The sequence below is a fragment of the Tursiops truncatus genome, chromosome 17 (assembly GCF_011762595.2).
Source record: "Tursiops truncatus isolate mTurTru1 chromosome 17, mTurTru1.mat.Y, whole genome shotgun sequence".
NCBI classification, from domain to species: Eukaryota; Metazoa; Chordata; class Mammalia; order Artiodactyla; family Delphinidae; genus Tursiops; species Tursiops truncatus.
The window spans coordinates 33,382,705-33,454,793 of NC_047050.1; the positions used below are offsets into that span (position 1 = coordinate 33,382,705).

Here is a 72,089-nt window from a genome sequence, read left to right on the forward strand (position 1 = left end):
GAGAGACTGAAGAAAGAGGCAGATCACTCCAAATAGGTAGGAGGAAGGTTTAATAAGCAAAGGAATTACATACAAGGGTTGTCTTTAGTGGCTATAAATTGAGTAGATCTTTGCCCTCACCCACCAGAATCTTAAAAGTTTACATAGAGACCTTAACTGGGTTCAGTCAAGAACACTGCCCAGATGGTCTCAACAACACATTTCTCTCAAGGTTGCATCATTGAAAAAGGTTCCCACTGTGGGAATGATGGGCCAACCATACATTCCAAGGGCAGAAAAAGGTATGAGGAGCCTCTCATTGCCCATGTCAAACTCTGGGGTCACCAGAAGTCATGTTCTCTTGGTGACCTCCTCTAACAGCCTGTCAACCTGAATTTGGAAAGGAAGGGACAAAGTGACATTTTACCTTCCTTTCTTTTTTTAAACATCTTTATTGGAGTATAATTGCTTTACAATGGTGTGTTAGTTTCTGCTTTATAACAAAGTGAATCAGTTATACATATACATATGTCCCCATATCTCTTCCCTCTTGAGTCTCCCTCCCTCCCACCCTCCTTGTCCCACCCCTCTAGGTGGTCACAAAGCACCCTTTCTTGACCAAGCACCACAGATAGAAATCTGGGAAAGCTTTGGTAAGAATTCTCACCCTTTGCCAGTTTCTGCCAGTTTTCCCACTGTCTGCAGGCTCTGGTGTGAGTGGGGTGTCCCAGTGGGTCTTATCTTAGTCACCATAAACTGTAGAGAAAAAGTAATTTCCCTCCACACTTTATGGTGAGTGGTTTGCTGAGACCCCGTTTTCTCTAGGGCATCTCATAAATGGGTAAGCTTATCTAGGTTAGAAGTTCTCCACTAAGGCCACTGTAATTCAAGATTATCTTTGGTAAGGTAATCATGCTTGTTCAGATTTAAAACAAATTTTTATTCACCCAAGGTCTTACACTGGGTCCAGCTCAGCTTAAGTTGTACCCAGTCTGGTTTCTAAGTCAAACCCAGTTCAACTCTGGCTGATTTCTGGACCCAGTCCAGAAAAATAGATGTTCAAATAAAGTTTGAAAGCTCCTAATGCAAAAGCTACAGACCTAGGATTGGAGAGGGACTTACCCATCACCTCCAGAAAGCAGTGAACTCAAGGGGCTCAACAGGTATCTCTATCTGGTTGCTCATTGCTCCTGCAAGCTGTCAGGTTCTTCTTTGGTTCCCTTTTCTGACATCAGAGCTGTTACAAGATAAACTGAAGCATATTAAAACTTCTGAGTTTATTTGAGCAAAAATTCATTAGAATCAGGCAGCATGCAATCTAGCAGATAGAAAGGAGCTTCGAGGAGTTGTATAAAATGAAAGACTTTTATGGGCAGAAAGGAGGAGGAACAGGGAAGTTGCACTAATCAAAAAAGCAGGTTGGTTACTGGAAGCTTACTTTCCTTTAGGGCATAGCAGGAATCTTTCAGGCAGATGACCTAACTAGTGCTGATCAGGAGATTCCTGATTGATTGGTTTAAGATTTCATTTCTGGGAGACTAGAAACTGTACTGAAGTCTTGGTTTGGTGATGTAGGGCTTAACATAAGCAACTCCAGTTTGGACCTGTTTTCTTGTTTTTAACAGTATACATATGTAACTTTATGTATATCAAAACTTTGACCCAATATTTTCTTCTTGTCAATTTCTCACTTTTGTAGTGAAAACACCATTTTCTTGTCTTCTTTTTGTTGTTATTATTATTATTTTAGTCTTACATGTTAAAATACCTTATGTTTCTCCTTGTACAATTTTGCCATAAAATAAATGTATATTTTTAGATTTTTTTCTATATATTTTCATTGCTGTGAATTTTATTTAAAAAACCCTTATTAAATGAATCCCTTGATAACAGTCTGAAATATCTTTAATCCAAATAACAGCATGAATTTAAATTTAGATTGGATGACTCATTGCTAACTCTTCTAGAAACCCATCCATCAAATTAAAGACAAAATCAACTCCTTTGACCTAGTTCTAAAAGTTAATTTCAAAACTTGAGGAGGTACACATTTGAAATTTGTGTTTCTTTCATATATCCCTAAATATGGAGTTCAAAGTCCTTTTTATTTAATACAAACTCTGAAATCTAAGCAAGCTGTGCCACTGGTTATATAATCAGGTCTCTGAAGAATACAGGTCATAGAGTGATACAAAAGGAGTAATTTTATATAAAGAGAAAAGGGTAAGGACAGAAATGTAACTTCAATATTTTTGTGAGTGATATAGCAGTGTTATTTGAGCTTTCATTAACTCTTCAACCCATGTTCCCCAAACCTCAAGTAACATGTTTTTGTTTATTTTATTTATTTTTGTCAACCATAGCTGTGAAAATGTATTTTCCAAGGTGAAAAATTTAAGTTTGACCCATGAATTCTAATTTCAGTAGGAGTCATTTTATCCTTCTCTCTCAGTTTCCTTGCCTATAAATTGAAGAGGTAAGAATAGACCATCTTTTAATATGTTGATGCAGATTAAGACTTTTTAAATTTATAGGAATTGATGGTCCTTGAACCATAACTGAATCCTTCCAGGAGATAGTCTATTCTCTAGTTAAAACACATCTTTGTTCTATTTTGACCTTTCCCAATCCTTATTTCAGTGTTTAATGATCTTCATTTAAAATGAAGTTTCCCTTATAAGTAGAATTTAAATCTTTTTCCTGTTCTTGCTCTGTTGGAGAAAACAAATACACAATGTCTTGCCCCATTGCTAAGAAAAGAATTGAGTGTCTCACTCCATTGCTTAGAAAAGATTAAATGATTTAAAGTGTTTCTAAAACTTGGTGATATTTCACTATCATGGTACAGTGAGTGCAAAGAATATTTATGTAAATAATTCAAAGTAAGCAGTTTCTCAGAAAAAATATATTTAGGAGTATTAATCATGTTTGCTTAGATATCTTCTAATATATAAAATCTGGTGATTTTCAATAGTCCCTATCACCACTAGTGCAAATTAGCAAGTGAGTTTCTCCAACCTGTGATCTCTTACTGATGGAAAAAAGTTGAGATTACATTGCTCAGTGAGAAATTGGCAAAGTACTGCAGCCAGTGGGAACCTGGAATAATATAGGCTACAACACTTTTATTCAGAGTTCAAAACAAACCAATGTACTAGGAGTAATCAGAGAGATAGAAAAATTGTTCCCTCTAACAAGATACAGTAACTCCTTCATGCACTAAAGTGCCACAAAAGAAGTAACTGACTGGAATCCCAGAGGAGTAGTTGATCCCAGGAGAGAATCAGGTAGCTTAAACTTACCTTTTCTCCTTTTCTTTCATCAAATTTTGGTGACTTTGGGGCAAAACATAAGCTATTTTTATTTTTTTTAAAACTCTTGAGTGGGAGAGATTTTACTTAGGATGTCGTAATTTCCCCCAGTGTCTAACTTAGGTCCCTCGTCTCCTTAGCAAAAATAGAGATAGCAATAAAATACCCAATATCTAGCATCCTTTCTTGCTGAGGAAACTGAGTCTGAGATAGACAAAGCAATTTCTCCCAAGCTACCTTGAAGTTTAATCAACCATCTTATACTGGGGATAGGAAGTTTCATTCTCTTAAATTTTTTTTTTTTTGGTCACTATAGAGAATTTGAAAGGTTTATTAGCCAAGTGTATGGAAGAGGTGGGTTGTTTCCAGATCCAATCCTTAGATTTCAATCTGAGTTCTGTTTCTTGTTAACCAGGTTTCCACATATCGACATTAGGTTCTTAGAGTGATTCATATGTAACATTAAAATAGATCTAGAGATGAAATAAATCCATATTGCTGAAAATGTCTACATTGTACTGACTGGTTTGAGCCTGGTGGAAGCAGCATGGTAAAGAGGGAAAAAGCCCTGGTTTGCGGTCAGAAACTCAGGTTTAAAACTTGAATTCAACATTTATCACCTTTGTGACTTTGGAAAAATTATTTTACTTCTCTTACTCCTGTTTCCTCATTTGTAATACAGGGATAATAAGATTTGCCTAAGCTGTTGAAAGATTTAAATGAGAAGGTGCAAGTGTTTCTGTTGGTGTTCTCTTCCTTCTCCTCCTATCTTCCTTGTCATAATCAACTAACATAAAATTTATTGTGTGCTTCCATTGCTCCACAATACCTCTCAATAATCCAATCTAACAAAGAACTTTATCCTGAGACAATTAGATAGAGTGAACCAAAGCCAGAGAAATTTGACAGCAGAAACTACAGAAGAACCCTATTATTTGGCTTGTAAAATCAAACAACTGTTTAGCTAATTTTTAAAAATCAAATTGGCTCTTTTTTCCTTATTTAATTAAAATGATAGATGGGCACTTGGTTATTGGGTAGACTTAGGTGTTAGGAATATTGCTTTGGAAAATTAAACTATAACTTTGGGTTACACCTACAAATTAGTTTACTAAATAGAGAGAAATCAACAACCAAAAGTTTGTTTATGGAACTAAGTTGATTATGCAAAATGAATCCATACACAGAGTCCCATATCTTTTAGATAAAAATATTTCACTTAATATTTCTGCTATTGGAGAAACTTATAAATATACTGTTTTAAATAGATATTCATTATATTTTTCATACAAATCTTTTTTGTTAGCCTACCAAGATGAAACTTGAGATTGATTTCAAGGATAATTATATAACTATGAACTTCCAAAGAATATACACATTATTTACACAGCAGACTGTGTTGCATTTAAGGCAGTAAATGTATGTTTGGAACTTAAAAGGCTTTTACACTGTTAGACATAGACATTTATTTAAAAGATTCACTTGGCTAGTTGATTTCATTTCATAGATTTATATTGTATATAGGCTAATATACACTGTCAGATGTACTTCTTTGTGTATGAAAAAATGTGCATATCTTTTTGTAGTTTTAGTAAAATTTTAGCATAAATGAAAATGTCCCAATATTTTCATAATGTTTCTTTGAGCAGACTAACAAAGAAAACATATTCAATGGCATAAATATGTTCTTTCCACTAAAGTTAATGGGTATGTTTGAAAGCAAGAAAATATCTGGCTTCTTTTGATCAATCTAATGAAAATTCATGTTCCTTTGATCTTGTAAATGACCTACTTGAGTAGCTAGAAAATGAGCAAATGAGTTACTATGACTAAACTAGTTGAGAAGCCAAACATTAAAATCTGTCATTCTGTTATTTATAAGTCACCAATTGCATTTTATTTTCCACTGAGTTTTTTCTTTTAAATCTTTATCGGAGTATACTTGCTTTACAATGTGCTGGTTTCTGCCTTATAACAAAGTGAATCAGTTATACATATACATATGTTCCCATATCTCTTCCCTCTTGCGTCTCCCTCCCTCCCACCCTCCCTATCCCACCCCACTAGGTGGTCACAAAGAACTGAGTTGATCTCCCTGTGCTATGCGGCTGCTTCCCACTAGCTATCTATTTTACGTTTGGTAGTGTATATATGTCCATGCCACTCTCTCACTTTGTCACAGCTTAACCTTCCCCCTCCCCATATCCTCCAGTCCACTCTAGCAGATCTGAGTCTTTATTCCCATCTTGCCTCTAGGTTCTTAATGACCATTTTCTTTTTTTCTTAGATTCCATATATATGTGCTAGCCTATGGTATTTGTTTTTCTCTTTCTGACTTACTTCACTCTGTATGACAGACTCTATGGCCATCCATCTGACTACAAATGACTCAATTTCGTTTCTTTTTATGGCTGAGAATTATTCCATTGTATATATGTGCCACATCTTCTTTATCCATTAATCTGTTGATGGACGCTTAGGTTGCTTCCATGAACTGGCTATTGTAAATAGAGCTGCAATGAACATTTTGCTACATGACTCTTTTTGAATTATGGTTTTCTTAGGGTAAATGCCCAGTAGTGGGATTGCTGGATGGTATGGTAGTTCTATTTTTAGTTTTTTAAGGAACCGCCATACTGTTCTCCATAGTGGCTGTATCAATTTACATTCCCACCAACAGTGCAAGAAGGTTCCCTTTTCTCCACACCCTCTCCAGCATTTATTATTTGTAGATTTTTTGATGATGGCCATTCTGACTGGTGTCAGATGATATCTCATTGTAGTTTTGTTTTGCATTTCTCTAATGATTAATGACGTTGAGCATTCTTTCATGTGTTTCTTGGCAATCTGTATACATTCTTTGGAGAAATGTCTATTTAGGTCTTCTGCCCATTTTTGGATTGGGTTGTCTGTTTTTTTGATATTGAGCTGCATGAGCTGCTTGTAAATTTTGGAGATTAATTCATTGTCAGTTGCTTCATTTGCAAATATTTTCTCCCACTCTGAGGTTGTCTTATCATTTTCCTTATGGTTTACTTTGCTGTGCAAAAGCTTTTAAGTTTCATTAGGTCCCATTTGTTTATTTTTGGTTTTATTTCTATTTCTCTAGGATGTGGGTCAAAAAGGATCTTGCTGTGATTTATGTCATGGAGTGTTCTGCCTATGTTTTCCTCTAAGAGTTTGATGGTGTCTGGCCTTACATTTAGGTCTTTGATCCATTTAGAGTTTATTTTTGTGTATGGTGTTAGGGAGTGTTCTAATTTCATTCTTTTACATATAGCTGTCCAATTTTCCCAGCACCACTTATTGAAGAGGCTGTCTTTTCTCCACTGTATATTCTTGCCTCCTTTATCAAAGATAAGGTGACCATATGTGCATGGGTTTATCTCTGGGCTTTCTACCCTGTTCCATTGATCTATATTTCTGTTTTTGTGCCAGTACCATACTGTCTTGATTACTGTAGCTATGTACCATAGTCTGAAGTCAGGGAGCCTGATTCCTCAAGCTCCATTTTCCTTTCTCATGATTACTTTGGCTTTTCAGGGTCTTTTGTGTTCCCATACAAATTGTGAAATTTTTTGTTCTAGTTCTGTGAAAAATGCCATTGATAGTTTCATAGGGATTGCATTGAATCTGTAGATTGCTTTGGGTAGTAGAGTCATTGTCACAATGTTGATTCTTCCAATCTAAGAACATGGTATACCTCTCCATCTCTTTGTATCATCTTTAATTTCTTCCATCAGTGTTGTATAGTTTTCTGCATACAGGTCTTTTGTCTCCTTAGGTAGGTTTATTCCTAGATATTTTATTCCTTTTTTGCAATGGTAAATAGGAGTGTTTTCTTAATTTCACTTTCAGATTTTTCATCATTAGTGTATAGGAATGTTAGAGATTTCTGTGCATTAATTTTGCATCCTGTTACTTTACCAAATTCATTGATTAGCTCTAGTAGTTTTCTGGTAGCATCTTTAGGATTCTCTATGTATAGTATCATATTATCTGCAAACAGTGACAGCTTTACTTCTTCTTTTCCAATTTGGATACCTTTTATTTCTTTTTCTTTCTGAGTGCTGTGGCTAAAACTTGCAAAACTATGTTGAATAATAGTGGTGAGAGTGGGCAACATTGTTTTTTTCCCGATCTTAGTGGAAATGGTTTCAGTTTTTCACCACTGAGGAAGATGTTGGCTGGGGGTTCGTCATATATGGCCTTTATTATGTTGAGGAAAGTTCCCTCTATGCCTGCCTTCTGCAGGGTTGGTTTGTTTGTTTATTTTTGTTTGTTTGTTTGTTTGTTTTGTGGTACTCGGGCCTCTCACTGTTGTGGCCTCTCCCGTTGCTCAGCACAGGCTCCGGACGCGCAGGCTCAGCGGCCATGGCTCACGGGCCCAGCCGCTCCGTGGCATGTGGTACCTTCCTGGACCAGGGCACGAACCTGAGTCCCCTGAATCGGCAGGCAGACTCTCAACCACTGCGCCACCAGGGAAGCCCTGCAGGGTTTTTATCATAAACGGGTGTTGAATTTTGTTGAAAGCTTTCTCTTCATTGATTGAGAAGATCATATGATTTTTCTCCTTCAATTTGTTAATATGGTGTATCACATTGATTGATTTGCATATATTGACGAATCCTTGCATTCCTGGGATAAACCCAACTTGATCATGGTGTATGATTCTTTTAATGTGCTGTTGGATACTCTTTGCTAGTATTTTGTTGAGGATTTTTGCATCTATGTTGATCAGTGATATTGGCCTCTAGTTTTCCTTCTTTATGACATCTTTGTCTGGTTTTGGTATCAGAGTGGTGGTGGCCTCATAGAATGAGTATGGGAGTGTTCCTCCCTCTGCTAAATTTTGGAAGAGTTTGAGAAGGATAGGTGTTAGCTCTTCTCTAAATGTTTGATAGAATTCACCTGTGAAGCCGTCTGGTCCTGGGCTTTTGTTTGTTGGAAGATTTTTAATCACAGTTTCAATATCAGTGCTTGTGATTGGTCTATTCATATTTTCTATTTCTTTCTGCTTCAGTCTCAGAACGTTGTGCATTTCTAAGAATTTGTCCATTTCTTCCAGTTTGTCCATTTTATTGACATAGAGTGGCTTGCAGTAATCTCTCATGATCCTTTGTATTTCTGCAGTGTCAATTGTTACTTCTCCTTTTTAGTTTCTAATTGTATTGATTTGAGTCTTCTCCCTTTTTTTCTTGATGATTCTGCCTAATAGTTTTTCCATTTTGTTTACCTTCTCATGGAACCAGCTTTTAGTTTTATTGATCTTTGCTATCATTTTCTTCATTTCTTTTTCATTTATTTCTGATCTGATCTTTATGATTTCTTTCCTTCTGCTAACTTCGGGGTTTTTTTGTTCTTCTTTCTCTAATTGCTTTAGGTGTAAGTTTAGGTTGTTTATTTGAGATGTTTGTTGTTTCCTAAGGTAGGATTGTAGTACTATAAACTTTCCTCTTAGAACTGCTTTTGCTGCATCCCATAGGTTTTGAGTCATCGTGTTTTCGTTGTCATTTGTTTGTAGGTATTTTTTGATTTCCTCTTTGAATTCTTCAGTGATCTCTTGCTTATTAAGTAGTGTATTGTTTAGCCTCCGTGTGTTTGTATTTTTTACAGATGTTTTCTTGTAATTGATATCTAGTCACATAGCGTTGTGGTCAGAAAAGATACTTGATATGATTTCAATTATCTTAAATTTACCAAGGCTTGATTTGTGACCCAAGATATGATCTATCCTGGAGAATGTTCCATGAGCACTTGAGAAGAAAGTGTATTCTGTTCTTTTTGGATGGAATGTCCTATAAATATCAGTTAAATCTATCCAGTCTATTGTGTCATTTAAAGCTTGTGTTTCCTTATTTATTTTCATTTTGGTTGATCTGTCCATTGGTGAAAGTGGGGTGTTAAATCCCCTACTATGATTGTGTTACTGCCAATTTCCCCTTTTATGGCTGTTAGTATTTGTCTTATGTATTGAGGTGCTCCTATGTTGGGTGCATAAATATTTACAATTGTTATATCTTCTTCTTGGATTGATCACTTGATCATTAGGTAGTGTCCTTCCTTGTCTCCTGTGATAGTCTTTATTTTAAAGTCTATTTTGTCTGATATGAGAATTGCTACTCCAGCTTCTTTTGATTTCCATTTGCATGGAATATCTTTTTCCATCCCCTCACTTTCAGTCTGTATGTGTCCCTAGGTCTGAAGTGGGTGTCTTGTAGACAGCATATATTCAGGTCTTTTTTTTGTATCCATTCAGCCAGTCTATGTCTTTTGGTTGGAGCATTTAATCCATTTACATTACATTTAAGGTAGTTATTGATATGTATGTTCCTATTACCATTTTCTTAATTGTTTTGAGTTTGTTACTGTATGTCTTTTCCTTCTTTTGTGTTTCCTGCCTAGAGAAGTTCCTTTAGCATTTGTTGTAAAGCTGGTTTGCTGGTGCTGAATTCTGTTAGCTTTTGCTTGTCTGTAAATGTTTTAATTTCTACATCAAATCTCACTTAGATCCTTGCAGGGTAGAGTAATCTTGTTTGTAGGTTCTTAATGAGTTTGTTTTTGAATTTAAAAAATCTGAGTAAAATTGCCATAAAATCAGTCAGGTATTACCTACAAAAATTACCTTATTAAAAACAGAAGAAATTATGTGTCCTAAACAATCATTTAAATTGTCATTAAGATTTAATTCCAATAAGAAATGTGAGCTCAAAATGTTGAAGAAATGACAACAACTTAAAAAACATTGGAGGAAGTTGAAATTTTTATGTCATGTTCCATTGTAGCTGAGGAAAGCCCAAATGTAACAAATACCATCTGTTTAGCTATATTTGTATGTGTTGTAAATGAGAATATAAATGTGACTGAAGAAATTTTGGACATAAAACCCATGACAGGCACAACATTCACAAACAAAGTATCTGTGTCGAGGAATGTTTTGAAATACTTAATGAAAACTGGCCAAGAAATATTAGGGAGTGACTCTAATATTAGATAGTGCCTCCATGAAAGTCTATGTTAATACCAAACTCCTGAGATGAAAATTTCAGGTGCTAAAATTTTGAGGGACACATACAATTTTCCAAGAATTACTTTGTACCAAATGATTTTTTTAAAAATGAAGCCTGTCTTCATTTGAAGTAAGATAAGAATATCCTGTGGCTGAAATGTAGATAACTCAATGTTTACTTGAAGCCCTAGAAACACAATCAAATAAGTTGTCTAATAAAGAGGCTAGGGGACTTGGTTGAGTCATTTTAGTTGTATTGAAGTTTCTTATTTTTAAGAGTTGAAAGAAATTGACTTGCTCATGTCATCTTGGGAAAATTTCTGCTTCAGCTCACCAGAGATTGAGGGATGAATCTTCACCTTTTTGGTTGATGTTACAACTCATCTAAACACCTTGAAAAGACCTTCACAAGTGGTTACCAATGATTTTATGTGCCCATTTCAAGTAAAATTGTGTCTTTGGGAAGCATCTGAGAAGGAAAATGGAAATTTACATTCCTCTGATGAAAGTGACTCTAAAAGTGACAACTGTAGCTTAAACTACATTCTCCAAGTATGAACTGGATTCCAGAAAATATTCTGATTTCACAGTTTATAAATATGTGCTAATATTCAATTTCAGTCAAATTAAGCTCTCAAAATTAACTTTAATCATGTGAACAAAGAGCTTCAAATGGAAGTTTCTGAGCTGCAGAAATGTTTCTGAAAACTAAATAGAAGTTCTAGAATACTAGAATTCTACAAATATCTCTGTAAAGTAGTTTTCTTAATTGTAAAAAACATTCTGTAAAGATTTTATAGGTGCCCAGATGTACTTAATTTTGTGAACAGCTATTTTCTTTTCTGAGTAAAGCTAAATAAAACTCCCCAATAAAGGATTCAAGGCTGAATTCTGTACTGCATGTAGCAATATAAAACACACAACTAGACACAGTCATCTTGGTGTAGAAGTAAAAGGGTGAATTTTCCAGTTTTAAATCAAAGAAGCAATGAATTAAGAAAGAGAAATGTAATACTTAGTAGCCCCTGTTATTGTTTTTTTTTTTCGGTATGTGGGCCTCTCACTGTTGTGGCCTCTCCCGTTGCAGAGCACAGGCTCCAGATGCGCAGGCTCAGCAGCCATGGCTCACGGGTGCAGCCGCTCCGCGGTATGTGGGATCTTACCGGACCGGGGCACGAACCCGTGTCCCCTGCATTGGCAGGCGGACTCTCAACCACTGCGCCACCCGGGAAGCCCGCCCTTGCTTTTTAATATGTATATATAAATAAATAAATAAATATATATATATATTTAATTGGGGTGTAGTTGCTTTAATATGCTGTTAGTTTTTGCTGTATATGTACATGTATACATATATCCCCTCCCTCTTGGACCTCCCTCCCAACCCCCTCCCCATCCCAACCATCTAGGTCACCACAGAGTACTAAGCTGAGCTCCCTGTGCTATACAGCAGGTTCTCACTAGCTATCTGTTTTACACATGGTAGTGTATATATGTCAATCCCAATCTCCCAATTCATCTCACCCCACTTCCTCATCCCATATCCACATGTCCATTCTCTACGTCTGCTTCTCTATTCCTGCCCTGCAAAAATGTTCATCTGTACCATTCTTTTAGAATCCACATATATGTATTAATATACAATATTTGTTTTTCTCTTTCTGACTGACTTCACTCTGTATGACAGACTCTAGGTCCATCCATGTCTCTACAAATGACCCAATTTCACTCATTTATGGCTGAGTAATATTCTATTGTATATATGTACCACATCTTCTTTATTCATTCATCTGTCAATGGACATTTATGTTGCTTCCATGTCCTGGCTATTGTAAATAGTGCTGCAATGCACATTGGGGTGCATGTGTGTTTTTGAATTATCATTTTCTCTGGGTATATGCCCAGTAGCGGGATTGCTGGGTCATATGGTATTTCTATTTTTAGTTTTTTAAGACACCTCCATACTGTTCTCCATAGTGGCTCTATCAACTTACATTCCCACCAACAGCACAAGAGGGTCCTCTTTTCTCCACACTCTCACCAGCATTTATTGTTTGTAGATTTTTAAATGATAGTCATTCTGACCAATGTGAGGTGACACCTCACTGTAGTTTTGACTTGCATTTCTCTAATAGATAGTGATGTTGAAGATCCTTTCATGTGCTTGTTGGCTATCTGTATGTCTTCTTTGGAGAAATGTCTACTTAGGTCTTCTGCCTATTTTTTGATTGGGTTGTTTGCTTTTTTTGATATTGAGCTGCATGAGCTGTTTGTATATTTTGGAGATTAATCCCTTGTCAGTTTCTTCATTTGCAAATATTTTATCCATGTCTAAGAGTTGTCTTTTAATCTCATTTATTGTTTCTTTTGCTGTGCAAAATCTTTTAAGTTTAATTAGGTTCCATTTTTTTTTTGTTTTTATTTTCATTACTGTAGAGGAGGTGGGTCAAAAAAGATCTGCTGTGATTTACGTCAAAGAGTGTTCTGACTATGTTTTCTTCTAAGAGTTTTATGGTATGTGGTCTTACATTCAAGCCTTTAATCTATTTGGAGTTCATTTTTGTGTACGGTGTTAGGGAGTGTTCTAATTTCATTCTTTTACATGTAGCTGTCCTGTTTTCTCAGCATCATTTATTGAAGAGACTGTCTTTTATATTGTATATTTTTGCCACCTTTGTCATAGACTAGGTGACCATAGGTGCTTGGGTTAATCTCTGGGCTTTCTATCCTGTTCCATTGATATATATTTCTGTTTTTGTGCCAGTACCATACTGTCTTGATTACTGTAGCTTTGTAGTATAGTCTGAAGTCAGGGTACCTGATTCCTCCACCTCCATTTCTCTCTCTCAAGATTGCTATGGCTATTCGGGGTCTTTTGTGCTTCCATATAAATTGTAAAATGTTTTGTTCTAATTCTGTGAAGAATGCCACTGGAAATTTAATAGGGATTGTATTGAATTTGTAGATTACTTTGGGTAGTATAGTCATTTTCACAATATCAATTCTTCCAATTTAAGAACGTGGTATATCTCTCCAACTGTTTTGTCATCTTTGATTTCTTTCATCAGTGTCTTATAGTTTTCTGAGTACAGGTCTTTTGCCTCATTAGGCAGGTTTATTTCTAGGTATTTTATTCTTTTTGTTGTGATGGTAAATGGGATTGTTTCCTTAATCTCTCCTTCTGATATTTCATTGTTAGTGTATAGGAATACAGGAGATTTCTGTGCATTAACTTTGTATCCTGAAACTTTACCTAATTCATTGATTAGCTCTAGTAGTTTTCTGGTGGCTTCCTCAGGATTTTCTATGTATAGTATCATGTCATCTGTAAACAGTGACAATTTTACTTCCTCTTTTCCAATTTGTATTCCTTTCATTTCTTTTTCTTCTCTGATTGCCATGGCTTGGGCTTCCAAAACTCTGTTGAATAAGAGTGGCAAGAGTAGACATCAGTGTCTTGTTCCTGATCTTAGAGGAAATGCTTTCAGTTTTTCACCATTGAGAATGATGTTTGCTGTGGGTTTGTCATATATGGCCTTTATTGTGTTGAGGTAGGTTCCCTCTAGGCTCACTTTCTGGAGAGTTTTCTTTTTTTATCATAAATGGGTGTTGAATTTTGTCCAAAGCTTTTTCTGCATCTATTGAGATGATCATATGGTTTTTATCTTTAATTTGTTAATATGGTGTATCACATTGATTGATTTGCATATATTGAAGAATCCTTGCATCCCTGGGATAAATCCCACTTGATCTCAGTGTATGATTATTTTAATGTGCTGTTGAATTCTGTTTGCTAGTACCTGGTTGAGGATTTTTGGGTCAATGTTCATCAGTGATGTTGGTCTATAACTTTCTTTTTTTGTGATATTTTTGTCTGGTTTTGGTATCAGGGTGATGGGAGCTTTGTAGAATGAGCTTGGGAGTGTTCCTTCCTCTACAATTTTTTGGAAGAGTTTGGGAAGGATCAGTGTTAGCTCTTCTTTAAGTGTTTGATAGAATTCACCTGTGAAGTCATCTGGTCCTGGACTTTTGTTTGTTGGAAAATTTTAAATCACAGTTTGAATTTCATTACTTGTGATTGGTTTGTTCATATTTTCTATTTTTTCCTTGTTCAGTCTTGGAAGGCTGTACCTTTCTAAGAATTTGTCCATTTCTTCCAAATTTTACAATTTATTAGCATATAGTTGCTTGTAGTAGTCTCTTAGGATCCTTTGTATTTCTGTGGTGTCAGTTATCCTTTGTATTTCTGTGGTGTTAGTTTCTCAGAATTTGTCCATTTCTTCCAGATTGTCCAAGTTATTAGCATCTAGTTGCTTGTAGTAGTCTCTTAGGATCCTTTGTATTTCTGTGGTGTTAGTTTTTCATTTCTAATTTTACTGATTTGAATCCTCTGCCTTTTTTTCTTGATGAGTCTCACTAAGCGTTTATCAATTTTGTTTATCTTCTCAAAGAACAAGCTTTTAGTTTCATTGATTTTTGCTACTGTTTTCTTTGTTTCTATTTCATTTATTTCCACTCTAATTTTTATGATTTCTTTCCTTTTACTAACTTTGGGTTTTGTTTGTTCTTCTTTCTCTAGTTGCTTTAGGTGTAAGATTAGGTTTTTTATTTGAGATTTTTCTTGTTCTTGAGGTAGGATTGAATTCTGTAAACTTTCCTTTTAAGACTGCTTTTGTTGCATCCCATAAGTTTGGGTTTTCGTGTTTTCATTGTCATTTGTTTCTAGGTATATTTTGATTTCCTGTATGATTTCTTCAGTGATCTTTTGGTTACTTAGCAGCATATTGTTTAGTCTACATGTGTTTTTGTTTTTTTCAGGTTTTTTTCCTGTAATTAATTTCTAATCTCATAGTGTTGTGGTCAGAAAAGATGCTTGACACAGTTTCAATTTTCTTAAATTAATCAAGGCTTAATTTGTAACCTAAGATGTAATCTATCCTGGAGAATGTTCTGTGTGCACTTAAGAAGAAGTTGTATTCTGCTGCTTTTGGATGGAATGTCCTATAAATATCAATTAAGTCTACCTGCTCTGTTGTGTCATTTAAAGCTGTTTTTCCAGATTAATTTTCTTTCTGGATGATCTGTTCATTGGTGTAAGTATGGTGTTAAAGTCCCCTGCTATTATTGTGTTACTGTTAGTTTCCCCTTTTATGGTGGTTAGCATTTGCCTTATGTATAGAGGTGCTCCTATGTTGGGTGCATAAATATTTAAAGTTGGGAGAGACTTTCAAGTTGTCGGAGGAGTAAGATGTGGAGATCACCTTCCTCTCCACAAATACATCAGAAATACATCTACATGTGGAACAACTACTACAGAACACCTACTGAATGCTGGCAGAAGACCTCACACTTCCCCAAAGGCAAGAAACTCCCCATGTACCTGTATAGGGCAAAAGGAAAAAGAAAAAACAGAGACAAAAGAATAAGGATGGGACCTGCACCTCTGGGAGGGAGCTGTGAAGGAGGAAAAGTTTCCACACACTAGGAAGCCCCTTCACTGGCAGAGACAGGGGGTGGGCCAGAGGGAAGCTTCGGAACCACGGAGGAGAGTGCAGCAACAGGGGTGCATAGGGCAAAGTGGAGAGATTCCCACACAGAGGATCAGTGCCGCCAGCACTCACCAGCATGAGAGGCTTATTTGCTCACCCACCAGAGTGGGTAGGGGATGGGAGCTGAGGCTCAGGCTTCAGAGGTCAGATCCCAGGGAGAGGACTGGGGTTAGCTGCATGAACACAAACTGAAGGGGGCTAGTGCGACACAGCTAGCCAGGAGGGAGTCTGGGAAAAAGTCTGAAACTGCCTAAGAGGCAAGAAACCATTGTTTTGGGGTGCATGAGGAGAGGAGATTCAGAGCATCCCCAAAATGAGCTCCAGGGAGGGGTGTGAGCCACGGCTATCAGCACAGGACACCAGAGAAGGGCATGAGACACTAAGGCTGTTGCTGCAGCCACCAAGAAGCCTGTTTGGAAGCACAGGTCACTATCCACACCTCCCCTCTTGGGAACCTGTGCAGCCTGCCACTGCCAGGGTCGTGTGGTCCAGGGACAACTTCCCCTGGAGAACACACAGCATGCCTCAGGCTGTTGCAACATCATGCCAGCCTTGCAGCTGCAGGCTCGCCTGGCATTCCATACCCCTCCCTCCTTCCGGCCTGAGTGAGCCATAGCCCCCGAATCTGCTGCTCCTTTAACCCCATCCTGTCGTGGTGGGAACAGATGTCTTCAGGAGACCTACACGCAGATTTGGGCCAAATCCAAAGCTGAACCCCAGGAACTGTATGAACAAAGAAGAGAAAGGGAAATTTCTCCCAGCAGACTCAGGAGCAGCAGAGTAAATCTCCACAATCAACTTGATGTACCCTGCATCTATGGAATACCTGATTAGACAATGAATCATCCCAAACTTGAGGTGGTGGACTTTGGGAGCAACTGTAGACTTGGGGTTTGCTTTCTGCATCTAATATGTTTCTGGTTTTATATTTATCTTACTTTAGTATTTAGAGTTCATTATCATTGGTAGATTTGTTAATTGATTTGGTTGCCTCTTCCTATATATATATATATATAAAATTTTTTGCTTTTTCTCTTTTTATGAGTGTGTATGTGTATGCTTCTTTGTGTGATTTTGTCTGTATAGGTTTGCTATTACCATTTGTCCTAGGGTTCTGTCTGTCCATTTTTCTGTTTTTTTTTTTTTTTTTCTTATGATACGTTTTAGCCCTTGTTATCATTGGTGGATTTGTTTCTTGGGTTGGTTGTTCTCTTATTTTTTTTATTACTTTTTAATCTTTTTAATATTTTTTTATTCTTTATTGTATTTTATTTTATTTTTCCCTTTCTTTCTAAGTTGTGTGGCTGACAAGGTCTTGGTGCTCTGGCTGGGTGTCAGGACTCTGCCTCTGAGGTGGGAAAGCTGAGTTCTGGACATTGGTCCACCAGAGACCTCCCAGCTCCATATAATGTCAAACATCAAAAGCTCTCCCAGAGATCTCCATCTCAATGCTAAGACCCAGCTCCACCCAATGGCCAGCAAGCTACAGTGCTGGACGCCCTGTGCCAACAACTAGAAAGACAGGAACACAACACCACCCATTAGCAGAGAGGCTGCATAAAGTCATAAGATCAAGACACCCCAAAACACACCACTGGATGTGGTCCTGCCCACCAGAAAGACAAGATCCAGCTTCATCCAACAAAACACAGGCACCAGTCAGCTACACCAGGAAGCCTACACAACCCACTGAACCGACCTCACCAACTGGGGGCAGACACCAAAAACAATGGGAACTACGAACCTGCAGCCTGTGAAAAGGAGACCACAAACACAGTAAGTTGAGCAAAATGAGAAGACAGAAAAACACACAGCAGATGAAGGAGCAAGATAAAAACCCAACAGACCAAACAAATGAAGAGGAAATAGGCAGTCTACCTGAAAAATAATTCAGAGTGTTGATAGAAAAGATGATCCAAAATCTTGGAAATAGAATGGAGAAAATACAAAAAACGTTTAACAAGGACTTAGAAGAACTAAAGAGCAAACAAACAATGAAGTACAATACAATAAATGAAAATAAAAATTCTCTAGAACGAATCAATAGCAGAATAACTGAAGCAGAAGGATGGATAAGCGACCTGGAAGATAAAATACTGGAAATAACTACCGCAGAGCAGAATAAAGAGAAAAGAATGAGAAGAATTGAGGATAGTCTCAGAGACCTCTGGAACAACATTAAACAGACAAACAGTCTAATTATAGGGGTCCCAGAAGAAGAAGAGAAAAAGAAAGGGACTGAGAAAATACTTGAAGAGATTATAGTTGAAAACTTCCCTAATATGGGAAAGGAAACAATCAAGTCCAGGAAGAGCAGAGTCCCATACAGGATATATCCAAGGAGAAACATGCCAAGACACATATTAATCAAACTATAAAAATTAAATACAAAGAAAAAATATTAAAAGCAACAAGGGAAAAACAACAAATAATATACAAGGGAATCCCCATAAGATTAACAGGTGATTTTTCTTCAGAAACTCTGCAAGCCAGAAGAGAGTTGCAGAACATACTCAAAGTGATAAAGGGGAAAAACCAACAAACAAGATTATTCTATGCAGCAATGATCTCATTCTCATTTGACAGAGAAATGAAAACCTTTACAGACAAGCAAAAGGTAGGAGAATTCAGCACCACCAAACCAGCTTAACAACAAATGCTAAAGGAACTTCTCTAGGGAGGAAACACAAGAGAAGGAAAAGACATACAATAACAAACCCAAAACAATTAAGAAAATGGTAATAGGAACATACATATCAATAACTATCTTAAATGTAAATGGATTAAATGTTCCAACCAAAATACAAAGACTGGATGAATGGATATAAAAACAAGACCTGTATATATGTTGTCTACAAGAGACCCACATCAGACCTAGGGACACATACAGACTGAAAGTGAGTGACCGGGAAAAGATATTCCATGCAAATGGAAATCAAAAGAAAGCTAGAGGAGCAATTCTCATATCAGACAAAACAGACTTTAAAATAAGGACTATTAGAAGAGACAAAGAAGGACACTACATAATGATCAAGTGATCGATCCAAGAAGAAGATGTAACAATTGTAAATATATATGCAACCAACATAAGAGTACCTCAATTCATAAGTCAAATGTTAACAGCCATAAAAGGGGAAATCGACAGTAACAGAATCATAGTAGGGGACTTTAACACCCCACTTTCACCAATGGACAAATCATCCAAAATGAAAATAACTAAGGAAACACAAGCTTTAAATGATACACTAAACAAGGTGCACTTAATTGATATTTATAGGACATTCCATCCAAAAACAACAGAATACACTTTCTTCTCAAGTGCTCATGGAACATTCTCCAGGATAGATCATAACTTGGGTCACAAATCCAGCCTTGGTAAATTTAAGAAAATTAAAATTGTATCAAGTATCTTTTCTGACCACAACACTATGAGACTAGACACCAAATACAGGAAAAGGTCTGTAAAAAATACAAACACATGGAGGCTAAAAAATACACTACCTAAAAACCAAGAGATAACTGAAGAATTCAAAGGGGAAATTAAAAAAATACCTAGAAACAAATGACAATGAAATCAGGACAACCCTAAACCTAAGGGATGCAGCAAAAGCAGTTTTAAGAGGGAAGTTTATAGCAATACAGTCTTACCTCAAGAACAAAAAAATCTCAAATAAACAACCTAAACTTACACCTCAAGCAATTAGAGAAATAAGAACAAAAAACCTCAAAGTTAGCAGAAGGAAAGAAATCATAAAGATCAGATCAGAAATAAATGAAAAAGAAATGAAGGAAACGATACCAAAGATCAATAAAATTAAAAGCTGGCTCTTTGACAAGATAAAAAATATGATAAACCATTAGCAAGACTCATCAAGAAAGAAAAGGGAGAAGACTCAAATCAATAGAATTAGAAATGAAAAAGAAGTAACTGACACTGCAGAAATACAAAGGATCATGAGAGATTACTGCAAGCACAACCTGGAAGAATTAGACAAATTCTTAGAAAAGCACAACCTTCCGAGACTGAATCAGGAAGAAATAGAAAATATAAATAGACCAATCACAAGCAATGAAATTGAAACTGAGAGTAAAAAATTTCCAACAAACAAAATCCCAGAACCAGATGGCTTAACAGGCAAATGCAAAATGTAGCAAAGGGAGGAACTCTATCAAACTCATTCTATGAGACCACCATCACCCAGATACCAAAACCAGACAAAGATATCACAAAGAAAGAAAACTACAGGGTGGTATCACTGATGATCATAGATGCAAAAATCCTCAACAAAATACTAGCAAACAGAATGCAACAGCACATTAAAGGGATCATACACCATAATCAAGTGGGGTTTATCCCACTAATGCAAGGATTCTCCCATATAATCAAATCAGTCAATGTGATAATCCATATTAACCAACCATAGGAGAAAAACCATATGATCATCTCAATAGATGCAGAAAAAGCTTTGGACAAAATTCAACACCCATTTATTATAAAAACCCTCCAGAAAGTAGGCATAGAGGGAACTTACCTCAACATATTAAAGGCCACATATGACAAATCCACAACCAACATCGTCCTCATTGGTGAAAAACTGAAACCATTTCCTCTAAGATGAGGAAAAAGACAAGGTTGTCCACTCTCACCACTATTATTCAAAATAGTTTTGGAAGTTTTAGCCACAACAATCAGAGAAGGAAAAGAAATAAATGGAATCCAAATCAGAAAAGAAGAAGTAAAGCTGTCACTGTTTGCAGATGACATGTTATTATACATATAAGGCCCTATAGATGCTACCAGAAAACTACTAGAGCTAATCAATGAATTTGGTAAAGTACTAGGATACAAAGTTAATGCCCAGAAATCCCTTGCATTCTTATACACTAATGATGAAAAATCTGAAAAGGAAATTAAGGAAACAATCCCATTTACCATTGCAACAAAAAGAATAAAGTACCTGGGAATAAACCCACCTAACGAGACAAAAGACTTGTATGCAGAAATGCATAAGACACTGATGAAAGAAATTAAAGATGATACAAACAGATGGAGAGATATAACATGTTCTTGGAATGGAAGAATCAACATTGTGAGAATGACTATACTACCTAAAGCATTCTACAGATTCAATGCAATCCCTATCAAACTACCAATGGCATTTTTCACAGAACTAGAACAAAAAAGTTTCACAATTTGTATGGAAACACAAAAGACCCCGAACAGCAAAAGCAATCTTGAGAAAGAAAAATGGAGCTCATGGAATCAGGCTCCCAGACTTCAGGCTATACTACAAGTCTACAGTAATCAAGACAGTATGGAACTGGCACAGAAACAGAAATATAGATCACTGGAACAGGATAGAAAGCCCAGAGGTAAACCCATGCACATATGGTCTCCTTATTTTTGATAAAGGAGGCAAGCATATACAATGGGAAAAGACAGCCTCTTCAATAAGTGGTGCTGGGAAAACTGGACAGCTACATGTAAAAGATGAAATTAGAATACTCCTTAACACCATGCACAAAAGAAAATTTAATATGGGTTAAAGACCAAAATGTAAGGCCAGACACTATAAAACTCTTAGAGGAAAACATAGGCAGAACAGTGTATGATATAAATCACAGTAAAATGCTTTTTGACCCACCTCCTGGAGAAATGGAAATAAAAACAAAAATAAACAAATTGGACCAAATGAAACTTAAAAGCTTTTGCACAGCAAAGTAAACCATAAACAAGACAATAAGACAACCCTCAGAATGGGAGAAAATATTTGCAAATGAAGCAACTGTCAAAGGATTAATCTCCAACATGTACAAGCAGCTCATGCAGCTCAATATCAAAAAAACAAACATGCAATCCAATAATGGGCAGGAGACCTAAACAGACATTTCTCAAAAGAAGATATACAGATTGCCAATAGACACATGAACGGATGCTCAACATCACTAATCATTAGAGAAATGCAAATCAAAACTCTAATGAGGTATCACATCACACCAGTCAGAATGGCCATCATCAGAAAATCTACAAACAATAAATGCTGGAGAGGGTGTGGAGAAAAGGGAACCCTATTGCACTGTTGGTGGGAACGTAAATTGATACAGCCACTGTGGAGAACAGTATGGAGGTTCCTTAAAAAACTAAAGAAGTAGTACCATACGAATCAGCAATCCCACTACTGGGCATATACCCTGAGAAACCATAACTCAAAAACAGTCACGTTCCACAATGTTCATTGCAGATCTGTTTACAGTAGCCAGGACATGGAAGCAACCTAAGTGTCCACCGACAAATGAATGGATAAAGAAGATGTAGCACATATATACAATGGAATATTACTCAGCCATAAAAAGAAGTGAAATTGAGTTATTTGTAGTGAGGTGGATGGACCTAGAGACTGTTATACAGAGTGAAGTAAGTCAGAAAGAGAAAAATAAATACCGTATGCTAACACATATATATAGAATCTAAAAAAAAGAAAAGAAAATGGTTCCGAAGAACCTAGGGGCAGGACAAGAATAAAGTCACAGATGTACAGAATGGACTTAAGGACATGGGAAGGGGGAAGGGTAAGCTGGGACGAAGGGAGAGAGTGTCATGTATATATATACACTACCAAATGTAAAAGAGATAGCTACTGGAAGCAGCCACATAGCACAGGGAGATCAGCTTGGTGCTTTGTGACCACGTAGAGTGGTGGGATAGGGAGGGTGGGAGGGAGATGCAAGAGGGAGGAGATATGGAGATATGTGTATATGTATAGCTGATTCAGTTTGTTATAAAGCAGAAACTAACACACTATTGTAAAGCAATTATACTCCAATAAAGATGTTAAAAAATGTTTACAATTGTTATGTTTTCTTCTTGGATTGATCCCTTAATCATTAGGTAGTGTCCTTCTTTATCTCTTGTAAGAGTCTATTTTAAAACCTAGTTTCTCTGAAATTAGTATTGCTACTCCAGCTTTCTTTTGATTTCCATTTGCATGGAATATCTTTTTCCATCCCCTCATTTTCAGTCTGTATGTGTCCCTAGGTCTGAAGTGGGTCTCTTGTAGACAGATATATATGGATCTATTTTTTGTTTCCATTTACCCAATTTATGTCTTTTGGTTGTAGCATTTAATCCATTTACATTTAAGGTAATTATCAATATATATGTTCCTATTACCATTTTCTTTATTGTTTTGGGTTCGTTTTTTTAGGTCTCTTCCTTCTCTTGTGTTTCCTTACTGTAGAATTTCCTTTAGCATTTGTGGTAAAGCTGGTTTTGTGGTTCTGAATTCTCTTAGTCTTTGCTTGTCTGTAATGCTCTTGATTTCTCTGTCAAATCCAAATGAGATCCTTGCTGGTTAGAATAATCTTGGTTGTACGTTTTTCCCTTTCATCACTTTAAATATATCCTGTCACTCCCTTCTGGCCTGCAGTTTTTCTGCTAAAAAGCAGCTGATAACCTTATGGGCATTCCCCTGTGTATTATTTGTTGCTTTTTTCTTGCTTCTTTTAATGTTTTTTTCTTGATTTTAATTATTGTTAGTTTGATTAATATGTGTCTTGGTGTGTTTCTCCTTGGTTTTATCCTGTATGGGACTCTGTATTTCCTGGACTTGGGCAGCTATTTCCTTTCCCACGTTAGGGAAGTTTATGACTATAATCTCTTCAAATATTTCCTCAGACCCTTTCTCTTTCTCTTCTTCTTTTGGGACCCCTATAATTCGAACGTTGGTGCCTTTAATGTTGTCCCAGAGGTCTCTGAGACTGTCCTCATTTATTTTCCATCTTTTTTCTTTTCTTTTTTTTTTTTTTTGCGGTACGTGGGCCTCTCACTGTTGTGGCCTCTCCCGTTGTGGAGCACAGGTTCCAGATGTGCAGGCTCAGTGGCCATGGCTCACAGGCCTAGCCGCTCCGCGACATGTGAGATCTTCCCGGACCGGGGCACGAACCCACATCCCCTGCATCGGCAGGCGGACTCTCAACCACTGCGCCACCAGGGAAGCCCCCATCTTTTTTCTTTATTCTGCTCCTCAGCAGTTATGTCCACTATTCTGTCTTCCAGCTCACTTATTGTTCTTCTCTCTCAGTTATTCTGCTATTGATTCCTTCTAGAGTATTTTTCATTTCAGTTATTGTGTTGTGCATCACTGTTTGCTCTTTAGTTCTTCTAGGTCTTTATTATACATTTCTTGTATTTTCTTGATCTGTTGCTCCATTCTATTTCCAAGTTTTTGGATCATGTTTACTATCATTCCTCTGAATTCTTTTTCAGATAGGTTGCCTATTTCCTCTTCATTTATTTGGTCTTGTATGTTTTTTCTTGTCCTTCCTAATATTTTTTTTGTCATTTCATTTTTTTTGTTGGGTGTGGCTGTGTTCCTGTCCTGCTGGTTGTTTGCCCTAAGGCATCCAGCCCTGGAGTTTGCAAGCAGTTGGGTTGAGCCAGGTCTTGGTGTCGAGATGAGGACTTCTGGGAGACCTCATACCAATTAATATTCCCTGGGATCTGAAGTTCTCTGTTAGTCCAGCACTTGGGCTTGGTACTCCCACCACAGGTGCTTAGGCCTGACCACTGCCCTGAGAACCAAGACCCTGCAGGCTGAGTGGATAGTCAAAAGAAAAAAAAAAAAAAAGAGAAGAAAAGAAAAAAATCAACAAACAGAAAAGAGCATAACAATAACAAAGAATAAAAACTAAAAAAAATTAGAAAAATAATTAAACAACAACAAAACAGAACAGAACAGCAAAAAAAATAAACAACATAAACAAATTTTTAAATTAAGTAAAAAAGTAAAAATAAAAGATAAAAGTACTAAAAAAAATTTTTTAAATAAATGAAAAATAAAATAATAAAAAATTCCCTGGTGCCTCCTCTATCAATGTTCTTGCTCCGATGGTGCAAGAACACCCTACTCCCACCTCCCCAGTAGGCCTCCAAGACCTCTAGGGAGGTCTCTGGACCCGCTGTGTCAGCCCCACTTCTGCGTGTGTTCCTCTCACCAGCGTCTGTTACTGGAGCTGGCCCAGAGGACAAGTGCTGGGGCGCAGGCCTCCATCGGTGCACTCACAGGGGCCAGCACAGTCAGAGGAGGCCTTGGAGGGGGGCAGTACTCAACCCACCTGGACCCGTGTGGCCAGAGGTGGCCCTGTCAGGAATGGTACTCAGGCTTCCAGGACCCACGCAGCCAGAGGAGGCTTTGGTGGGGGTGGGGCTTAGGCCTGGGACCCATGCAGACAGAAGAGGCGTTGGTCGTGGGAGGGCTCAGGCCTGGGACCCATGAAACTAGAAGAGGCCTGGTTGGGGGAGGAGGCTCAGGCCCGGGACTCATCTAGCTGGAGGAGGCCTTGGGATCTGGGCGTTAAGGCCTGGGATCCCAACAGGATTGCCAGGGCCCAAGTGGGCAGGGGAGACACTGCATCCCCCTCCAATCCCCACTTATCTCCCCATCTTGAGTGGGCCCTTCTGAGCATGGGAACCTCTCCCCTCCTCCAGCCTCCCTCAGGGGTGCTGGTCCCAACCCACCTCCATTTTTCCTTGCCCCTCCCCTTCCCTCCCACATCCTACCTGGTTGAGCAAGGATTCCTCCCATCAACTTAGGTGTCTGAGGTCCCCCATCAGCATCTAGCAGGAGCCCTAGCTGTGAGGAGACTTGAACTCTGTGTCCTCTTACTCTGCCATCTTGATTCTGCCAATGTGTATATTTAAGGTACAATTTAAAATGTAATCTCTGCTATAATACATGTTTACATTATTAGACATAGTTAAATGATATTTCAATAAAATGAAAAATAGTTATATTTTTAGCAGTTGACACACAAAAAATCTGGTTTTCTTTACTCTTTTATTGCTTTCCTGGAACCAAAGGCACTTGAATTTGAGACACTTGGATCAGTGTTTTATCTTAGCAAATGAAAAGAAGAAATCTGGCTTTGCCCTCTAAATGCCTTTCAAATAATGACTGAAAGTTGATGATGACTGACTTCTCTCAGTGAGCACAGCCTGTACTATATTTAGCATGACAATGACCTTTGGTTAAGCAGTAGACTGCTTGCTTCTTCATTTACCTTTCTTCAAAATTGTTAAAATTGTTGGTGCTCCTTTGAAAATGCTGTACATTTTAAATAATTTGAAGCAAATATTGAATCAAAGATAAATCAGTTATATAATATGTACTCAGCTAAAGTAAGCATATTCTAATCTTGTGAATAAGAAAAACTCACATATAAATAATAATGTCCTTAATAATATTATGACAGTATCTCCTTTATTTGTCAACGTTCTTTGTACTTAGTGGTCATGATTATTGATAGTGATTGTGATTTTCTTGATTAGAATATAAATTCCACAAGGACAACACTTTAAAAATGTTAACTGGGCTTCCCTGGTGGCGCAGTGGTTGAGAGTCTGCCTGCCGATGCAGGGGACACGGATTCGTGCCCCAGTCCGGGAAGATCCCACATGTCGCGGAGCAGCTGGGCCCGTGAGCCATGGCCGCCAAGCCTGCGCGTCCGGAGCCTGTGCTCCGCAACGGGAGAGGCCACAACAGTGAGAGGCCCACATACCGCAAAAAAAAAAACAAATGTTAACTGGAGTAGTGCACCTCACCGCCATGGCGGCGGTGCTGTCCAGTCAGCCGCTGGTAGTGGTAGCAACTTTCCCTCAGGAAGTCCGGTCTCCGCCTCCTGCTCCCACCCCACTTGCTCGGTGGCTGAGGCAGCGGTGGCGGCAACGGTTGTCCCTGCCTCTCCGCCTCCACCACCTTGGCCTACCCACCGACTGGCGACGTTGGCGGGGAGGGGGACTGTAGTTGTAGATGGCTGCCCCTGCCTCAGAGAAGATACCACGTTGAATGAGCAAAGACTGAACTTTATACAGATACCTTTTGTAAAAGGCTTATAAGGAATAGTGACATAATTTGAATCGCAGTGGATTTCACATTATGAGGTGAATGGGAGTGGAGTATTGGACAAAAAAATAGATTTTTTAATCTCTGCATCATGGTTTTTAGCTCTTCAGTTGTTGCACAGTCTCACTATTTGGGGAAAGTTCATGCTAAGAAACTGAAACAATTAATGGGTGAATATGATCAAATTTCTCCATCAAGTTCTCAACCTGATAAGGAGAATCCCTTGTCAACCTAATGAAGCATTCAAAGAAGACATCTGACTCTTTTCAGGATGAACTTGAAGATTATATCAAAGTACAGAAAACCAGAGGCTTAGAGCCAAATACTTGTTTCAGAAAGATGAGAGAGGATTATTTGGAAACCTGTGGATACAAAGAAGAGGTTGATTCTAGACCCAGGTGTAGAATGTTTAATCAAAGACTCCCTTATGAACCCGTCCAGACCTACCAAAGACCATGCAATATTTCACAAGCAGTGGAGAAGTGGTTACCTCAGTGGCTACCAGCTTATGACAGCAGGCTGAGACTAGACTCCCTGAGCAACTGTCAATTCACCAGGGACTGTTTCTCAGGAAAACCAGTAGCCCTGAACTTTAGTCAACAAGAGTATAACTGTAGCTCATACAGTGTAGAATCTGGAGTTTACAGGCATCTCTCCTTAGAAAACAGTACCAGTGCCCATCAAACTAGTTATAAACAGATACATCAGAAGAGAAAAAGACACCCAGAGGAAGGCTGGGATAAACCAGAAGAGGAGCGGCCCAAGCATAAGAGGAAGAAAGCTTATGAGGAAATAGACTTAGACAAACACAAGAGCATCCAAAGAAACAAAACAGAGGTGGAAACAGTCAGAGTCAGTACAGAAAAGCTTAAGAACTGAAAGGACAAAAAAAGCCAAGATGTAGCCTCTAAGAAAGAGGAATGTAAGCGTAGAAAAGAGAAAAAGGAACAAGGGAAAGAAAGGACAAGAAGAGGAGATGCATTGGGACCAGTCTATCCTTGGATTTTGAAGCGCTTGCATTGGTTCTCCTGAGGTTAAATTGAAAAAATAGTTGAGGAGCTTGGTTTTACGATGTCCATGTTCATATCGCTCTTTTCATGTGAACAGGTACAAAGGCTAAGTGAACAGAAAACATTTAGTGTACTTTCTCTCCAACATGGAAATTACTTTTCCTCTCTTCTAAAATCATTACTACATTTTTCTTATACATAATGTAACTTCCCTTAATGAGGGTGGCTCTGCTTTTATTCATCAAATTGCTATGATGGTGGAAGTATTTTTTCCTCGGGAGGTCATTTATTTTAAATTGGAGGATTAATAGCTTTACAGAATCTATTTCTTGATTGGGTTTTAGTTTGGGATGTGTGTTTTTATATTCATTAGTTTTCTCTGTGAAGCAGTTTAGATTGATTTTCTTTTCCTTCGTTAGATCTAACTTGCAGTATATTTTCTAGATTGGAAAGTGGAAAATGACATACATTATAATAGGCTTAAGTTACATACAGTTTTAAACGTTTCAAGAAGTCTTGATACAAAATCAGTTTATATTCTGGAAATGTTTATAATATAATAAAGTTCTAATTTCTCCAAAAATATGTTAACTGTTATATCCTAAATATTCAGTAGAGTGCTTGGCACATAGTAGATAATAAATGTCTGTTGAAGTATTATTTAAGGATAACTGAAAAAAAAAAACCCTATATTTGAATAATATGTATTAGCCAGATTAGGCTAAATTGCATTGTCAGTAATAAACAACATCCAAATATCTGTGGTTTAACATACAAAAGTTTATTTCTTGCTCCTGAAACATATTATTGTGGTTGACAGTGGGCTCTGCATCTGGATTGATGTAGGCTCTGCAGTCTTGTAGCAGCAACATTTGGATTAGAGCTCTCCACTCAGACATCATGGCAGGGGAAGAGAGAGAGACTTGAGAATCATGCACAGGCTTTTCTCCACTCATGTCTTTGGCCAGAAGTAGTCATATATCTTCATCAAGATGCAAAGAGGTTAGGAAGTGTTGGGAGCAAATAGAATATTGGATGAGTGTTACTGCCTCTGCCACAGCATGATAAATAAACCAGTGCCTAATTGTTACCTGAAGCTGCTGCTAGTAGCTGCTAGGATTATTGTTAGGCCCTTTAGTACATATTTCCAGATGTTAAAAGGACTTCATCCCCTAGGAGGACCATGGGGCAGGCTGTTATGTCACTCACTGGGGTTTCTGGAAATTCACAGTTGTGTCACATTGCTTATAATTTAGATTGCTCTTTGAACCACATTTTTTTTTTTTTTTTCCGGTACGCGGGCCTCTCACTGCTGTGGCCCCTCCCGCCGCGGAGCACAGACCCTGGACGCGCAGGCCCAGCAGCCACGGCTCACGGGCCCAGCCGCTCCGCGGCACGCGGGATCCTCCCAGACCGGGGCACGAACCCGCGCTCCCCGCATCTGCAGGCCGACCCCCAACGACCACGTCACCAGGGAAGCCCTTGAACCACATTTGATTGACAGTACCACATGCATAGATTGACCCAAGGTATTGGACCCTATTGGAGGTTAAGAGGGTGGGTCTCCAAAGTGGATTCAGAAGTGAAATCTGAGGGATTATCTCCCCCTTTCAACGGAAACTCCTCTTTATTTCCCAAAATATGGATCTCAGAAGTAAGCATTATAGAAACCAGTCTAGTTAGGGATCATTTTGCTGGTTCTGCCAAGGATGCTGGAGTTACCCTCCACATTGATGGTATTCTTGGGACCATGGTCCATCTTTTATAAGGTAGCCAGATCTCATTCCTGGAACTGATATGTCTTGCATTGACTTATCAAGGAATTTCCTTCTCTGAAGAGAAATCTCGTGTTAGCCACTAAGACAATACTGTCACTTCTTTACATGCTTATGTGAAGGCATGTAATGTTCTAATACATCTTTTAGGTCTCTATTTCTGAGTAAAATCTGTTGAATATATATAATTTAAGTTATTTTAGGCTATTATTTCCATAATGATGTGCATAGTCTACAAAATGATTCATAACCCTATGCATATAAGTTAGGAACAGAGTCATTCACCCAGTAAATGTTTGAGAAGCAACTCTGCATCAAGAATGAGGATAATTGATGACAACTATTGGATACACAAAGATGAATGAGACATAGTGACTACCTTTGAGATGCTCAAATGCTGGCTAGAGAAAGACATGTCAATAGATAATTCTGGTACATTGAGATTACTACTGTAAGTTAGGAGAAAAGTGATTCAGGGAAAGGATTGTTCCTCCCCTGTATTTTCAGGCTTTTCAGCCGTTGTAGCTGACTTTGAAAGTAGGTACTTCCTATCTGAGGCAGAGAATATTCCAAGGCAGATGGGAGCACTATGAAATATAAGAGGAGAAGCCTAGGTAAAGTTAAGGAGGTATAAAAGTTCATTACATGTCTGGGAACCTAGGAGAAAAACAATAAATTAGAATATTGTGTGCTTGTGAGGGAAGTAGTATACACTGAGTATAGAGATGTGTGGCTGCTGTAATAATGGCTTCTAAGGAGTCATGCCTCCTGGAAGACTCATTCTGTATAATCTCCTCTCATGTTGAGGCTTGACCATGTGATATATAGAGGCTGGACAAGCACTCATGCACAAGACTTGCCTGGTTGGAGCCCTGAGGCTGTCATGGATGAAGAAGCCCAGATTAGCCATTAGAGATCTCATGGAGGAGTAGGAACATGGAAAGAGATCCCAATGAAAGGGAGACTACGTGGAGAGAGAGCCCATGGAGAGGGAGACCATGTGGAGGGAGATTCATAGAGAGAGACCACATGTCTCATATCCCAGAGAGAGACAAGGACACACACACACACACACACACACACACACACACACACACACACACACACTGCACATGCAGAGAGATCCCATGAAAGGAGAGAGACCATGTGAAGATATGAGTCTCTGGAAGAATCCATCTCCAGTTGACAAACAGGCTGAATGCAGTCATATGTATGAACTCAGGCAAAAATCAACATGAGCACCATCCAGCTAAACAACAAAATTGTGGAAAGTAGTAAACTTTGTAGTTTTAAGCTACTAAGTTTTGGAATGATTTCTTATGAAGCAATAGATAACAGATACAGAAAGTAACTTTATTTAGTTATTTATTCAACAATTATTTATTGAGTGTATTGGGTATCTCCTATGTGCCAGGAACTCTGATAGATCAAGACTGCATTTTGCAGGGCCTTTCATTTCTTGGTAAGGAGTCATCTTTTGTCTGTCCTAACTCTAGCACTACAAATGTCATTGCTATTGTTTAAATTGAGGGCTTCATCATATCTTACCTATTGTAATAATGTCCCAGTTGTTCTCTCTTGCATTTCTGCTTTTTTCCAAAACACAAACATGATCTTTGTTATTATCCTGTTTAAATCTCTTTAATGGCTTACCATAACCTTCAGGTCAAATTTTAGACTCTTTTGTGTATATCACCTAATACCATTTATACCCTCTTCTCCAATGTCCAATAACTTGTAGTTCCCTAAATAAGCAATGCTTACCTAGGTATTAGAACCTTTGCACAATGTTGTTGTCTTGGCCTAGAAGGCCTTCTCTCATTTGTTTGCATGGAAAAAGCTTATATATACTTCCAGACACAGTCAAATCTATACACTTCTCTTCAGTACCTCCATGTGGAATTGCTCACTCTTTTGCATTTTATGCTACCACTGACCATTGCATACTCTAATAACATACACTTGCCACATTATGTTGGTATGCTATTTTCCCTTCTAGATTGTGAGCTCCTTGAAGGCAAAGGATTTTATCTTTTTTCCATATTTCTTACCTTTTTACAGTGAGCTCTTAATTCCTAGCATATAGTAGATACCCTAAAAATATTACTTGAGTAATGCCTTTATTTTATAGGCTGTAGGAAATCAATGACTATTTTATAGGAAGGAATTTTAGAAAATTAATCCATGCATCAGGGTGAAAGAGGGAAAAAAAAGGCAAATTTACCCATTTCTTAAACCATTTAACCATTTTACTTCCATGGTCAAGCTGAGACATGAGGATTGCCAAAACTAAGGCAGTAGGAGCATGGAGGAGGGGAGCTACATAAAAGATCTATCAGAGGTAGAATGGCCATGACATGGTGGAAACCTCCTAAATGTGGAGAAAGAGGAAAAGTGGATAATTGAAAAAATTTTGCCATTTCTAGCTTGGACAAATAGGTAGATAATGATGCCATTAACTAAGATAGAAAATAGCAGAAGAGGAGCAGGTTTAGAGAGGAAGAAGGTTATAATTATCAGTATACTGCCTGCTGAGAGTGAATTTCAAGGTTTCAGCAACTCTCCCTGGTAAGGAAACTGTTAGTTACAATGAGGGTGACTCTATTGGCAGAAAGCTGGAAATCACCGTGGCACTAGAAAATCCTTGTGAAAGATGATCTGGTTGGACTAGTCCTCAGGAACTCTGACTAAAGGGAAAGGACCTAGATCAGTAAATTTCTCCAAAGCTGAATTTGATATACAAGCAGTTGGGTTTTATGCCACAACCTACAATTGCAATTTCTTTAAGAAAATTTATTGTCTATTTATACCTAAATAGACAGCAATAGTCCCATTTTAGGGATACTAAGACTGAGGTAATTCTTATTACACAGAATAACAGTGGTCACTGACTTAATTGGGCATGCAGTTGGTAGCTCCTACCACAGCAATGGCAAGTTAGAAATGATTCTTCAGAGATTTTATCCATGTATGACAAGACTGAAACATTGTCTCTTCTATTCTTCTTCAGTCACTTATTGTTTAATAACAATAATCCAACAGCTAGAATACCAAACTAGTATCCTTTTCCTCTGACTGGAGGTCACCCTTCCTGACAAGACTTCAGTTCTGTGTTTCTTACATCACCAGGGTCATAGATAAAGAGCTTCAAGTAATACGTTGCCTATGACAGCACCCTCCTCTCATGCTAATTGCTCTGGGCAAGTTGGCCTTCCTTTTACAATTTTTCTCAGAGATAATTTAGATAATAATGAATTCATGTGAAATCTGCTTACTAGAGAAGGGAGTTGAGAAATGAAACTATGTATTATTTCTTTAGAGTATTTCTTACTATAAAAAAGAGGCAAAATCTAACCAAATCAGAGTTTGTGGGATATCAAAAAATAACATGAAACCAACACTTCAAAGACTTGAATTTTGCAATAGTGTAGCAAAGAAACACTTGATGCATCTGCAAAGCAAAGTTAAACAGATCAGATAGAGGGGGTCAAAACAAAAATTAAGAAGGCTGAATACCAAACTTAGAGTCTGGATTTTAACATGGCTCCCAGTTGTATTGCTGTATGAATGAAAAAGAGATCAGAGACTTTTATGATAAAAGATACCAAGAAGCAGTAATATGTTGGTAACTGCTATTTTTAGTTTCTCTCTCTCACATTGTTTTGCTTAAAGTGACAGTATAGGCTCACAATAGATTTATTCTCCCTCTGCTAGTCACTATTCCAGAGAGACAGCTCATGACATTCTTCTGATTCCTATAATAGGTTAATGCTACAGTGAACTCTGGGGGTCGACCAAGTTAGCTCTCAGGGGATACAAGTGTCATCACCCAAAAAAACACTTACACAGCACGAACATATAATCCTGATGTAGCTGGAAGCCTGTGCATTAGCTAGGAGAATGCATCTACCTCCATCCCTATCGCAGAGACTGCACTTGGGATATTGTACACCAGTCTCCTTGTACTGTATCAACGAGACGGAGCATATCCTGTAACTGGAGCCTCAGCTGATGCTTGTGATAACTCAGGAACATATAACATCCACTCTCTTTGTAATTTGGGTAGCACTATGTTGGAGGCTAGTGATAAGTTAGGTGATACAGTGAAATTAAGTCCTTTAGGCAGTGCATATTTTATGTCAGTTTGTTCTGAAGCTGTGTTTAGTTTCAAGGTGAGTAGTCCTGGCTTTTCAATTGCCTGTAAGTTAAATCAAGTCAGAAATAGTCCTTGAAAGAGTTGTTTTTATTAAGAAAAGCATGCCAATGGCTGTGATGAATACGGACAATATATTTCCAGAGAATGGCAAAGAGCACAAAGCCCTTAACATAGTCAATGGCTGTGAAACATTTTAAATTTGATTTTAGCTACTAATATAAATTCATGTTTTTGCTGTTTTAATTTTGTTTTTAAAACTTAGTTGATCAAGTTAAAAAAATGTATTTTCCAAGAGTAGCCATGAGTTGATCGTTATAATAGTTTGATGATGGGTTTATTTTTCTATTCTACTTTTATTATTTTATTTTATTATTCTATTCTATTTTTACTTTTATGGGTTTTTTTAATTATTGAAAGTAAAATATGTCCTCTAGGTAGATTTTTCAAATAGCCAATGAACTTATGCTGCTGCAAATTCAAATTTGCAAATTTGAAACTATAACTTTTATGTATAATGAAATCTCTGTGTGGGTACAAATTTTTTCATTGTATTTCTACTTGCCTAACTGTCAGTGATTTGGTCCTTTGGTTAATTTAGTCTTTGATATATTTAAGGAAGATAGGAGAATACATTTAATTAATGCATGATACTAATTTAGATATTTAAATTCAAGACAAGAAAAATATAGTTCTTACTTTCATGGAGCTTATAGTCTATTTTTGAAGACAGATAAATACCAAAAATCAGACTTTGATAAGTATTTTAGTAAAGGTTGTTCTGTGAGGGTTAATTCCATAGGCTTAGAATTAGCCTGAGCTGTTCTCCTTGTCTGTGTATGGCACTGATCCCAAGTCAGTAAAAGTATTGTTTGTAACGATTAGTCTGAAGAGTTTCAGGTGGTTTGTGTCATTGTTTATTGGTAATGGTAAGATTGATAAGTTGTGCCTGGACTTGGTGAGACCCCTGGAAGAATCTAATGTTTGAGAAGACTAAACAAAAAGAATATGCCTATATGACCAGTAAAAAAACAAAAAACAAAAAACCCAAAACCCTAGTGATGACTTCATTTTAGCATCTCTGGTTCCAGAGTGTTCAGTGTCATAATGATGGTTTCTGATTCAAGAGAGAAGGTACATACTGCCATGGCCCTGACAAAGGGAGGACAATAGGATTTTGCACTTGGCTTCTCCAGAACCCCTGCTATGAGATAGCCTTTGATTATGATGCATATTCTTACTTGAATGCTATAGCTGTATTGTATCCATTTCCTGCAATAAACTGTAGATTTGTAAGCATTGTTATTTTAGGTCCTGTATGTCTTCTTGATTGAGCAATTAAAACTTGTGTGACTTATACCATTAGTGAGAAGGCCCAATGTGGGTGAGGCTAATGGAAAAGAAACTGATTTTGTGTTTACATGCTGTGTGTATAGACCCATAAGTGCTTCACATGGAAGGTAGGGTCTGGAGAAATTAATATTTATTTTTAAAGGAAGATAGAGGAGATAGAAGGGTGCAATATGTCAGAAATAGCTTGGGGAAAGGCATGACACATTCCAGGAAATATTCAATGTGAGTAGGATAAAATCTGGAGCTCAAATCTGAGCTCAATCCTAGAGATACAGTGCTGGGAATCACTAGCTGAGGGAGTGGATAATATTGTTCAAAGGGAGACTGTGGTATGAGACAATAGCTGAAAACTAAGTCTCACTGGTGATCTGTATTGGTAGAGAAATTCCAAAGAAAAGAAAGTTTCAGAAACCAAGGAAAGAGCTAGTTCATCAAAATTTTGAATCTAGTAGCAAGTTCAAGAAGAATGGGTATGATGAAGAGATTTTTGAATTTTTTAAAAAAGAAGGTTGAAGAAAGGTTTCAATTCAGAAGGAAATGGAAGAGAAATTTGGTGGTGAAAGGAAATGAGAGAGACGAGGTTAGAGCTTGAAAAGGAAGAGGGTTGATGGAAAATTTGTTTACAGTTGGTGAAGAACTGAAATACCTGGCAACTAAGGAGAAAGATCTAGAAGAAGGGACAAGTTGAAGTGTAAGAGATGGGAAGAATTGATGGACAATGTCTTGAACTGGCGGATGAAGATAAAATCAAGAGGATGCTGCTTCTTTTGTGAAAGAAGAAGATATTAGTGTATAAAAAGTAAAATGGAACATGCATTTTATGGGCCAAACAATTTGGAACCTTAGGATAAGTATTTTGCCATTTTAAATATCAGATAACATGTAGGCGTACTGCATGATATGTGAGAGGGGCTTTAGGTTATCCTGGAGTTTAAAACTCTTACCAATCCTTACCAATCTATATTTGCATTTTCATGAATAACAAGCATTTTCTCCTGGGCTCAGACTTTATTTAGGCCATCTTACTTTGCTCAAGTGTTATCTAGCAGTGGCTTTTCAGGCTTTTGATACCTTCTGTGTCCATATATAAATATACTGAGATACAATACGAGGGTGGAGAGAGGCAGGTTTTTAACAAATGTTTCTATCAAAGTTGGTAGGTCTCCAAACTGACTGTCTATATTATAATATTTTCTTTAGCTTGTTCCTCAAATTAATTCACTGGTTCTTCTAAAATTAATCTTAATAAATTATATTTGGAAATTTTCCATTTTTAACTTGTACCCTATTATTTTGCATATAGAATTTTAATTTTATTGACATATAGCAGAGCAGTTATGCTTTCAGCCAGATGGAATAATAAGGACTAGATTTACCATCTTATTTAAAGAAACCAAAAACAGGAAAATTATAAGGAACAACAAATTTTAAAGCTTTGGACAAAAGGAAATGAAGGACAGTGATCTATGAGAGATGAAAAAAGTGAGATGTCTCCTATGATTACCCAAGTTTTTATTTTTTGCTTTGAGAGAGTGTTTAGGGCATGGTACAGGAAGGAGGAAACCAGGCAGAAGCATGACAGAATCCCTGGGTTAAAGATCCAAAACTGAGTTCAGGGAGATCAGAGAGGCTAGAATTCACAAGACAGAGTGCTATAAAGGAGAGGTGTGCAAAAAAGAGAACTCTAAAGATCTTCCGATTCTCTTTCTTGAGTAGTCAAATGAGTACTAATCAGCACATATGTCTTAGGAAGCTACTTGAGTCTGGAGAAAGAACTGCCTGAAAGTATTAGAGTTCAGTGCTCAGTGCTCACACAAGCCAGAATGAAAAGCCTCATGATTCATGGGACATTGTGTAGACTATACAGAGGGGCCTTTGTAATGAGGAATAATTAGCCCCAGTTTGAGCTTCAGTCTTGCCTAACAAATCTTAAAAGCAAGATGTAAAAGGGTCAAATTGTTTCCAATAGTTTACAGCTTGTGTCCCAGAAAAAGGCTCAATATATACAGGTGTACAGAAACACCTGGGATCTAACAAGGTAAATTTTACAATGTCTGGCATTTAATTAAAAGTTACCAGTCAAATAAGGAAGCAGGAAAATACAGTTGATCCTTGAGCAATGTGGGGATTAGGGAAGCCAAACTTCCATTGTCACATATAACTTTATAGTCAGCCCTCAGTATCTGGGATTTTGTATCCATGAACTTAACAAAAACTTGGATCGTGTAGCATTATAGTATGTATTTAGTGAAAGAAATCTGAACCTGTGCATTCAAACCCACGTTGTTCAAGGGTCAATTGTATCAGCCATAATGAGTAGATAACTCAATCAATCAAAACGAACCTGGAATTGGCATAGATATTAGGATTAGCAAACAATGACATTAAAGCATTTATTATAACAATATTCCATTTGTTCAAAAAGTTAAGTTGAGACATGAAATCTATAAAAAACCCCAAATTGAATTTCCATAGATCAAAACTACAATGTGTGAAGTAAAAAATAAACTGGGTAGAATTAATGGCAAATTAGACATTGCACAAGAAAATATTAATAAACTTGAATGCAGAACAATAGAAACAAAAATAAAGAACACAGAGGAAAGAGAATTAAATAAATATTAAGAGAGCATCAGTGAGCTATGAGATAATTTCAAGTGCCCTATAATATGTGTAATTGGAGTTCCTGAAGGAGAGGACAGAAGTGGGGACAGAAAAAATTTTGAAAAATTAATGGCCAAAATATTTCCAAATTTAATGAAAAGTATAAATCCACAGATTCAAGAAGCTCAAAAAACCCCAAGTTCAAAAGCATGAAAAATCTGTATCAAGGTGTATCATAATCAAATTTCTCAAAGTCAGTGATAAAGAGAAAATCTTAATAGGATCCAGATTAAAAATGTTATGTACAGTGTAACAAAGACAAAGATGGCAGCATATTTCTTATCAGAAACAATATAAGTGCTAAGTCAATAGAGAAGTATCTTTAAAGTACTGAAAAGGTAAAAGATCAAACCAGAGTACTATAACCCATGAAAATATCTTTGGTTCTCAGCAGTTGGACCTGGACATTGTTTTCTTTGTATTTGTCTCATAGGGGTTCACTGAACCTCTGGTAGACATAAATTTATGTTTTTCTTCAAACTTGGGGAATATGTGGCCATTATTTCTTCAAATATTTTTGGCCCATTTTCTCTCTTCTCTCCTTCTGAAAATTCAATTACACTATTTTAGAACATTTTCTATTGTCCCACAGATCTCTGAGGCTCTGTGTATTTTTCTTTTCAGTATCTCTCTCTCTCTCTCTCTCTCTCTTTTTCAGTTTGGATATTTGCATTGATCTATATTAAAGTTTAGTGATTTTGTCTTCTATTTCTTATCTAATATTGTGCCCATCCAGTATATATTTTATTTCAAGAATTGTACTTTTCTTTTTTCTATTTTTTTTTTGGGTGCACTGTGCAGCTTGCAGGATCTTAGTTCCCCAACCAAGGATTGAACCCATGCCCTCTGCAGTGGAAGCATGGAGTCCTAATGACTGGACCACCAGGGAATTCCCAAGAATGGTACTTTTTAATTTTATCATTTCCATTTAGTTATTCTTTCTTTCTTTATTTTTTATAATTAATTTTTATTGGTGTATATTTGCTTTACATTTGGTTCTTCTTAGTTTTTCTTTCTTTGTTAAGATTCTCCATGTGTTTATTCATTATGACCATCTTTTCATTTAAATTCTTGACCATATTTATTCTAGATGATTTAAAGTCTTTATCTGGAAATTCAACATCTGGGTCATTGTAACTTTGATTTATATTCTTTTTTTTTTTTCCCAAATCAAGCGTCATATTTTCTGGTCTCTTCACACATGGATAGTAATTGACTAAAGGATATAGTGATTACTATATTGTTTAGAGTTTGGGTTTTTCATTGTTTTGTCTTTCTTTAACAGGTGTTTCTTTTTGTTCTGGCATGCAGTAAGTATACTGGTTTATCAGTCTGCTATTTTTGAATGTTGTTTTAAAGCCCAGTACAGGCAGCTAAAAGCATTCTCTACACTAGTAATAGAGTAGCCATATTGTGAGGATTCTTAAGATGCCATATAGACATGTTGCCTGGAGGGAAGGAGGGAGAAAACAAGGGAGAAAGGGAAGAAAAGAGAGGGAGAAAGGGAAGAAAAGAGAGGGAGAGAGAGAGAAAGAAAGGGGAGGGGAGGGGAGGAGAGGACATATGTGTGGCCTGGCCAGTGCCTAAATGTTTCAGGCATATCAACTAGGGTGCTAGATACTGGTGTGAGTGAAGGAGGTGTACTGAACATCTGGCATAGCTGAGCCATTAGCCACAGCCACTATCTGATTGCAAGTGCATGAGAAACTCAGAATGACTTATAAGTCCATTCAAATCATGGAACCACGAGATATTAAAAAATATTATTATTTTTAAGCAATGAAGTTTATGGGCAATTTGTTGAGCAGCCATGGATAACCAGACAATTATAATAATGATTGCTGCAATTGAAATAAGCTGTTTATGTCTAAATGACTGTTGCTTGTGGTGAGCTTTTAAGTCTCCAAAATGACAGACTCTATTAATTATTTTACTATTAAAGAGTTGTGATTATATTAAAAGTTTGAAATAACATTTAATTGTACTTGACGCTTATCAGGAAGTACTCAATTTAGGGGTTGAAATGACCTGATGTTTCAGTTGAAATGATTGTATAATTTCCATGATTTTACTGTAGAACTTAGAGATTTGTTTCACTGATCAATTTGTAAACCAAATTCTATGGGTTGACTTGAAGAATCAGATGATTGTACTTTTATTTCTGATAATTTTATTTCTATTTCTATTCATATTATTTTAATCAATATGTTATGAACTATGATTGATTGTTCAGGAAAAAAAAACAATAAAAGTGTTGATGTTTTAAAAATTATACCCATGAATACTGTTGAGTTGTGAATATGGCTACTATTTTAGAAATCTGTTTCAACTTGTTTATCCCAAGCCTCACTGATAGAACTATTTCTCTGTCCAAATGGAACCCTATTCTATTGATTATTGTGTGGAAAGTTTGTCTGCCTGCTGAGGGTGTTTGTAAGAAACTCTCAATAGTTGTATCTGCTATTTTGAAGTTTTGATTTAGTATGTTCTTACCAGTGTTTCCTATTCTTTCTGCCTTACTCTTTCATGTTGTCATCTGATAAGTGCTGCTTAGGTATTCTTTGGTTACTTGTGTGCCAGATATGTTCTGAACAACTGAGAAGAATTATTTTTTATGCTGGTAAATTGGCTTTGCTGTATAATATTGTTGCTGGTGATTATGGTGTTAAAAAAATGTTTTCATCAGTTATCAACTCAACTCTAAAAAATATTGAAAATGTGATACATACAAATTTTCCTTTAAATAATAAATGTTTCCTTTAAATAATAAATGTTTACATGTAAGTATAAAAGTAGTATATAACAACATGTGAAACAAAATAATTATGATTCGTAATTTCCACCATCTACTTTTATTTATGGCAGACACTAGTTTAGTAAGCAGAGATTATAGTCCAGATAATGGATGCACACTATTACTGTCAATTGAATAGGTTGCTACATAGTATGAACATCTAAGCTGGATTTTATTTGTGGTCATATATAATCAGAAACCTGATGACACTACATTAACTTAGAAGCCTATAGGGCTCATCTGTAGCTGAGCAAGTGATCAATCATACAATAAACAAGTTTCTTAAAAATTATAAAGAGAGAGTAGTGGCCAAGAAGGCAGAGTAGGAAGACACTGAACTCACCTCCTCTTATGGTCACACCAAAATTACAACTGCTTACAGAGAAACTATTGATGAGAAAGACTGGAAGACTAGTAGAAAAGACTTTCTGCAACTAAAGACATAAAGGAGGAGCCACAATGAGAAGCATAAGAGGGGTGGAGACTCAATATAATCAAGACATATCCCTAGTGAGAAACCCACAAACAGGAGGATAATTACAATTGCAGAAGTTCTTTCCAAAGAATGAGGGTGTCTGAGCTCCATTTCAGACTACCCAGCCTGGGGATCCTGCATGAGGAAAACAAGCCTCCAGAACATTTGGCTTTGAAGGTCAGCAGGGCTTACTTTCAGGGGAGATAGAGTGTGGTGAGAAATGGAGACACCACTCTTGATGGGTGCACACAAAATTGCACACCCTCTGGGACCCAGGGAAGAAGCAGTAATTTGAAAGGAGGCTGGGTCAGCCTCACCTGCTGATCTTAGAGAGACCCCCAGAGAGGAAGAAGGCAGCTAGAGGTCACCCTAAGGACACAGACACTGGTGACAGCCATTTTGGAGAACCCGTTCTACCATGAGAACACTGGTGCTGGCAAGTGTCATTTTGGTATCCTTCCTATGGCTTATAAGCACAAGGACCCAGCTCTACCTCCCAGCCTGTTAGCACCAATACTGTGATGTCTCAGGACAAGCAACTAGCCAGGCAGGGACACAGACACATCCACCAGCAAGCCAGCTGCCTTAAGAGCCCTTGAGCCTAGAGCAACCCTGAGACACAACCCTGTCCACCAGAGGGCCCAGAACCTGGGCTCACACACCAGATGGCCAATACTAGTCCTTGCATCAGCCTCACCCACCAGTGGGCAGGCACCAGCACCAGGACCCCCCAGGCTGGGCCCTGCCCACCAGCCTACACACCAACACTGGGATCCACAGGACCTTGCAACCAGGGATCCCAGGAACCACCTATTCCCATCAGTGGGCTGGCACTAGTCCTGGGACCTGGCCTCAACTACCAGTGGTTGGGATCCAGCACCAGAGCCACCACAGTCCCACAGTCTGCCATGTCAGTACCCAACTCACCCACCAGCAAGCTGGGATCAGCCCCGAGGCCTTGGGCCCTGGACCTGTCCACCAGTAGGCTAACACCAACTCTGGGAAACATTGGACCCCTCAGCCAGCCACCTTGGGAACTGGCCTCAACCACCATTGTGCCCACATGAGCTCTGGAACACCTAGAGCACTCAGGCAGGGACTCTGGGACCTGGCTGTGCTTACCAGCACACTGACACTAGCCCCAGGAACTCCTGGGTCCCAGCCTCACTCACCAGCTGGCTGATACAAGTTTTGAAACACTTTGGACCCCTTAGTCAGCCACCCTAGGATTCATTCCCACTCATCAGCAGCTGACACACACTTTGGGACAATCCAGACCACACAGCCAGCCATGTCAGGAACCAGCCCTGCACACTAGCAGGGTGACACTAGATCCAGTATCCCCAATGCCTCAACCACTTACCCCAGAACCTAGCCCTACACACCAGCAGCTGGCAACCTTCACACAAGACAGGGCTTGAGAACCAACTGGAATGGGGACCAGCCACATCCACCAGACCACCTAGAGTAGTCAGCCTGCCACAATGGAGGACCCATGCAGTCCACAAAGGGGGAACCCCTAGAGCATATATTTCTGGTGACTAGAAGGGAGATGCATAGGATGTCTCCTGGAAATGGCCAACTCTCCAATGTTTGGAAATATAACCAACCTACCAGATACATAGACATAAACACAGCAGATTAGGCAAAATGAGGCAACAGAAGAATATGTTCAAAATAAAGGAACAAGATAAAACCTCAGAAGAAGAACTAAGTGAAATATAGATAAACAATTTACCCAATAAATAGTTCAAGGTAATGATTATAAAGATGTTCAAAGAACTTGGGAGAATATTGGATGAACAGAGTAAGAAGTTAGAAGATTTAACAAAGAGTTAGAAAATATAAAGAGGAACAAAAAAGAGATAACAATACAATAACTGAAATAAAAAATACAGCAGAAGGAAGCAAAAATAGATAAGATGATACACAGGAATGGATCAGTGAGCTGTAAAACAGAGTTGTGGAAATCACTCAGACCGAACAAAAAAATGAAAAAAAAGAAATAAGGACAGTTTAAGAAACCTTTGGGTCAATATCAAGCTTCTTAACATTTGCATTATAGGGGTCTCAGAAGGAGAAGGAGGGGGCAGAGAACATATCAGAAGACGTAATAGCTGTAAACCTCCCTAACCTGGGAAAGGAATCAAACATCCAGGTTCAGGAAGCACAGAGAGTCCCAAATAGGATAAACCAAAGAGGACCTCACCAAGACACATTGTAGTTAAAATGGCAAAAATTAAAGATAAAGAGAGAATATTAAAAGCAAGAAAGGAAAGCAACAAGTAACATATAAGAGAACTCCTATAAGGATATCAGCTGACTTTTCAGTAGAAACTCTGCAGGCCACAAGGGAATGGCATGATAAATTTAAAGTCATGAAAGGGAAAAACCTACAACCAAGAATAATACCCAGCAAAGGTTTCATTCACATTTGATAGTGAGATAAAAAATTTTAAAGACAAGCAAAGTTAAAAGAGATTAGCACAACCAAACCAGCTTTACGAGAAGTTAAAGGGACTTCTCTAAGTGAAAAAAAAAAAAAGGCCACATTAGAAATATAAAAAACACTAAGGACAAATCTAATTTGTAAAGGCAAATATGCAGTAAAAGTTGTAAGTCCACCATGTAAAAAGCTAGTAGAAAGGTTAAAAGAAAAAATTTTTAAAAATCATCTATATCCACAATAAATTCAACAATAAAATCTATGGGGCACTGCAAAAGCAGTTCTAAGAGGGAAGTTTATAGTAATACAAGCCCACCTCATGGAACAAGAAAAATCTTAAACAGCCTAACCTTACACCTAAAGGAAGTAGGATAAAAAGAACAAACAAAACCCAAAGTTAATAGAAGGAAAGAAATCATAAACATCAGAGCAGAAATAAATAAAATAGATACAAAAAACCAAACAAACAACAGAAAATATCAATAAAACTAAAAGCTGATTCTTGGAAAAGATAAGATAAACCTTTATCCATATTCATCAAGAAAAGAGAGGGCCCAAATTAATAAAATCAGAAATGAAAAAGGAGAAATTATAACTGACAGTACAGAAATACAAATGATCATAAGAGACTACTATGAACAACTCTATGCCAATAAAATGGACAACCTAGAATAAATGGACAAATTGTTAAAAACATGTAATCTCCAAAGACTTAACCAGGAAGAAATAGAAAATATAAGCAGACAAATTATCAGTAATAAAATTGAATAGTAATTTTAAAAACTCCCAACAAATAAAAGTCCAAGACCAGATGGCTTCTCAGGTCAATTCTACTAAACATTTAGAAAAGAGTTAATGCCTGTCCTTCTCAACTATTCCAAAAAATTGCAGAGGAAGTAATGCTTCTGAACTCATTTTTTAAAAATTTATTTATTTTTATTTATTTTTGGCTGTGTTGGGTCTTTGTTGCTGCACAGGCTTTCTCTAGTTGCGGTGAGCCAAGGCTACTCTTTGTTGCTGTGTGCGGACTTCTTATTGTGGTGGCTTCTGTTGTTGTGGAGCATGAGCTCTAGGCCCGTGGGCTTCAGTAGGTGTGGCACGCAAGCTCAGTAGTTGTGGCTCACAGGCTCTAGAGTGCAGGTTCAGTAGTTGTGGTGCATGGGCTTAGTTGCTCCATGACATGTGGGATCTTCCTAGACCAGGGCTCACAACTCTATCCCCTGCATTGGCAGGTAGATTCTTAACCACTTCACCACCAGGGAAGCCCCTGAACTCATTCTATGAGGCCAGTATCATCCTGATACCAAAACCAGACAAAGATATCACAAAAAATGAAAAGTACACTGATGAGCATAAATGTAAAAATTCTCAGCGAAATATTAGCAAAGTGAATTTAACAATACATTAAAAGTACCATACATCATGACCAAGTGGGATTTATCCAGAGATGCAAGGATGGTTCAATACCTGAAAATCAATCAGTGTGATACACTACATTAACAAATTGAAGAATAAAAATCATACGGTCATCTCAACAGATGCAGAAAAGCTCTTGACACAATCCAACATCCATTTATGAAAGAAACTCTCAGTGGGTATAGAGGGAACATACAACAGCATAATAAAGACCATATATGACAAGCCCACAGCTAACACTATATTCAATAATGAAAAGTTGAAGACATTTCCTCTAAGATCAGGAACAAGACAAGAATGCCCATTCTTTCCACTTTTATTCCACATAGTGTTGGAAGTCTTAGTCACAACGAGACAAGAAAAAGAAATAAAAGGAATCCATATTGGAAAGGAAGAAGTGAAACTTACTGTTTGCAGATGACATGATACTATACATAGATCCTAAAGACACCAAGAAAAAGCTATGAGAACTCATTAATGAATTGCAGGATACAAAATTAATATATGGAAATCTGTTGCATTTCTATACACTAACCATGAACTATCATAAAGAGAAATTAAGAAAAATAACCCCACTTACAATCTCATCAGAAAGAATAAACCTAGGAATAAATCTAACTAAGGAGGTAAAAAACCTGTATTTGGAAAACTATAAGATACTGATGAAAGAATTTGAAGACAACACAAACAGATGGAAAGATATACTGTGTTCATTGATTACAGAATTAATATTGTTAAAATGACCATACTATCCAAGTCAATCTAAAGATTATCTGCAACCCCTATCAAATTACCAATGGCATTTTTAACAGAACTAGATCAAATAATTCTAAAATTTGTATGGAAACACAAAAGACCTCCAACAGACAAAGCAATCTTGGGAAAGAAGAATAAAGCTGGAGCTATCACATTCTCTGATTGCAAACTACACTAGAAAGCTACAGTAATCAAAACAGTATGGTACTGACACAAACCGGTACATAGATCAATGGAACAGAGTAGAGAGCCCAGAAATGATCCCATACTTAGATCAGCAATTAATCTATGACAAAGGAGGCAAGAAAATACAATAGGGAAAAGATAACCTCTTTAATAAATGGTGTTTGGAAATTGGGACAGCCACATACAAAAGAATCAAACTGGACTACTCTTTTACACCATGTAAACAAATAAATTCAAAATGGATTAAAGACTTAAATGTAAGGCCTGAAGCCATGAAACTGCTAGAAGAAAACACAGGCAGTAAGAACTTTGACATTGTTCTTAGCAATAATTTTTTGGATAGGTCTCTTCAGACAAGGTAAACAAAAGCAAAATAACCAAATGAGACTCAAACTAAAAAGCTTTTACATAGTGATGGAAACTATCAACAAAACAAAAAGGCCACCTACTAAATGGGAGAAGACATTTGCAAACAATATATCTGATAAGGGGTTAATGTCCAAAATATACAAAGAACTCGTTCAACTCAACCTCAGAGAAACAAACAACCCAGTCATAAAATGGGAAGAAGACCTGATAGACATTTTTTCCAGAGAAAACCTACAGATGACCAACAGGCACATGAAAAATTGCTCAACATCACTAGTCATCAGGGAAATGCAAATTAGAAGCACAGTGAGATATCACCTCACATATGTCAGAATGGCTATAATCAAAAAGACAGCAAATAAGTTTTAGCAAGAATGTGGAGAAAAGGGAAACCTTGTGTACTGCTGTAAATTGATGCAACCTCTATGGAAAATAGTATGTAGATTCCTCAAAAAATTAAAAATAGAACTACCATGATCCAGCCATTACACTGCGGTGTATTTATCTAAAGAAATGAAAGCACTAATTTGAAAAGATATATGCACCCCTATATTCATTACAGTATTATTTACAATAACCAAGATATGGAGGCAATCTAAGTGCTCATCAATAGGTAAATGCATAAAGATGTGGTATCTATCTATCTATCTATCCATACACAATGGAATATTACTCAGCCATAAGAAGGAATGAAATCTTGCCATTTGCAACAACATGGTTGTAGCTAGGGGGTATTATGCTGAGTGAAATAAGTCAGACAGAGAAAGACAAATACTGTACGATTTCACTTAGGTGCAGAATCTAGAAAACAAAACAAATGAACAAACATAACAAAACAGAAACAGATTTGTAGTTACAGAGAACAAATAGGTGGTTGCCAGAGTGGTGTTTGGTGTGGGAAGGAAAGAAATAGGTAAGGGAGATTAACCTCTAGTTGCCAAACAAATGAGTCATGGGTATGAAATGAACAGTGTGGGGAGTGTGGTCAATAACTAGGTAATGTCTTTGTATGGTGTCTAGACTTATTCTGGTAATCATTTTGAAATGTACAGTAACAATGAATAACTATGTTATGTAATAGGAACTAACATCGTTTTGTAGGTTATTTATACTTCAAAACCAAACAATCTTACAGAAAAAGAGATCAGATTTGTGGTTACCAGAGGTGTGGGGAGAGGAAATTGAATGAAGGCAGTCAAAAAATACAATCTCCCAGTTATAAGGTAAGTAAGTACTAGGGATGTAATGTACAACATGATAAATATAATTAACACTGCTGTATATTATATATGAAAGTGTTAAAAGAGTAAATCCTAAGAATTTTATCACAATGAAAAATACATATTTTTCTATTTCTTTAATTTTGTATCTGTATGAGTTGATGAATGTTCACTAACTTATTGTGATAATTATTTCATGATGTATGTAAGTCAAATCATTATGCTGTATACCTTAAACTTATTCAGAGCTGTATGTTAATTACATCTCAATAAAACTGGAAGAAAAAATAAAGCTGGGAAAAATTATTCGATTAAAACTAATTTACCAGGGGACGAGGGGAAGATGGCGGAAGAGTAAGATGCAGAGATCACCTTCCTCCCCACAGATACAACAGAAATACATCTACACGTGGAACAGCTCCTACAGAACACCTACTGAATGCTGGCAGAAGACCTCAGACCTCCCCAAAGGCAAGAAACTCCCCATGTACCTGGGTAGGGCAAAAGAAAAAAGAATAAACAGAGACAAAAGGATAGGGATGGGACCTGCACCAGCGGGAGGGAGCCGTGAAGGAGGAAAGGTTTCCACACAATAGGAAGCCCCTTCACAGGCGGAGACTGTGGGTGGCGGAGGGGGAAAGCTTCAGAGCCATGGAGGAGAGCTCAGCAACAGGGTTGCGGAGGGTAAAGCGGAGAGATTCCCGCACAGAGAATCAGTGCCGACCAGCACTCACCAGCCCGAGAGGCTTGTCTGCTCACCCACCAGGGCAGGCGGGGGCTGGGAGCTGAGGGTCGGGATTCGGGTCGGAGTGCAGGGAGAGGACTGGGGTTGGCGGCGTGAACACAGCCTGCAGGGGGTTAGTGCACCACGGCTAGCCGGGAGGGAATCCGGGGGAAAGTCTGGACCTGCTGAAGAGGCAAGAGACTTTTTCTTCCCTCTTTGTTTCCTGCTGCGCGAGGAGAGGGGATTAAGAGGACTGCTTAAAGGAGCTCCAGAGACGGGCGCGAGACGCAGCCAAAAGTTCGGACCCCAGAGACGTGCATGAGATGCTAAGGCTGCTGCTGCCGCCACCAAGAAGCCTGTGTGCGAGCACAGGTCACTATCCACACCCCACTTCTGGGTAGCCTGTGCAGCCCGCCACTGCCAGGGTCCCGGGATCCAGGGATAACTCCCCCGAGAGAATGCACGGCGCTCCTCAGGCTGGTGCAACGTCATGCTGGTCTCCGCTGCAGGCCCGCCCCGCACTCCGTGCCCCTCCCTACCCCCCCCCCCCCCCCCCCGGCCTGAGTGAGCCAGAGTCCCTGAAACAGCTGCTCCTTTAACCCTGTCCTGTCTGAGCAAAGAACAGACGCCCTCAAGCAACCTACACGCAGAGGTGTGGCCAAATCCAAAGCTGAACCCCGGGAGCTGTGCAAACAAAGAAGGGAAACAGAAATCTCTCCCAGCAGCCTCAGAAGCAGCGGATTAAAGCTCCACGATCAACTTGATGTACCTTGCATCTGTGGAATACATGAATAGACAATGAATCATCCCAAATTGAGGAGGTGGACTTTGAGAGCAAGATTTATGATCTTTTCCCATTTTCCTCTTTTTGTGAGTGTGTATGTATATGCTTCTGTGAGAGATTTTGTCTGTATAGCTTTGCTTCCACCATTTGTCCTAGGGTTCTATCTATCCGTTTTTTTGTTTTGTTTTGGTTTGGTTTTTTTGTTTTGCTTTTTTAATAATTATTTTTATTTTAATAACTTTATTATATTTTATCTTACTTTATTTTATTTTATCTTCTTTCGTTCTTTCTTTTTTTCCTTCCTTCCCTCCTTCCTTCCTTCCTTCCTCTCTCCCTCCCTCCTTTCTTTCCTTCTTTCTTTCTTTCTTTCTTCTTTTTTTGTTTGTTTGTTTCTCTCTCTTTCTTTCCTTCTTTCTTTCTTTCTACTTCTACTAAATCTTTCTTTCTACTTTTTCTCCCTTTTATTCTGAGCCATGTGGATGAAAGGCTCTTGATGCTGCAGCCAGGAGTCAGTGCTGTGCCTCTGAGGTGGGACAGCCAACTTCCGGACACTGGTCCACAAGAGACTTCCCAGCTCCCCATAATATCAAACAGCAAAAATCTCCCAGAGATCTCCATCTCAACACCAGCACCCAGCTTCACTCAATGACCAGCAAGCTACAGTGCTGGACACCCTATGCCAAACAACTAGCAAGACAGGAACACAACACCACCCATTAGCAGAGAGGCTGCATAAAATCATAATAAGTCCACAGAAACCCAAAAACACACCACCAGACGTGGACCTGCCCCCTAGAAAGACAAGATCCAGCCTCATCCAACAGAACACAGGCACTAGTCCCCTCCACCAGGAAGCCTACACAACCTACTGAACCAACCTTAGCCACTGGGGACAGACACCAAAAACAACAGGAACTACGAACCTGCAGCCTGCAAAAAGGAGACCCCAAACACGGTAAGATAAGCAAAATGAAGAGACAGAAAAACACACTGCAGATGAAGGAGCAAGATAAAAACCCACCAGACCTAACAAATGAAGAGGAAATAGGCAGTCTACCTGAAAAAGCATTCAGAATAATGATAATAAAGATGATCCAAAATCTTGGAAATAGAATAGACAAAATGCAAGAAACTAGAAGAACTAAAGATGAAACAAACAATGATGAACAACACAATAAATGAAATTAAAAACACTTTAGATGGGATCAATAGCAGAGTAACTGAGGCAGAAGAACGGATAAGTGACCTGGAAGATAAAATAGTGGAAATAACTACTGCAGAGCAGAATAAAGAAAAAAGAATGAAAAGAACTGAGGACAGTCTCAGAGACATCTGGGACAACATTAAACACACCAACATTCGAATTATAGGGGTTCCAGAAGAAGAAGAGAAAAAGAAAGGGACTGAGAAAATATTTGAAGAGATTATAGTTGAAAACTTCCCTAATATGGGAAAGGAAAGAGTTAATCAAGTCCAGGAAGCATAGAGAGTCCCATACAGGATAAATTCAAGAAGAAATATGCCAAGATACATATTAATCAAACTGTCAAAAATTAAATACAAAGAAAACATATTAAAAGCAGCAAGGGAAAAACAACAAATAACACATTAGAGAATCCCCAAAAGGTTAAAAGCTGATCTTTCAGCAGAAACTCTGCAAGCCAAAAGGACTGGCAGAACATATTTAAAGTGATGAAGGAGAAAAACAAGCAACCAAGATTACTATACTCAGCAAGGCTCTAATTCAGATTTGATGGAGAAATTAAAACCTTTACAGACAAGCAAAAGCTGAGAGAGTTCAGCACCACCAAACCAGCTTTACAACAAATGCTAAAGGAACTTCTCTCGGCAAGAAACCCAACAGAAGGAAAAGACCTACAATAACGAACACAAAACAATTAGGAAAATGGGAATAGGAACATACATATCAATAATTACCTTAAATGTAAATGGAACAAATGCTCCCACCAAAAGACACAGATTCACTGAATGGATACAAAAAGAAGGCCCAAATATATGCTGTCTACAAGAGACCCACTTCAGACCTAGAGACACTTACAGACTGAAAGTAAGGGGATGAAAAATGATATTCCATGCAAATGGAAACCAAAAGAAAGCTGGCGTAGCAATTCTCATATCAGACAAAATAGACTTTAAAATAAAGACTATTAGAAGAGACAAAGAAGGACACTACATAATGATCAAGGGATCGATCCTAGAAGAAGATATAACAATTGTAAATATTTATGCACCCAACATAGGAGCACCTCAATACATAAGGCAAATACTAACAGCCATAAAGGGGAAATCGACAGTAACACATTCATAGTAGGGGACTTTAACACCCCACTTTCAACAATGGACGGATCATCCAAAACGAAAATAAATAAGGAAACACAAGCTTTAAATGATACATTAAACAAGATGGACTTAATTGATATTTATAGGACATTCAATCCAAAAACAACAGAATACACTTTCTTCTCAAGTGCTCATGGAACATTCTCCAGGGTAGATCATATCTTGGGTCACAAATCAAGCCTTGGTAAATTTAAGAAAAGTGAAATTATATCAAGTATCTTTTCTAAACACAATGCTATGAGACTAGATATCAATTACAGGAAAATATCTGTAAAATATACAAACACATGGAGGCTAAACAATACACTACTTAATAAGCAAGAGATCACTGAAGAATTCAAAGAGGAAATAAAAAAATACCTACAAACAAATGACAACACACGATGACCCAAAATCTATGGGATGCAAAAGCAGTTCTAAGAGGAAAGTTTATAGCAATACAATCCTACCTTAAGAAACAGGAAACATCTCGAATAAACTACCTAACCTTAAACCTAAAGCAATTAGAGAACGAAGAACAAAAAAACCCCAAAGTTAGCAGAAGGAAAGAAATCATAAAAGTCAGATCAGAAATAAATGAAAAATAAATGAAGGAAATGATAGCAAAGATCAATAAAACTAAAAGTTGGTTCTTTGAGAACATAAAAAAAATTGATAAACCATTAACCAGACTCATCAAGAAAAAAAGGGAGAAGACTCAAATCAATAGAATTAGAAATGAAAAAGGAGAAGTAACAACTGACACTGCAGAAATACAAAAGATCATGAGAGATAACTACAAGCAACTCTATGCCAATAAAATGGACAACCTGGAAGAAATGGACAAATTATTAGAAATGCACAACCTGCCATGACTGAATTAGGAAAAAATAGAGAATATGAACAGACCAATCACAACCACTGAAATTGAAACTGTGATTCAAAATCTTCCAACATACAAAAGCCCAGGACCAGATGGCTTCACAGGTGAATTTTATCAAACATTTAGAGAATAGCTAACACCTATCCTTCTCAAACTCTTCCAAAATATAGCAGAGGGAGGAACACTCCCAAACTCATTCGATGAGGCCACCATCACCCTGATACCAAACCAGACCAGGATGTCACAAAGAAAGAAACTACAGGCCAATATCACTGATGAACATAGATGCAAAAATTCTGAACAAAATACTAGCAAACAGAAGCCAACATCACGTTGAAAGGATCATACACCATGATCAAGTGGGGTTCATTCCAGGAATGCAAGGATTCTTCAATATATGCAAATCAATCAATGTGATAAACCATATTAACAACTTGAAGGAGAAAAACCATAAGATCATCTCAATAGATGCAGAGAAAGCTTTCAACAAAATTCAACACCCGGGCTTCCCTGATGGCGCAGTGGTTGAGAGTCTGCCTGCCAATGCAGGGGACATGGGTTTGTGTCCCTGTCTGGGAAGATCCCACATGCTGCAGAGTGGCTACGCCCATGAGCCACGGCTGCTGAGCCTGTTCACCCAGAGCCTGTGCTCCACAACGAGAGAGGACACAACAGTGAGAGGTCCGTGTATAGCAAAAAAAAAAAAAAAAAAAAAAAAAAAATTCAACACCCATTTATGATAAAAACCCTGCAGAAAGTAGGCATAGAGGGAACTTTCCTCAACATAATAAAGGCCATATATGACAAACCCACAGCCAACATCATCCTCAATGGTGAAAAGCTGAAAGCATTTCCACTAACATCAGGATCAAGACAAGGTTGCCCACTCTCACCACTCTTATTCAACATACTTTTGGAAGTTTTAGCCACAGCAATCAGAGAAGAAAGGGAAATAAAAGGAATCCTAATCGGAAAAGAAGAAGTAAAGCTGTCATTGTTTGCAGATGACATGATACTATACATAGAGAATCCTAAAGTTGCTACCAGAAAACTACTGGAGCTAATCAATGAATTTGGTAAAGTAGCAGGATACAAAGTTAATGCACAGAAATCTCTTGCACTCCTATACACTAATGATGAAAAATCTGAAAGTGAAATCAAGAAAACACTCACATTTACCATTGCAACAAAACGAATAAAATATCCAGGAATAAACCTACCTAAGGAGACAAAAGACCTATATGAAGAAAATTATAAGACACTGATGTAAGAAATTAAAGATGATACAAATAGGTGGAGAGATATACCATGTTCTTGGATTGGAAGAATCAACATTGTGAAAATGACTCTACTACCCAAAGCAATCTATAGATTCAATGTAATCCCTTTCGAACTACCACTGGCATTTTTCACAGAACTAGAACAAAAAAATTTCACAATTCGTATGGAAACACAAAAGACCCTGAATAGCCAAAGCAATCTTGACAATGAAAAACGGAGCTGGAGGAATCAGGCTCCCTGTCTTCAGACTATACTACAAAGCTACAGTAATCAAGACAGTATGGTAATGGCACAAAAACAGAAAGATAGATTCATGGAAGAGGATAGAAAGCCTAGAGATAAACCCATGCACATATGGTCACCTTATCTTTGATAAAGGAGGCAGGAATGTACAGTGGAGAAAGGATGGGCTCTTCAGTAAGTGGTGCTGGGAAAACTGGACAGGTACATGTAAAAGTATGAGATTAGATCACTCCATAACACCATACACAAAAATAAACTCAAAATGGATTAAAGACCTAAATGTAAGGCCAGAAACTATCAAACTCTTAGAGGAAAACATAGGCAGAACACTCTATGACCTAAGTCACAGCAAGTTCCTGTTTGACCCACCTACAATAGAAATGGAAATAAAACCAAAAATAAACAAATGGGACCTAATGAAACCTCAAAGCTTTTGCACAACAAAGGAAACCATAAACAAGACCAAAAGACAACTCTCAGAATGGGAGAAAATATTTGCAAATGAAGCAACTGTCAAAGGATTAATCTCCAAAATTTACAAGCAGCTCATGCAACTCAATAACAAAAAAACAAACAACCCAATCCAAAAATGGGCAGAAGACCTAAATAGACATTTCTCCAAAGAAGATATACAGACTGCCAAGAAACACATGAAAGAATGCTCAACATCATTAATCATTAGAGAAATGCAAATCAAAACTACAATGAGATATGATCTCATGCCAGTCAGAATGGCCATCATCAAAAAATCTAGAAACAATAAATGCTGGAGAGGGTGTGGAGAAAAGGAACACTCTTGCACTGCTGGTGGGAATGGGAATTGGTATAGCCACTATGGAGAACAGTATGGAAGTTCCTTAAAAATCTATAAATAGAACTACCATATGACCCAGCAATCCCACTACTGGGCATATACCCTAAGAAAACCATAATTCAAAAAGAGTCATGTAGCAAAATGTTCATTGCAGCTCTATTTACAATAGCCCAGAGATGGAAACAACCTAAGTGTCCATCATCAGATGAATGGATAAAGAAGATGTGGCACATATATACAATGGAATATTACTCAGCCATAAAAAGAAACGAAATTGAGCTATTTGTAATGAGGTGGATGGACCTAAAGTCTGTCATACAGAGTGAAGTAAGTCAGAAAGAGAAAGACAAATACCGTATGCTAACACATATATATGGAATTTAAGGGGAAAAAAATGTCATGAAGAACCTAGGGGTAAGACAGGAATAAAGACACAGACCTACTAGAGAATGGACTTGAGGATATGGGGAGGGGGAAGGGTAAGCTGTGACAAAGCGAGAGAGAGGCATGGACATATATACACTACCAAATGTAAGGTAGATAGCTAGTGGGAAGCAGCCGCATAGCACAGGGAGATCAGCTCGGTGCTTTGTGACCACCTAGAGGGGTGGGATAGGGAGGGTGGGAGGGAGGGAGATGCAAGAGGGAAGAGATATGGGAACATATGTATATGTATAACTGATTCACTTTGTTATAAAGCAGAAATGAACACACCATTGTAAAGCAATTATACTCTAATAAAGATGTAAAAAAAAACCTAATTTACCACATTCTTTTGAAAAAACGAATATTATTATATTCATATAATATGAATATAATAATTATATTCATAGTATACTTTTTTCCATAAAAATAAATGTTTTAGATACGAAAACAAATTATAAAGAGAGAAGAGGAGGCAGTTGGCAACACTCATTATTTGTATTGTGGTGGGAAACTCTCTCCTTCATTTAATACAGAAAATGATCAGAAAACCATGCAGAATGTGGTGAGATGAGACAAGAAAGAAAACTCTGACACACTATCTTCAAATATGTTTTTAAAACAATAGTATTGTTGTGGGTCAAACACTAATGCTCTTGTCAAATAACCTGTGGTTAATTACTGGCTTCTCTGCTCATGTTTGCATTTATATAGACTCTGTCACCCAGAAAGGCTTATAAATTATTAACTTAGAATTCCCTTCATTACATCCATCTGAGGTGGGATTTATTATTCACATTTTTGTATTGCTGCAGAAAGTTGAAGCACGTGGGAAAGGTCACTTTTCATAACACCACAACATTAACATAGCCAGAATATTTCACTAACTCTCTTGATTCAAACCCTGAGCATCGACAAATTCAGACTTAATGTTTAGGAAATATTTAATAAATACTTGGAAGTCATAATCAGTTAACCCCTACAATGAATACAGCAATCCATTTGCTCTCTATTTTTATTTCTCCATTGCTAACTAGAAAGTGTCCTTTGTTTTTTGTTGAGTGCTTCCAGGAATGAAGAAGATTCTTAGAGTTTGCCCAGCGTTTCCATGTTCAATGCATGCTTGTGTACATCTCCTTGTACCCTTGTATACATAAGATCTTTCTTTGCCTTCCTCTTTCCGATAACACACCATGGACGTTATACCTACCACTTCCGGGATTCAAAAGGCACAGGGAAGGACCTTTTTAACTCCTTACCCTCAGAGCTTCTGAGGCCGTTGTCAAAAGTTATGTTTCTTTTGTGGTAAACAATAAGATTTTTCAGTGGTTTTATATTTTTGTGTTTACTCAGATATCCAGTAAAGTAAAACATTCCAGGTGTAATGCTTTTATGCTGCTGCCAATAGGTAATATGAACCAGAAAGCAGATTCCATCCTGGAGGCACTCAGTGGAATGCATGTCCTGTAGTTGGCTGATACCAATCAGTGAAGGTTTAGTTTCAATGTGCCACAGCTGTTTTGGAATTCACCTCGGGTTTAACGTTCCTGGAACTTTATCCAGAAGAGCAAATTGCCTATGTAATGAATTCAAGTATCTGAAATGTTGTCTACTTATATAGGTAGGCATATTTTAAAAAGGGGCGTGGGGGATACTAGACTGTTGTAGAAAATTGAATGGGAAACATGTCTAGTTCTACTTCTACATATTTGCCTACAGAGGTTGCAAGTTTTAAGAGATATACATTTTGGGTTAAAAAAAAAAGGCAAAAGAAACCTCAAGGTATGTAATGAACTAAAATAATCTTAATATAGACAATGGTGTTTCTGGTTAAGGAAAAGTCTACCTGATGTAGAAGTTGCATTTTGATCTTTGCATGGGTCATTGTGAGTAAACAATGTGAAAAATATGAAATAGAAACTAAAATTCTTGATTGAAATATTTTAGTGACAAAATTCTTTCATCCAATACAAAGGAGTTAAGATTTATTTAAAGAATTTTGTGAAGTATTTATATTCATTGTGATATTTAAAATATCTTAGAATAGAATTTGTAGTTTTTACATATTTGGTGCTGACTTCTTAGTGTAAGAGAAAAACATTAAATGGCTTCTTTAGTGTTTGTGCTCTGGTTTCTAAGTTTTTCCGTTATCTGATTCTGAATAGCCCACAGGTCAGACTTCTAACACCTGAATTATTTACTCTAAATGACTGGCTAGTGTTGCTCACAGATTTTTCTTTCATTAGCATGTGGTTCTAGTGTCCTTGGAAAAATAATAAGAATGAGGAGAACAAAAAAAGAAGGGCAACTTTCTTGAAATGGGCTGTTGACTTTTTGTAATAGACTCCTGGCTTAGTTTCTAAATGTGGATTGGTTAGCAATAGAAGGGTATTATTATTCATGTGCCTATTTATGACATGAAATTTCTAAATAGAGTGTCCTAAATGTGTTGCAGGAAGAACAAGACACAGGAATGACTTCTAATGCCACCCCCTCCTACTACAGTGTGTCTGATGACTCATTTAGATGGCTTTGGGGATTGACAAGGGACTTGAGTAGTAACCAATTCCTCTAACTATTTTTGTCATAGTGGCCAGAGTATGCTGTAGAGCCACAGTGTAAAGGGCTGCCAGGTTATCCTTAAAACACCACTTTTGTTCTCTCATTCTCTATCTTTTACACTATAATGGCCATTCAGTGCCGGCTGGATGAAATGAAAATTCTATAACCTAGCATTGAGACACTGTGTTATAATTAAATGAGAGTATATAACTTTAAAGTTCTCATCATGGTCATTCATATAAGTGGTTTGATCATATATCTGAGTGACCTCAGGTAATTGCTTAACCCCCTCATCTCATTTCGCTTATGATTAAAGTGGAAATTATAATATCAAACTAATAGTATTGTCATGAAGATTAAATGAGATAATATGTGCTAAGTACCTATACTGTCTGGTATATAGTAGGTCTGTAATAAATTGTAACTATCTTATTTGGTGTTATTACTATTACTATTAGTGTTGCAACAGGGATGTTAAACAAGCAAAACTCATGGAATTTAATCAGAAAATATCTTTATTCTTGCTTCCTCGTAACATTTATTTAGTGGTGGACCTCCTCCATCCCCTTTTTGAAAACTTAGACTGAACCATGAATTTTCAGGTCAATTTTTTTTTTTTTTTTTTTGCAGTATACGGGCCTCTCACCGTTGTGGCCTCTCCCGTTGCGGAGCACAGGCTCCAGACACGCAGGCTCAACTGCCATGGCTCACGGGCCCAGCCGCTCCGCAGCATGTGGGATCTTCCCGGACTGGAGCACGAACCCGTGTTCCCTGCATCGACAGGCGAACTCTCAACCACTGCGCCACCAGGGAAGCCCTCAGGTCACTTTTAATAAATACAAAGTATTATGTTCACTTTAAGTCATAAAACACAACAGTTTAATAGTTTAAAATGTTTAGATTCACTAAGTAATAAAGTTCTGAACTTAAATATTTTCTCTTTCTCTCAGCTAGGATGTGCTGTAGGAGAGAAGTCTTTTGTTTGTGAAGGGAGCTTGAAGGAAGTAAATTTTACTTAGAAATTTTACATCAAATATAGACATATGAAAAACATCCTTCTATTACTAAACAATCCACTTTCAGAATCTAAGCTAAGAAAGGAGCTATTACAGAAAACAAGAGTCCATTCTTCTCCCTCTCTTCCCATATCTTTGCAGTCAAGGTTTTTTATTCCTCAGGATGAAGGTGGGAAAAGACCAGGAAAGGCCTTATATGCTGGCATTACCATAAAACAACTTTCCACATCCCACCCAAGTCATTTATTCTTGTGTGTTTTTTCAAAGGCTCTCACAGGGAACATTTGAGTTAATATCCAGTGATGAGGGCAATATGTTTTTCTCCAGTTGTTTCTCCCCATATATTTTTATTTTTTCCATTTTTCTGGGAGGTCTTCTAGGGAAGAGTTTTAAATGGCTTCAGGCTATTTCTCTTGTGTGAAGTATTAACATAACTTTTGCCCTGAAAAGTTTGGGACTATAGGCTGATCTCAATGAAGATGTTACTTTTCTCTTTCTCTGCTACGCAAGCAGAGATGTTACTTTTCTCTTTCTCTGTTATCCAAGCAGTTAACAGGACTATCTCTAAGAATTTCCAGGCAAGAACAAGTGACAAAAAAAACCCTCCTCTGGAGACACACAAGACCCTGTCGGCTCCTGTTGAAGCTCTTCTCACAAGGGCTGTAGTGAGGGGCCAGCACCCCACTTCTCCCAGAAAACCACCAGCTCTTTCCAAAAATAACATGTCATAAATCCTCTTCACACATTCACCCTCTGGACCCTGCTGTCCTCTGTGTGGCTAAGGGACGTTTAGAATCACAAAACAATTTTTGGTGATTTCTTTGAAAATTTGCATTTTGGTGGGACACCTTGTTTCAGATTTCTTTTCTACAGTATTTTGCTGCCTCAGTGAAAACACCCAATATTATGTCATTTTCAGACCTTTCATTTACTATTCTTTTAAAATCTGCTTTAGTCAGTTTGCTGTCTTTCTCTTAACTGTATTTTGTGATTTCCTTCTCTCTGTCTTTGCTTAGGTTGATCCTTCTGTCCTGATTTTCTGAACATTTCCTTATTTTTGCTCTGTTCCATGTTCCCAAATTATTACCTTTCTTTCTCCAACCCACTTCTTCTTGGATAATTTAGTTCAGAAAACTAGCTTATGAGGGAGTGTTATAAGTCCTACATAACATTTGCATTTTAACCCAAAAGAGTGAATAATATGAGAAGTACCTTGGAAGAAACAGTAGGAGACACTTCAAAGTCTTTAAACCACAATAGTCAGCTGCCTCCTCAGTTTATATCCAAGGCCAGCTTGACCCATTCCCCATCTATATGGGGCTACATCAAGAATAACTATTCTTTCCCTGTAACGCTAGCTGTAATACACCAAGAGGAACCACTATTAAGAGAAATGCTAGTTGGTCTTCTATGAGTCATTGTTACATTTGTTGAAATAATCACCATCTATTTGCATGTCACAAACTTACAGAGTTAGAACTGGGTTCAAGGTTGAATAGAATATGATCTTACAATTACTCTTGCTTGGGATCTGAGAAAGGAAACTTGTTGAATTAGTTGTCCTTAATCAGTAGAAGAAGATGGGAATATGCCTCTTTTTGTTAGATATGAGAAAGGAAGAGAGTTAGCATTTTATAATTTTGAACAAGAAAGTAAGTGAAAGGAAGCTACATATCTGTGTTGTAATGAGAAATGAAGTCTGCAATAAACTTTCAGTCAAAGGTATTTCTTTAACTTTGAAATTGTTCAAATAAGATTTCATTTAAATTTATTTTTGTCAATATGTTGTAAACAAAGGAAATCAAAGTACAGAGGTGGTACATAATAAATTTTAGTACTTATTTCAATAAAATACAATTAGGCTTCTGAACATAAGTATAATTGTTCTATAAGTATATAGATTGCATTTATTTTTTAATGTATAGAAGCAAAATCACTGGGGAATCAAATTTTATAGTGACTTTAATACATTTTAGGAAAGTCAACATTTGTGTATATCCTGAATTTCAGTAAAATTGAAGCATTAAAAGCTAGCAAGAGTTTACTTGCATTCAAATTCTGTCTACTTAATAACAAACAGCTATTTTTAAGAGGTCATTAGTATTGCTTGGGATATAAAAAGGAAGGAAAAGCAATTAACATTTATCAAATGCCTAGAGAGAGAGCTACTTTCCAATTTCTTCTTTTGCTTTCATTTCAAATTTTTTTCTTGTGACATGAGCCTCCCCACTCAAGTCTTCTTGTTTTAATCCTAGTGGATCAGTTTACTCAGTTTCATAATTAATAATTTCTGTTATTCTAACATGTAAAACTATAAACTAAGTGCTAGCTATTGTTTGGAGCAAGAAAAAAATCAGGTACAAAATAAATGAATTCCTGTTATGTTAGCAAATGTATTGTTTAGGATATTAATTTTATATTTGGAAATGAATCTGATCACTGATATAAAATTCAGAACTATCAATTTCAAACATAGGTGTGAAATGAAAAATTATCCATTTTAATCTATTTAGCTCAGATAGCAATAATTTAGAAATAACAACAAAATATAAATCAAACTATGACATTTTTTAGGACAAGGAAAATAAAAAGAACGAGAACAGAGCAAATCTAAGTGGTATATCAATGAGTATAATGAGTAACTAAGGAAGACTGTAAAAGTTAACATTAAGTCATTCAATCACAGACTCTGGGAGACAGAACAGCCCTCAAGAGGTCATTTAATCTAGTTCTTTGCCTTAGAGAAATAGGATATCTCAGCCTCTTTCAATTCTGGCCCTTTGGCTACTCTTAAATACCTCAAAATAGATTACTCAGTTTTTCAGGTCAATAATAATTTATTGAGTTCCTACTATGTGGCAAAGACTAAGACATAAGCAGGATGTCTTAGACCGGTCCCCTTACCTGAAAGATTTTATAATCAAGTGGGAAGACAAACACATAGATGTATAGTTACAAGTTATATAATGTTAATATCTTGGTCAAGTATGCAATAAGTTCTGGGGTAAAAAAAAAAAAGTTATTTCTTTCAGTTTCATTTAAGCCTGTTACTTCTTATTCTGGGTTCTACATAAAAAATGTGAAAAAAAATTTGTCAGTGGCAAGAAGGGAGAGAATATAGGTGTGTCTGGTATGCCCCTAAATGTACACTTGGATATTTACAAGACTTCTAGGAAAATAAGAAAAATAGACCTAAGGGAAGAAGGATGATAAAAAACAAAGGTAAGTAGGTGAGAAAGAGAATAGCTGACCAGAAAAATAAAGATCTTCTTGTTTTTTATTTTCTGTTTCTTTTTTGTATTTCTTTATTAAAGCATAAAACAAATACAGAAAAGTGCCCAAATCAGATCTATGAACTATTACAAAGGAAACACACTCTTGTAACAACCACCTGGAACATGAAACAGAATATTCCCAGCATTTTAGAAGTTTCTTTGTTCTTCCTTCTAGTTATTAGGCACCCTCAAATGTAACCACTATTTGACTTCTATCTCCAAAGATAAGTTTTATCTTTTTTTTTAATTGGAATAGAATTGCTTTACAATGTTGTGTTAGTTTCTGTTGTACAATGAAGTGAATCAGCTATATGTATACCTATGTCTCCTCCCTCTTGGACCTCCCTCCCACCCCCGCCCCCCATCCCACCCATCTAGGTCATCATAGAGCACCAAGCTGAGCTCCCTGTGCCATACAGCAAGTTCCTGCTAGCTATTTTACACATGGTAGTGTATTTATGTCTAACCTAATCTCCCATTTCGTCCCACACTCTCCATCCCCCACTGGGTCCACGTCTGTTCTCTACATCAACGTCTCTGTTCTTGCCCTACAAGTAGGTTCACCTGTATCATTTTTCTAGATTCCACATATATGCGTTAATATATGATATTTGTTTTTCTCTTTCTGGCTTACTTCACACTGTATGACAGACTCTAGGCCCATCCACATCTCTACAAATGACCCATTTTCATTCCCTTTATGGCCCAGTAATATTCCATTATATATATGTACCACATATTCTTTAGGCATTCATCTGTCATTGGACATTTATGTTGTTTCCATGACCTGACTATTGTAAATAGTGTTGCAATGAACACTAGGGTACATGTGTCCTTTTGAATTATGGTTTTCTCGGGGTATATTCCCAGTAGTGGGATTGCTGGGTCATATGGTAGTTCTATTTGTTGTTTTTTAAGGAACTCCCATACTGTTCTCCATAGTGGCTGTACCAATGCACATTCCCACCAGCAGTGCAAGAGTGTTCCCTTTTCTCCACCCCCTCTCCAGCATTTATTGTTTGTAGATTTTTTGATGATGGCCATTCTGACTGGTGTGAGGTGATACCTCATTGTAGATTTGATTTGCATTTCTCTAATATATAGTGATGTTGAGCATCTTTTCATGTGCCTCTTGGCCATCTCTATGCCTTCTTTAGTGAAATGTCTATTTAGGTCTTCCACCTATTTTTTTAATTGGGTTGTTTCTCTGACACTGAGCTCCATGAGCTGTTTGTATATTTTGGAGATTAATCCTTTGTCCATGGCTTCATTTGCAAATATTTTCTCCCATTCAGAGGGTTGTCTTTTCATCTTGTTTATGGTTTCCTTTGCTGTGCAAAAGCTTTTAAGTTTAATTAGGTCCAATTTGTTTATTTTTGTTTTTATTTTCATTATTCTAGGAGGTGGGTCAAAAAAGACCTTGCTGTGGTTTATATCAAAGAATGTTTTTCCTACATTTTCCTCTAAGAGTTTTATAGTGTCTGGTCTTACATTTAGGTCTTTAATCCATTTGGATTTTATTTTTGTGTATAGTGTTAGGTAGTGCTCTAATTTCATTGTTTTACATGTAGCTGTCCAGTTTTCCCAGCACCACTTATTGAAGAGGCTATCTTTTCTCCATTGTATGTTCTTGCCTCCTCTTGTCATAAATTAGGTGACCATATGTCCCTGGGTTTATCTCTGGGATTTCTATCCTGTATGATTGATCTATATTTGTGTTTTTGTGCCAGTACCATGCTGTCTTGATTATTGCACCATACATAGAAAATTCTAAAGATGTCACCAGAAAACTACTAGAACTAATCAATGAATTTGTTAAGGTTGCAGGATACAAAATTAATACACAGAAATCTCTGGCATTCCTATATACTAACAATGAAAAATCAGAAAGAGAAATTAAGGAAATAATCCATTTACCACTGCAACAAAAAAGAATAAAATACCTAGGAATAAACCTATCTAAGCAGGCTAAAGACTTGTACTCAGAAAACTATAAAACACTGATGAAAAAATCAAAGATGACATAAACAGATAGAGAAATATACAATGTTCTTGGATTGGAAGAATCAATATTGTGAAAATGACTATACTACCCAAAGCAATCTACAGGTTCAATGCAATCCCTATCAAACTACCAATGGCATTCCTCACAGAATTAGAACAAAAAATTTTACAATTTGTATGGAAACACAAAAGACCCTGAATAGCCAAAGCAATCTTGAGAAAGAAAAATGGAGCTGGAGGAATCAGTCTCCCCAACTTCAAACTATACTACAAAGTTTTGTCTTTATATAGAGTGAGTCATGTATTTTTTTGTGTCTGACCCCTTTCATTTCACATTACATATGTGATTCTTCCATGTTGCTTTAACAATAGTTCATTGTTTTCATCACTGTGTGGTAGTCTGTTGTATGAATATACTGCAAAAGTTTTTTCATGCTAAATAAATTTTTCTTAGTTGCTTTAGGTGTAAGGTTAGGTTGTTTATTTGAGATTTTTCTTGTTTCCTGAGGTAAGATAGTATTGCTATAAACTTCCCTCTTAAAACAGCTTTTGTTTTGTCCCATAGGTTTGTTATCATCAAATTTCATTGTCATTTGCCTCTAGGTATTTTTTGATTTCCTCTTTGATTTCTTCAGTGATCCATTGGTTGCTTAGTAGCATATGGTTTAGCCTCCATGTGTTTGTGTTGTTTACAATTTTTTCCTGTACTTGATTTCTAATCTCATAGCATTGTGGTTGTAAAAGATGCTTGACATGATTTTAATTTTCTTAAATTTACAGAAGCTTGATTTTTGGCCCAAGATGTGATCTATCCTGGAGAACGTTCCATGTGCACTTGAGAAGAAAGTATCTTCTGCTGTTTTCAGTTAGATGCTCTCTAGATATCAATTACATTTATCTGGTCTAATGTGTCTTTTAAGGCTTGTTTGCTTATTAATTTTCTGTCTAGATGATGTGCCCATTGGTATAAGTGGTGTGTTAAAAGTCCCCCACTATTACTGTGTTACTGTCGATTTCCCCTTTTATGGCTGTTAGCATTTGCATTATATATTGAGGTGTTCCTATGTTTGGTGCACATATATTTACAATTGTTGTATCTTCTTCTTGGATTGATCCTTTAATCATTTTTTAGTGTCCTTTTCTCTTGTAACAGTCTTTATTTTAAAGTCTATTATGTCTGATATGTGTATTGCTACCCCAGATGTTTTTGATTTCCATTTGCATGGAATAACTTTTTCCATCCCCTCACTTTCAGTCTGTATGTCTCCCCAGGTCTGAAGTGGGTCTCTTGTAGACAACATATATATACATGGGTCTTGTTTTTGTATCCATTCAGTCAGTCTATGTCTTTTGGTTGGAGCATTTAATTTTAAGGTAATTGTTGATATGCATGTTCCCACTGCAATTTTCTTAATTGTTTTGTGTTTGTTTTTATAGATTTTTTTTTCTTTCCTTCCTCTTTTGTTTCTCTTTTCTTATGGTTTTAGTGTTTTGTTTGGGTTGCTTTTTCTTTTGTGTGTGTACCTATTGTAGTTTTTGGGTTTGCTGTTCCCATGAAGTTTTGATATAGCAGTCTATATATGTACAAGATTGCTTTAATTTGCTGGTCTCTTTCACACCTAGAGAAGTTTCTTTAGCATTTGTTGTAAAGCTGATTTGGTGGTACTGAACTCTCTTAGCTTTGGCTTATCTGTAAGTTTTTGATTTCTCTATAAAATCTGAATGAGAGCCTTGCTCGGTAGAGTATTCTTGGTTGTAGTTTTTTCCCTTTCATCACCTGAAATACGTCATGACACTCCCTTCTGGTCTGAGAGTTTCTGCTAAAAATCAGCTGATAACCTCATGGGGATTCCATCGCATGGTATTCGTTGCTTTTCTCTTGTTGCTTTTAATATTTTTTCTTTGTCTTTAATTTTTGTCAACTTAATTAACATCTGTCTTAGTGTGTTCTTCCCTGGGTTCATCCTGTATGGGACTCTCTGAGATTCCTGGACTTGAGTTAGTGTTTCCTTTCTTGTTAGGAAAGTTTTTGCCTATAATATCTTCAAATATTTTCTCAGGGCTTTCTCTTTCTCTTTTCCTTCTGGGACCCCTATAATGTGAATGTTGGTGCATTTAATGTTGTCCCAGATGTCTCTGATAGCATCCTCATTTCTCTTCATTCTTTTTCCTTTATTCTATTCTGTGGCAGTGATTTCTACCACTCTGTCTTCCAGGTTACTTATTCGTTCTTCTGCCTCATTTTTCTGGTATTTATTCCTTCTAGTATATTTTTCATTTCAGTTATTGTGTTGTTCATCTCTGTTTGTTCTTTAAATCTTCTAACTTCTTGTTGAATATTTCTTGTATCTTCTTGATCTGTGCCTCCATTCTTTTTCTGAGATTTTGGATCATCTTTACTATCATTACTCTGAATTCTTCTTCAGGTAGATTGCCTATCTCCTCTTCTTTTAGTTGTCCTTGTGGGTTTTTATGTTGTTCCTTTGTTTGCAACATATTCTCTGTCATTTCATTTTGTCTAATATTTTGTGTTTGTGGTCTCCTTTCCAGAGGCTGCAGGATTATAGTTCCTCTTGCTTTTGGTGTGTCCCCCCTCATGGGTGAGGTTGATCCAGGGGCTTGTGCAGGTTTCCTGATGGGAGGGACTGGTGCCTGTGTTCTCATGGATGAAGCTGGGTCTTGTCCTTCTGATGGGCAGGGCCATTTCAAGCAGTGTGTTTTGAGGTGGTTGTGAGCTCAGTATGACTTTAGACAGTCTGTTTCTGATGGGCAGGGCTGTGTTCCTATCTTGGTGGTTGTTTGGCCTGAGGCTTTCTAGCACTGGAGCCTGCAGGTTGTTGGGTGGGGCTTCAACTTGGTGCCAAAATATAGACCTCCATTAGAGCTCACTCCAATCAACATTCCCTGGGGTTTCTGCTACCAGTGTCCTTGTCCCCACAGTGAGCTATAGTCAACCTTTGCCTCTCCATGTGCCCCTCCACAACACTTTGATAGGTTTAGCCCAGATTCTTACAGAGGTACTGCTTTGTGCTGGGTCCCAGTACATATGAGACCTTGTGTGTACCCTCCAAGAGTGGAGTCTCTGTTTCCCCCAGCCCTGTGGAGCTCCTGCTCTCAAGCTCCATTGGTTTCCAAGACTAAATGCTCTGGCAGTTCTTCCTTCTGATGCCAGACCCTCAGTCTGCCTTGAAGGGCTATTTTTCATGTGGGAACGTCCTTGTGTAGCCTGCATGGGTTTAATATTTTTTGGTGTGAGGGCTTTTTTTAGTACAGATGTCTTCCACCTCTTTCCTCAGTGTATGCTGGTCATTATCCCCTTGATAGGAGGTGTGACTGATGTTATGGTGACCAGAGCCTGCCATGGATATTGAACAGTCTTCCCTTTGCTCTGTGATTGTCACTGCTCTGTCAGAGGTGGAATCTGCTCCCTAGTTGTTGGAGTACAGGTCCCCCAGATCTGTTTCTCAGCTAAGTTTCTGATTTGCAGTGTGAAGTAGCAGGATTGGTGCACTCACACTAAGAGGGAAGCCACTGAGTATTCCTTCTCTGGAGCTGTTCACCTTTTGGTGTGCTCTGTTGTGTCACCTTTCACCTGTTGTGAGAGCTCTCAGATTACACTGTTGTTGGTACTGCTCTTGGCTCCACCTTAACTATGGGTATGCCGGCAATTGGCTCTGGTGTCTCTCAGATGTTTCACCAGGCCACCAATGTAGATCCACTGAAGTCAGGTCCCAAGATTGCAGTAATCATAGATCTGGATCTGCTGTGTGTGCTATGGGGACAGCTCAGACTCTGGCGTGGCCCAACCCCCATGTGTGTGTGTCCACAAAGTTTACAGCTGCTAAAGCTAGACCTGTCTTGGCTGTAGGAACACTCGTTTTGTGTTCAGATGTTCTGTAGGTGCTGAGTTTACCAAGCTGTTCATGGGCGGTGTCAATTAGTGGTTTGCACAGCTGCGAGGAGAGATTTCAGCTTTTCTTCCTTAGTTGCACAGCCCCTGGGGCTCAGCTGTGGTTTCAGCCCCACCTCTGTGTGTGGGCCACCCACAGGGGTCTGCTCCCTAGGTTACCCTGGAGCACACAAGTCTGCCCCAGTGAGGAGGGGGTGCGGAGGCAGTGGTGGCTGGGGTCAAGATAGCACCTACCGCAGTGGGGATGGGTCATGTGGGAGAGCTGGTGGCCATGGAGGTGAGAGAGCCAGCCCTGATAGGAGTCCTTACTAGTGCCTGGGGAGGCAGGGGCCAGTGAGTATTGAGAGAGGCTACAGTGGCCACCTGACACTTGCACATCACTCAACAATGGCCCTTCACTTCAATGACTATCTGGGCTTCCTCCACAAGCATTCCCAGTTGCAGATTTCCTCACTCCATCCCCTCAGGCTGTCTCCTCACAGCCAACAGTTGTCTTCTCCCTGGGTTTGTTCTCCAGACCCCAAGTTCCAGTCCCCAGCTCCCATCCGCACAAGCAGACACATGTCTCAGGCTGGGGCAGGAAGGAGTGGGGCACAACCATCTGTGTAGGTCTCACTCTGTCCTGTTTGCCACAGACCAGTTGCTGCACTCTCCTCTGATAGCCCCCAAAGCTCCCCTTCTGTCCCGACTAATCTCCCTGCCAGTGAGGGGGCTTCCCCAGATGTGGAAACCTCTCCTCTCCTCCAGTTCTCCCCACCCCCGGGGCACAGGTCCCCTCCCACTTCCTTTCTTCTTCCTTTTCCTTTCTTTCTTTTATCCTACCCATGTACATGGGGATCTTTCTTGTCCTTTCAGGTGTCTGATGTCCTCTGCTAGTGTTCATCTGGTGCTCTGTGAGAATTGTTCCATTTGTAGGTGTATTCTTGATGAGTTTGTGGGGAGAGATGAACTCCACGTCCTCTTACTCCTCTGCCATCTTGACTCCTCCAAGAAGTGTGATTTTAGATTTTAACTTTCCCCACAATGTATTAACAGTTATCAAAAAGTGGTTGTCAGTCTTGTGAATGTGTTGGATGGATAAAGAAATAATCTATGACCACTTCCTCTTTCAAACAAGCAAAGTGTAAACCAGGTTATGAGAAGCAGCAGGGTCAACGAGGTGTGGCCTGCTACAGAAATAGAGTACTCTCTTGAAGGAGATGGGGGAAGCTTCCAGAATGGCAGGTTGAACTGCCTTGTTACTCATGTGTAGTCCATGGACCAGAATCACCAGCATCCCCTTGGAGTTTGTTAGAATAGTGGAATATCAGTGTCCACCTTAGGGCTGAAGAATCAGAGACTCTGTTCTCTCTATCTGTGACTCTGTTTTGCTATACACATTTGTTTTAGTTTTTAGATTCCATATGTAAGGAATATCATACCCAATTCATCACTGTCAATAAAGCAAGTTAACTCACACACACACACACACAAACACACACACACACACACACACACACAGAGAAATTCTGGGATTGGTGTCTAGGAATGTTTTTCTAAAGCCCTCTAGGTGATTCTATTGCACATTGAAGTTTGAGAAGCACTAGGTTAGAGGACACATGGGGGTAATATCAGAATAGATAAAATAAAGCCAAGAGATAAGAAAATAGTTTTCTTCCTTAAATATAGGTGTTCACGTATTCAACAAAAAATTAGAGTGCTAATGGTTGATGGCTCTAAATATTTTCATCACAAAGAATCCATTTTGGTATTCTTATTAACCTATAAACCATGTCAGAGTAGGATTTCTCAACAGTGGCACTACTGATGTTTTGGTCCCGATATTTCTTTGTTGTGGGAGGCCTTCCTATCCCTTGTAGGATGTTTAGTAGCATGGTTGACCTCTACCCACTTGAGGCTAATAGCATCCCTAGTTGTAACAACAAAAAAATGTCTCCAGATACTGCCAAAAGTCTCCTAGGAGGCAAAATCATCCCTGGTTGAGAATCACTGGTTCAAGGGAAAACAAAATCCAAGCAAGGAACATCTATTAAGTAATAACATATTTCCTATTTTTATTAATACAGATATATGTAACTGATAACCAGAGCATGAAACAACAAGGCCTCCCTCACTCCACAGCCATTATTTACACACACTTTAGAGTCAGAACATCTGGGTTCAAATCCTGGCTCTCTAAATATTTGACCATGGGTAAAGATAGTGATTCTTTAAAGCCACAGTTTTATCATCAACAAAACAAGTGTAATATATGTATTATTCAAAGATTAAATGTAATAAAGATGGAAAGTGCTCAGCACAAAACAACTAGAAATGTTCATTATATTATACAGCCTTATTGTAAAGATATAATTCCCATTGTACTTGAAATAGCTAGAAATAGCTAAGTACTCACATTGCTATCACCACAAAGTTCCAAGTGTCTGTGGACTCCTTAATGGAGCACCAAAATAGGTTAACTCTTTAAAACCTCTCTCAGGTTCAACATTCTCTGGTTCTATATATATCTGGTTCATCTATATCTAAAATCTGAGTTTTTTTGTTTAAAAATTCCTCTGTGATCTCATGAAAACCATAAATGCTCTCATTAAAAAAGTGAAAATATCTACATATACATCCGTTTTCCAAGCTCAAGATGTTTCTAGAGCCCTTGAAACTCATAAGTCTTAGTTTAAAGCTCCCTGATAAGCATGTCAACAGGCTAGAATATTTTTACAGCCAGGGGCATGGGCAGGTAGGGTTGACAATCTATGTGAAAGACAGAATTGAAGTTGACACAGGGAAAGTAAAAGATGTCACTCTTCTAACTCTGAAGTAGTAAAGCCTGGAATGAACCTTTTAGCACTAATTTGTTGTGGCAATAAAGGAGAGTGACTGTGACAGAATCCTATTAGAACAGCAAGAAATAAAAAACAAGTTAAGAGGGACAACCAGGAGGAGGAAAGCCTTGCTTAGCCAAGGACAAGCAAAGATAATAGTGGGTCGTAGTGGACATGGGACATGAAAATAAATTTTAAGTGCATGTGGGGAGGTGATTAGCACTGATAATATACTACTGTAGGAGAGGTATTTTGCAAAATATTGTATAAGCATAAAAGCAATGTGTACTACTTGCCTTAGAGAGACAACTGCTCTTTAACCAGTTGTTAATGATGATGAATGGAAGTGTTTAAAGAACTCTTTCAAAAGTAACAACAGATTCAGCAATGAGGGAAAAGTATATGAATTGGTGTTAGAGTTACAGTCCAAAAAGGGAGGGCTTCCTAACAGGTATCACAACCCGAGTGAGCAGTATTAAAATGATTGTAAAGATGGAGACTTGCCCATGGTTACGAACACCTCTGCTGACCTCTCTTATGACTTTTGAGCATCCTAAGCAAACTTTAACTATCATTTTCCCTAATAAGTTAAGAAAAAGTGAGATGGTACACAGAATGGATCAAGTGATGTTAAGTGTATTTTAAAAAGGAAATAGGAAAGATGTAAAGTTTAGAGATTCTATCATTACAAAAACTGGTTACTAGATATGTGTAGATAGAAATTCTGATATAAAACTGAATTTAAAAACAGGGGTGTTCTCTGGAAGTCTAATGGTTAGGACTTGGCGCTTTCACTGTGTTGGCCCAGGTTCAATCCCTGGTCGGGGAACTAAAATTCTGCAAGCTGAGGGGCATGGCATAAAATAAAATAAAATAAAATAAAAGCAGATACCATGGTATTAGATGTGCAGAACATAGCCAGCTAAATGGAGAAAGTGTGATCAAAGAGGAAAAATAATAAGCTGGTTAAATATATGAGTTTGGAATTAGACAGAAATTAATTCAAATTATTGTTTGGTGTGACTTTTGCAAGGTACTTAATTTTCTAAGCCTTATGTTTCTCATTCATAAAATGGGTAGAAGAATAGATCTATCTAAGGACTGTCATGAACATAGGTAACTCACAAAAGATATGTACTGAAAATACCTGGCACATAGAAAATCCTTAATATGTGGTGCTTATTGTTTACTATATTCTAGGCACTTTTCATATATTTATTGGTTTAATCCTGACAATGATAATGTTGTTTAAGATTATGTTTATTAAGATTATGATGTTATAAAGGATAATGGTTGAAATGTTAAAATCACTAATAATTTTTAAATTTAGTATTCCTAACAGTTCTTAAGATAAAGTAACTTTTTGGGGGACATGGGGCATAATTTATCTGTTTTTGTATCCCTCATCTCACAGAGTTCCTTGTACTCTGTGTGAATTTATGCCTATGTGTTATTTAAAGTGACATCTTATGAGAATCATAAGGAAAAACCTGGGCGATCACATAATTCTGCTCCCCTCACATAGACAATGGAATTTTAGAAAGAATGAATTTCTAAAGGTCACATGCTAATTAGTTTTGAAGAGTACAGACTAGAATGTAGGTTGTCTGATTCAGTTTCTAGAGTATATGAAATCTTTTGCTTT

General features: G+C 37.7%; 1 pseudogene; it reads left to right on the plus strand.

Annotated features, from left to right (window-relative positions):
* The first annotated feature begins 26,861 nt into the window (after window positions 1–26,861).
* Window positions 26,862–27,758, plus strand: LOC101332248 (lysine-rich coiled-coil protein 1-like; annotated as a pseudogene).
* Window positions 27,759–72,089: the final 44,331 nt, after the last annotated feature.